We start from the raw sequence: 72,089 nt of genomic DNA on the forward strand, positions 1-72,089 counted from the left end.
ATTATAAATTTAATTTCTACACACGTTATGAATTTAATGATTATAACGTATACACCATCGATATATTTAAGACTTACTTTATTTATAATCGGACAAACAACCTGGACAATCAACGCATTGATCAAAATTCCTTGCCGGACTGTCAATGAACGAACTTGGAGGTTTGCTTAGTCACTAGTTTCCGGTACCGGAGACTAGTATCAACTATGAAGTGATCACTAATTCAGCGCCAACAAAATCGATGGAGATCGAGACAGCTATAAAGCTGTAGCAGATATGGTCAACAGTTTACTTTGTGGATTTTATGTATGTTTCTTTTGACTTTTACCACGTTTCGAGCCGTCCTACTTTATCAGGTGCTGCACCAGCTGCTGAATTGCGAGAATCCAGGGGTCGAAATTTAGAAAAATTGTGTACGAAGAAAAATTGCCATTGCAAATAGTAGTAGTGATTCCTAAAGTTGAGAGGGTCAAACTCCGAGAGTATAAGAATTATAGTAATAGTAGAGTTTAAAACTAATAAACATGTTTATTTTAAAAATTCATTTTTTCTTTGTTAAATGTGCTTTTAAATGTAAATTGTGCTTAAAATTTGTAGTGAAAATTATCTTTGAATTAACATTCATATTTAACTTTTATTAAATTTAATATTGTCTTGTGAAGGGTAATGATTATGAACTTTCAATTATTTAGGGAAACATTATATGATAGGAAAGAGAATTTTAAAAATTTTTAGGGTCCACAAATAAGAAACAATTTTGAAAATTTCTAAACTTTCTAAGCTTAAATCATAATTTTTTTTAAAAAAATTGCACCCCTTCGCTACATGTGGCTCTGCCAGTGGTATATCACATGATACTAATTGAGCATATTTAACAAGAAAATTGCTATTTATCGCATGTACATTTTTTTTTAGAAGACTTGTAATTGCGAGATAGCTATCGCATCATTGCATGTGAATTACATAATTTTACGTGCAAAGAATATTTTCAACCAAAAAAAAAACTGCAATTTTTTTACTTCATTTATTACTAAATTTCTTTTTGAGTAGCTACTACAAGTTTGTTCACATACAAGTCTGTCTTACTCTTGTAAATAGGGAAAAATGCACTTTTCATGCCCAATGTTTGGAGTGTTGGATAATTTTGTCTCTAAAGTTTTGATCAAAACACATTTCATCCTTGTAGTTCTATAATTTCGACCAATTTCATTCTTAAAGTTTCATGTAAACACATTTCATCCTCATAGTTTCATAAAATTGACCAATTGAGGACAATTGAATGATTGTTAACTAATTTGGACCCAGTATCATTACATAACTAGCATGTTCTGTTGATAATTGTATTGTTAATACTTAATTTGATTATTAATTAAATTATATAAATAACAATGAGTGTGTTCGGATAAGAGATTATTATTTTTAAATTTGCAATATAATATATGTGAGATAAAAAAATTAGATGATAGACAGTCAATTTAAAAAATATTTATATGATACAACAAAACAAAATTTTGCAAATAAATGATAATCTAAACAGTTCTTTCTTTGACGTTAATATTTTTCTTCAATTGGTTGCAATGGCATTATTTGAAAGATTTATCCAATTGGCTATAATGGAGTTTATTTCTTCTCCAAGACTTCGTTTCCTCTCAATCTTTTTGTTCAATTTATGATTAAGAAGAGAATAATGGTGGCTGAAAATTTTTTAGTTTTTTTTAATAAGAAGGTGAATTAAAAAAATGATTTTTGAGGTTTTTTGTTGATCCAATATTTTCTGAATTTTACTAATGTGCATGCTATGGTCAAGTAATGATATTCTATTCAAATTGCTTGACAATCCATCAATTATCCTTAATTAGTCAAATTTATAAACTTATGAAGATGAAATGTGTTTGCATGAAACGTTAAGGATGAAATTGGTCAAAATTATAAATTATAAAGATAAAATATGTTTTGACTGAAACTTTGGGAACAAAATAGTCCAACACCCGATGAGGATGAAAAGTGCATTTTTCCCCTTGTAAAGGGAATAAGCGGAAAATCAACTTTTGTGCCCTTCGCGTATTTAAAGCCATAATTTTCAGAAGACGAGGTTAACAAAATGATACTGTATGCTCCAGACATACTCAGTTATGGGGACAAGAGGTTTGATTAATTTTCTTACAAGTTACAGTCGTTGGTAGAGCTAGGATTATCGGGGAGGGGGCCCGATGTACATTGTGTAAAAAATTGTTTCTTTATGTATGTCAATTTTAGAATTATAGATTGCATGTTAACTGTTTTTATGGACGCTTATTTTTTTTTATCCAATCTAGATATCTAATTGCAAATTGGAGAAAAGTATTTATAATTAAAATTTTATATAATAAATTCTTTTTCATCAGTGGACTTTTTGACAAAATGATATTAATAATTAATTTAACAAAACATAATAAGGAAGTTATATGCAATAAATCAAAATTTGCATTAATATATCAATTAAATATAACTACTCAATTCTTCATCTTTTTATTCTAACAATATTATGGGGACAAAATACAGCTTGAATATTCTGTAATATCAAACTTTGGAGAGCAATCATACATCAAAGTGCCAAAAAGAAGTAAATAGATAACATTACTAATTAGCTATAAATGTTGGTTTTAAATTTATAGGAAGAGAATTTCAAAAATGTACTTCTTAATAGTTTTCTTGTTTTACACATAAAATATCAAATAAATTTATAATGAATTACTTGATTTTGAAATTTGGCTAATCAATAATGAAAATTAAAATAAAATATTTAATAGAAAGGCATACATAATTTAACAAATACGAGATTTTTCTTAAGAAGATGATAAAATTTTGACAATGTAAACTGTAATACTAAAATAGTTAATAAGAAATAATCAACTAATAATAATGCAAAGTAAAAAATATTCAAAGATGAAAGAAGTTTAGAATTTTCATAAGGCAAAACCTAGGTGGAGGGGGGGGGGCAATGGAATTTTATCAAGATTTTGTGGAGGGGGCAAAAGAAAGCTCTCTAATGAAATTCGTTAAAATTTCCTAGGGCCTAAAATGAAATCTCAAAACTTAGGGGGCAGCTACCCCTCCGCCCCCCTACTCCTTCCGCCACTGTAGCTCAAATTAATGTGTAGTTTTTGTACTAAAATTCCTTCTTGAGATTAAATGTATATAAATTGCTCATTAAATGCTTCTATGATTGCCATTTTTCACTAGGCTAGGGGAGATCCAACACCATTGCATCAAGCAGCCAAACTGTTAATTAATGCTCAAATGGATGATGAAGATTTTCCTCAATAGGTGTACATAGTTTTCAATTGGCATGACAAATGATACGCACCGCCTCTTTTTTTTTTGTGCATAAACCACGTAATTGAGATGATTTTATACCTGTTTGCAAGGACTAGGGGTGTACATGAAGAATTGTATGCTTCATTGCGTAGAATACAGAAATATTTTCCTACGTACTTAGGGTACTTGAGGAGTATCATAAACATGTGTGGCCTTCCCAAATAATGTAAATATGGGCATGGATTGTAGAAGTATTTGAAAACAATTTTGTGATTGTTGTATGTGGATGGAGTTCCACTCAAAGTTGATGTATTGGAATAACTAGTTCAAGGTTTTGCTATAAGAGAAAATGGCTATTGTGGTTTCTCATCTTTGAGGTCTTGGCCAATTTAGTCCTTTACCTATCACTATAACTATTTCAGTCCCTTATCTTTCTTAAAAAAAAAAAAGGTCAATCAAGGACTTTTAATGGAAAATTGAAAATATCTAACGGAATTAGTCACATGCAATATATGTGCATGGTTAAAAATAATTATTTTAGTCCATTATCTTCAAAGTTGTGTCTAATTTTGTCCTTTTAATAATGTAAACCCCCATTTTCACAAAACAAAATCAATATAGGACTTTTGATGAGAAATTAAAAAACCCTAGTGGAGACGATTCTATGCATTATAAGTCTAGCTTTGAAATTTAAAAAAAAAAAGAATAAATAAAAGACACAATTGGACACAACTCTAATGATAATAGAGTAAAATGGTAATTTTTAATTGTGCACACATTGTGCATGGGATTGGCTCCTTTAAAAATTTTTAATTTTTAATTTTTTGTTACAGGGTCTAGATTGGCTTTTTATAGTAAAGATAAGGGATTATAATGGTTGCGGTGATAGATAACGGACTAAATTAAACAAAACTCTAAAGACAAGGGACCAAAATGGCTATTTTTCCTTTGCTATAATGCTGAGTACAACAGCTTTCTTGTTTCTTAGCAATCAACCAAACCCACAAACCCTACCCTTAGACCCAAAAGGAGAAATCTGAAAAGTAGTATTTTTTCTAGTGATGATTGTTTTTGTTTTACGCATGATTATAATGTGAATCCATAAAAAGTTTTACATAGAAGTACAATCAACTGGCAAAACTGTACATCAAATCATTTTATGGATAGGTAATTTCAGATAATTTAGGGGGGTTAATGATAATTTATCTTCTTAAGGCATATCTTGATTCTCAATTTAACCCATAACCTTTATTTTTTTTATCACTTAACCCTTTAGAAATAAAAACACCCCTCTATTATACTAAGCCTTTGTTTTCAAAATTTTTACTTCCTTTAATTATTGGACTTTAACCTAAAATTTGAGTTTAACCACTCTAATTGATGCTAGTGAAGTTTCACAGGAGATGAGTATGTGTATTAGAGAATACACTAACAATTGATTATTTTTTAAAAATGGCAAATAAAAAAGATCCCAATAAGCAAAAACTCATTATAGGAGGAATAATGGAAAAAATATCCAGTACTAACATGTAAATGTGTGATTTGGTAATTGAGATCAACGGTATAATTATAAGGAAATAGGGTAAATTTTTTTTTCATAATTTGTTAAATTAGAAAATAGATGAAATTAATTTGTAAAAATTATATATAGTTTTTCAAATTTGGAAATTAGGGCATGGATATTCTAAAGTTTTTGTTAGAGAAATTTATTATTTTTTAGAAATAAAAATTTAAAAAAAAGAAAACTAATTTGGAATAAAAAAGGGAAGAGAGAAAAAAAGGAAAAAAAAACACGGGAGAGGAGTTTTTCTATCTCTCAGGGGGTTAAGTGACACAACATAAAGGGTACGGTGTAAAGTGAGAATCAAGATATATCTTAAGGGGATAAATTATAATAAGCCCTAATTTAGAGAAAAAATTTTGATCAAACTCAAGTCTAAAATATCAATGAATAGGACTAATAGATGCTAAAAAGAAATAGATGCGATTAATTGTTCAATAATATGCCCTATTACAACTGCACTTACAGGCAGAAATAAAATCCCAGAAATAAAAGGAAACACTTGAAAAATCATATTAAATATAGTAGAATGAGTGATTGATTGATCCTAAAGTTAGCTCTCCCCTCTTCATCCTAATGGCCTGTTGGCTATCTTGCCGTCGCACTACGTCCAAAATCCACCAGTATGTTGTTCCCGTAACATGGGAATGTGGTAGCTAGATGTGGTCGTTCCGAATTGTTGTGTCTATAACATGATTTGGTATATATTTATATAATTTCATTATTCTAATTATACACATAAATTTTCTTTATATACACCAAGTAATTAATGTATATAAATATTAAATAAACAACAACTTATATAAGGATATACTAAGCATTGTAAAAGGTACAAAAACCGAATCCAACAGCACCTGCTGCTGGTCCAATCAAAACACACCAACACCTAGTAACTTACTACAAAACTATATCTGGGGAAAGAGGGGGATGCCCAAGAATCAAACATGTACCTCAGTACAATCAAAAGACTCCTCGTAAATTGACCAATCCTAACCTAAATTTGGCAGGACTAATCATTTTTAGGATATTGCAATGTTTGAATTTTTTTTTTTTTATGGTAATAAGACATCATGTGCTTTGCATGTAGAAATAATCCGTCTGGTTAATTAAATTCTTTAATCGACAAAAAGTAAATCGTACAAAATTACAGACCTTCATTGCAAAAGAATATAGGATTGTTTCCTCGTATGTCTGAAGTTGGTGCTTTACTCAGTCACTAGACTCCAGTACCAAATTCTTGTATCAAGTGATGACTAATTCAGAGCCACCAAAATAGAGAGAGATCGAGACAGCTATGGACACCAAAATATAGAAGTGATGGCCAAAATTAGTTTACTTGGACCTTCACCTAATTTCTTGCGATCTTGTTTCTATTTCATTTTTTTGGTAAGAAAAAATTTGGGTGGATTCAGTCACCGTCACAGGGCAGGACATGTTTTCGGGACTATAGATCACTTATAAAGATTCTTACAGATCATCTACCAATATATCTCTCACATTGATAGTGAGATTCAAATACACGATCTTTTACGAGAAAGTGACTTGTCTTTACTAATTGAGCCAACTTGTGTTGTATTTTTATTTCTTTTGCCTTGCCACATTTGCACAGCATTACTTAATGGATTAGTTGCCGCCCAGGTTGGCGGATGGTGAGAGTCCAGCTGAAGCATTCAAACATTTACGAAGGAAAAAAAAAACTGTCATTTGCAATTGCAAAATAATGATTGCATGTATACCAAATGATATTACGTGTGTACAATCATATATAAAAAGGATTAATCGTTCTTGAATTCCTCGTGTCAATCGTTTTCTATATTTAGAAGTTGAATAGAAATTATACTATATTTCATGAAATCACCTCAGTATTGTAAAAAAATCTTTGCATCGAATACTGTAGAAGGATAAAAATAAAAAGAATATGTTATTATTGATTTTTTTTAAACCAGACACCTTAGGTTAACAGGTACGTACACAGACTTTATTAGATTAAATTAGTGTTTTAACATAACTCTTGAATTTTTTTTGCTGCAGGTGGAATTTGAACTCTCACCTACAACTCCATGAGAGACTTAAGACTCTCTTTGATGGCCACTGAGCCAAGTTCAGTGATTTCCAATTGATACTTCAACTCTGTGAGAATCCAATTGAACCATTCAAGGACCGACTCAAATTGAATTATCATCAAATAAGATCAGATGGTGCATCACGCATTCATGTAGACCAAATCCTTGCATCAAAGGTACACTGATTCAGTGCCACCGGGTAGATGGAGACAGCTATGATGCTATATCAGACATCAGTGACGGAGCCAGGATTTTTTCCTTGGGGGGGCCAAAATTTTTTCGAACAAAATTACCTTAATATGTTATGTTTAAAATAATTTTTATTTATTTAAATATATGACATCTTAAAATATTAAATATTAACTTTAATTATACAGGTATGTCTATTTCATAAATATATAACATAGTCATAACTAAAATTAAGACAAGAAATAACCTTTGATTAAATATCTTATAATATCACAAATATGTCACTTGTACAAAAACAAATATATAACTATTTTCAATTAAAAAAAGATAAAAGTTATGTTAGCATACCTTGAAATTTCATCCTCTTTTATTAAAAATAAATTGAGATTTACGTTCTTTTATAGAATTAAATTCATGTATAATTGTATCAATGCTAAATTTTCGAACAACTTCCTTTTTTTATGTATATTGTTAGGCAATCATTTTAATTATAAAGGTATGTCTATTTCATAAATATGCAGCATAGTCATAACAAAAATTAGGATAAGAAATAACCTTTGATTAAATATCTTATAAGATCACAAATTACCCAAATTGTACATTTAGGAGATGCCTTAATTGCTGCTACTTATTTTAATAATAATAATAATAAAGTTTCGTTACTTCGTCAGAATTTAACTCTCTCTCCATAAAGGACAAAGTTTACCGAAATGGGTACACATGCTTCTCGCTGCAAAATTGTGGTACTTCTTTGCCTTGTTACATTTCTGTCTAACCAATCAAATGTGGAATGTGTAGATGAACAAGGAACACAGTCAGAAAGCTGTGATCTTTTCAAGGGAAGTTGGGTTCTTGATGATTCATACCCGCTTTATTATGATGCATTGAGCTACCCCTTCATCGATCCTGGGCTCAATTGCCAGAAAAATGGCAGACCTGATAGTATGTACCTAGAGTACAGATGGAATCCGATTGGTTGTGACTATAGGGGGTTTTCCGGCGGCTTGGGGGGGGGCTTAAGCCCCCACCAGCCCCTCCGATTTGGATACGGGGCAGGAGCAGTCCTCAGAAGGACCGCTCCTGAACGGTCCCCTCACAAAATCGAACGTGAGGCGAGAAATGGTCCAAGTCAGCAAGCCTTCAGGTGAGACCAAAACGACGACGTTCTATTAATTGAGAAGGGAAAAAAAAATCTAAAATCGTATTTGGGGTAACGGCAAGTTACGGAACGGCAGCAACGTTGGTAAGTGTCCTCCCGCCCAAAATGAAAGGTTGAAAATGAAGGTTCCCACTTAGACCCCCTCCCAAACCCACGAAGCAGTTGCCACTATTTGAAATTCATAACTATCAACAAACTAGGGCAATAGACGAGAGGAGAAATAATAGAGAAAAAGAGGAGATTGGCAAGAACAGTGTGACATTGGAGTCAAGCTGTGGAACTGTGGCAATGTTGAAGGCTGAGCAGAGGAAGCAGAAGGAAGAAGTGGTGGTAGAAGGCCAATTTTGTTGTGAATCGGCTTTAGTAAAAGAAGAAGAAACGTGAACCTCAGCTTCAAAGTTGAAGAGCGTGGGATCCTGAGTAGCTAAAGACCACAAATCGTAAAGGTAAAACATGTGGAAACCTGGGATGCATACAGTAATGTGTGTAATTTATACTTCAAAGTGGAAGGACCTTACTTGTGGTTGTTTTTGGTGTACACTATGACGCTTTTGTCTATAGTAAGTAAAAAAGTTCAGCGTGATAGAAGTGTTATGTAAAATTGTATGTGATCATCAAAACAGGAGATGGGAAAGGAGGGGGAAATCTTGCGGCACAACTGCTTGATAAAATGTGTGAATGGGTTTGGGATTTCGTAGGCGTAAAAAATGGGTGTAGATGCCGAATTACAAAATGCTAAGTAGATAGTACAATGCGTTGAGTGTATCATACACTGCGAAACTAAATAGTGACAAGATAATTCAGTGCAATGAAGGGTAATATAGCACGTTGGCTAAAAATTATGTTATGTAGGAAAAAAGTGACATGGAGAAACATTGATACGGTGTGTTAAAGTGTAAAACATTAACATAAGAAAGTCAAAACTTGTGAGATGTAGTACATAGTATAAGGAAAAGATCTAGAAAATGACAAAGGGTAGAGGCGAAGGACAAATTAGAAATGATAGTCGGAGATTGGTATGTTATATTTGAGATTTCATTGGTGTATGTCTAGTGTATCAGTTGATGTACATGAGCATAATGTTGGATAAGTCTTACATGTCGTGGACTAACAGGCACAGAGAAGCAAAGAGTAGAAATGTTAGTGTAAAATTGGTATGTCTCATTTTGTGATTTTCATTAGTGTATCTGTTCTATTAGTTCACGTGCATGAAGACAATGTTGGATAAATCTTACATATTGGTGGATAACTGTTACATGGTGTAGATTAATAGGTACAGGACAGAAAGAAAAGAGAAATGTTAAGACTGAAATTTGAATGGCGTATTTGGGACTTCATTGATGTATGTTTATTGTATTAGTTGTTGTGCATGAACAAAATGTTGGATAGATGCTACATGGTGTTGGATAACTGTTACATGGTGTGTATTAGCAGATACCAGGCAGAAAGAGAAGAGAAATGTTAGATTGAAATTTGAATGTCGTACGTGGGACTGCATTGATGTATGTTTATGGTATTAGTTCTTGTGCATGAACAAAGTGTTGGATAAGGGTTATGTGGTGTTGGATAAATGTTACATGGTGTAGATTAGCAGGTACTGGTGAGAAAGAGAAAAGAATTGTTAGATTGAAATTGGAATGTCGTATTTTGGACTGCATTGATGTATGTTAGATTGTATTATTTATTGTGCATGAACACAGTGTTGGATAAATGTTATATGGTGTGGATTAACAAATACATAGAAGAAACAGAGTAGAAATGTTAGCGTGTAACTCGTATGTCGTATTTGAGACTTCGGTGGTATATGTTTATTGTATTTGTTATTATGCATGAACAGGATGGCACGAATAAGAAGCGAAAGACGGAACAAGAGTTTAGGCGAAAATGAAGGAATAGAGGCAGCGGGTACAAGTGAAGTTAGAGAACCAGTTCCACCTTTGAATGCGTGGATGAAGTTTAGGTAATATTGATGTTTATTGAAAATAATAATCATGAGTAGAATGCACAGCTAATTGGTTAATATTTAATATGTGTAGGAAGGAGTATCAAAGCACCGTTCCAGCGAAAGGCATTAAGATAACAGAGGTATGTATTAAGAACTAAATAAAGCATTAATTGTTTATAGTTGTTGCACGGTAAAAGTAAAAAACACTATTAAAAAAGGGTTAATATCAGAAACCTCCCTTGAGATTTCTTTTAATCACACCTAGCACCTTCCATGTTTTCGAAATCACACTTAGCACCCCTGCAATGACAATTTTGGTGTCATTGTCAGCCTCTCTATTTCAAAATGATAGCAAAAAAATGAATTGTAGGATAGAGACTTTATTTTTGTTCCACCTGTACCCATAGCCCAAAAAGAGTTTATTTCCTAGTAGCAAAACAGGTCTAAATCTTATTTTTTAGTATATGTAAATGATCATCTAATAAATAATAGGATAGCATCAGGGTTGTAACACAATTACATATCTTCATACACCATGGAGTATGCTGATATGTATCGTTTGGAGGGATGCGAGGTAGGGAAGGGTGTTAAATCAATCATCCTTGAATAATGTAACACGTTTTGAACATTCTGTAATTTTATGTAAGTTTCTTGTATATCTTTACAATAGATTGCGTCTCTGCTATTAAGGTTTACAAATAATTCACGTAGAGTTACACATTATTTAAAAAATGTTACATTGATCCGAACGGGGATAAAAAATGTGAGTATGGATTCTCATAATGGCAGCAATAGTTTCAGAATGTGGTTGTAGTGGTAAATAAACTTGCTCTTCCATATTTGGGAAAATGCGGTCGTATAAATAGCTTTTTTCTGCATCGTAGTCGAATGGAGTTTGTAAGTTATTAATATTGCAATCCTCAGTGTCTAGATTATTGCTTGTAGATGGTGTTTTGGAAACATATGGATTGCGATACCCCATTATGTAGTAGAAATGGCTCGCTTAGGGTATATACTCATGAATTCCCATCATCTTTGAACTACGTTTAGATTGTGTTATTATGTAGTTAGGAATTGCGATTTTGGCAATGGCACTATGTCCATTGCCAAAAGTTAACATTACTGGAAACGGCATGACTAATTAATATTAAGGAGGGGGATAAGAACAGTTGTTAGATCAATCATCCCTAAATAGTGTAACATTTTTTCATCATTTTGTAATTTTGTATAAACTTCTTGTACATCCTTGCAACAGAAGTGTGATAAGTTGTTAGTGTAGATATGGGTATAGTATGTAATAATCGTACTTGTGTTGGTAAGTTTTACAGATAGTTCAATTAGAGTTACACGTTGTACAAAGAATATTACATAATTCAGAACAGTTATCAGCAGTTTGTCAAAAGAATTTTTTGATTTTTTTTTTATCTTTTTTGGTATGCAGTTTTCTTCTTAGTTCTTGTAGTGGAGTATTGGTCTCCGTATACTGCATTGATTATTTTTAAATTATGACCGTTCAACTTTGGTTATGGTATAACAATACTTATCCGAATTTCTTTTTGCCTCTGAACGAGTTAAGGTTGTTTGTGGCATGGGATAGATGTTGGTGATTTTTGGATAATTTCTCACCTTTTGATTAGGAGAACCTGTCACATCCTACTGTCGGGAATGCTATGTGTTATTTCGAAAACTTGGAGGATGCTACATGTGATTAGAACAAACATTAGGGGAGGTTTCTGATATTAATCTGTGTTAGAAAATGTTGAATTACATATAACATGATTCACGATTATATGCATCCAATGCAGTATAATAAAATGGTTAAAGCAGCATATGATAAGTTGAGCGAGGAAGAAGTCCAGAATCGAAAAGAGAACTATCGAAAAGAGAAAGAGGAGTACAAGAGAGAAATGGCGCGTCTTGGAAAGACTATACCGGAAAAACAGCAGATTAAGGTAAGCACAAGGCATGGATGCTGAAATAGGTTGTTACGTGATAATGTGTGTATATCTAACTAGTTTTTGTGCTTGAACTTAATTATAGAATCCGAAATACACCATTCGTTGTTCACCAAATCAGATGGTTTGGTTAGCATCGAACATTGATGAAACAAAAAAATAGCAAATCAGAGATTTGGGGTTTGGAGGGCTGCTGGAAATAAAGTGTCGCTCCATTCCGAACGGCATAGCAACCTGGCTGATCGACAATTTTAATCCTACACTAAGTAGCTTTCAGCTACATAGAGATGGTGTGCTACCCTTAACAGCAAAAGACATCAGTTTAATCCTTGGAATCCCAAATGATGGCCCCTTACCAGTTGAAGATACTGATAGCAGTGAGGGTGGAGATTCTGGACCAAGTCGCCGAACATACAAATGGAAAGAGCTGCCCGAAGAGTTAGTAAGCATGAGCGGTGGGGACGAATTCAAGCGACTATTTGTTGCATTTGCTTGTGGATGTCTATTAGCTCCAACTACACAGGTTGAGCATAAAATTCGGCTATGGGATTGCACGAAGGTGGTTACTGAGGTGCCCTCATTAAATTGGGCAGAGTACGTTAGAAATGTACTATGCAATAGGATATTAGAAGTACAGAAGAAAAGCGGAAAGCAGCACCAATATATTGGGGGTTGCATGTTTGTCCTACTGGTAAGTTTAGTTATGTGATATTGAAAGTTAGTAAGTGATCTAAGTAGTAGGGGATGCAACGAAAAGAAATTTTAAGTAGGCACATGAAGGTTGTTTATGCATAGTACTTGAATTGCAGGTGATATAATTGATGTGTCAGTGTCTAATTATATTGCAGGTGCATTACCTTGATCGAGTGACAATACTGAAGCACAGAGTGGCTCGAGTTACACCAAGAGTAAAGGCATGGACAGATGCTTTAATTTCAGAACGGGATGCATTGGAGATCGATAATCTCGGAGGTTATGGAAAAGGAAAACTAGTAAGAGCGATAACTTTTTTTTGATGGATTTTAACTTACTAGTTTGTATGTATAGGCCACACATACCATGTACTTATGAAGTGATGGTTTGATTTTGTTTTCGTAGATTGGGACGCATGAAGAAGAAGAGGCTGAATCTGGTGCACAGATAAATGAACTACCCCCTGAACTAGTTGGAATAATGATGGACAGCGGGCATCATGATATCGCAGTAAGCTGCCTAACTGTTAAAACTGATACTTCATTATGCGCTATTGTTGCTTAAGTTAAAGTTATACATTTTTTATAATTTGAACAATCATTCGTAAGCAGCCACAGCTACGTAACTTAGGAAAGTAATGTTGTCAAATACAATCATTAAGTGTTGACGTACAGCATACAATCATTTTGCGTTTGCTATGCTTGACATACAAAATCAGGAAAGTTAGTTGTAAATCGACAATGGGACAAAGAAGTAGTTAAGCTTTGTAAAAAGGTGGGAAGATTTTTCGAACGCCGATCATAAATAACACTAGTGCTTAGCTATAATCTAGCTACATTTGAAACGTAGTGTGCTCATGTCGTTTGTTCCATATTTTATGACAGAAACGAGAGAGAAAAAAAATTCTCGAATATTATTCATGCAAAATACAAAGTTAATTGTATACTTCATGCAATTCGTGTACTAAATACAGCTTAGTCATTTTCATGTAACTTTTCTTGAAAAATATTTCACCACCTGAAAGCGAACATGCAGATTTCATGAGGTCCATGAGTAAATAATACAGATCAATGCATAATATGATGAATTCATCTGTTCAGATTAAGTCGAAACGGGCTATTCATTGTGGTTTGTTAATGTATAAGTAGGTTGAGCTTTCAGAAGTGTACAGTATGACAGTGAGTTGCCAAAAAAGGATATTAAATATTGCAGAATTGCTGTGTTCTCATCCTAGGGCCAAAACAGCAACAACAGAGGTCGTTTCAAACGAAAAGCAGAAATAGAGGATGTCTGATTCAGAGCAAATACATCTTGATATGGACAGTGAAGATCATTCGGAATATCAATCCGCAGAAGCAGGAAAGGACTCCAATGCTGACGATGACGGTGATAGTGAAAAAGAACAAGATGCAGGCGGTAATGATGATGACATTGGGACCTCAACCAGAGCAATAGATGAGACTGAACCAACAAATCGACATTCGGTGGGGCAGACGACAGTTGGAAAAGAGCAAAGTGGGAGAACCGCTGATGGGAAGGAGGCAGAAAATATTGGCAATACAAGTGATGGGAAAGACATTTCAGACAGTGTGTACAAGTCAAATGATACCCCAATAATCATCCAAGATGACTCAACAGGTCCCTTTCGAATTGAGCATCCTTTGGATCTGCCACACACACCGAGAAAGTTGCGGTCTTATAGTCGCAAAAGGAAAGGTTAGTGAACAAAAACACAGTGTCTTGAATTTGATGTACAAGTACTCACAAATTAAATTTATTATGTTGTGTTCAGAAAATAGAAACCTTGATAGTATTTAGTCTGAATTAATAGTTACATTTGAGTTTTGCATATAAATTGAAGAATTCTTAGCTGATCGGTTAAACGTTATTGCAATGTGCTGCCCCATTAAATTTTTGTATAACATGTATACCTAATCATTAGGGTTAATATCAGAAACCTCCCTTGAGCTTTCTTCTAATCACACCTAGCACCCCTCATGTTTTCGAAATCACACTTAGTACCCCTGAAATGACAACTTTGGTATCATTGTCAACCCCTCAATATTTTTGTTCCACTTTTACCCTCCTTGTGAACTCTATTTATGTAACTCACATCCCTTCAACTTTAGTAACACTACAATATCGTGCCTGCACAGTGTAACATGTTTTGAACATTTTGTAATTTTATATAAGCTTCTTGTACATCTTTATAACAGATTGCGTTTCTGTTATTAAGTTTTACAAATAATTCACATAGAGTTATACATTGTTTAAAAAATGTTACATTGATCTGAATGAAGATAAAAACAAAAGTGAATATGGATTGTCAAAATGGCAGCAATAGTTTCAATATGTGGTTGTAGTTGTAAATAAACTTGCTCTTTCATTTTTGTGAAATTGAGGTAGTATAAATAGCTTTTTATGCATCCTAGTTGAATGGAGTTTGTAAGTTATTAATATTGCGATACCCTATTGTCAAGTAGAAATGGCTTGCTGATGCTATATACTCATGAATTTCCATCATCTTTGAATTACTTTTAGATTGTGTTTTATTCACTTAGGAATTGCAATTTTAGCAATGACACTATGTCCATTGCCAAAAGTTAACGTCACTGGAAACTCCATGACTATTTAATATTAGAGAGTGGGATAGGAACAGTTGTTAGATCAACCATCCCTAAATAGTGTAACATTTGTTGAATATTTTATAATTTTATGTAAACTTCTTGTACACCATTACAATAGAAGTGTGATAAGTTGTTAGTATACATATGGGTCCAATATGTAATAATCGTATTTGTGTTAATAAGTTTTATAAATAGTTCAATTAGAGTTACACTTTCTACAAAAAATATTACATAATTACAGAATAGTTTTACATAATTTAGGGAAAATCTCAAGGGAGGCTTCCGAAATTAACTCTACATAAATAGAGTTCACAAGGAGGGTAAAAGTGGAACAAAAATATTGAGGGGTTGACAATGATACCAAAGTTGTCATTCCAGGGGTACTAAGTGTGATTTCGAAAACATGAGGGGTGCTAGGTGTGATTAGAAGAAACCTCAAGGTAGGTTTCTGATATTAACCCCTAATCATTATTCTGTCAGTGTGAACTACATAACATTTTGATTTTCTGATGTATTGATATCTGCAGCAGTTGTTGAAGATGAGAATGAGCACAGGTCAGCTCGGGCAACGAAGAAAAGCAGCATGCTACGGTCAGCCGAGTACGTTCTGCCTTCGCACGTGACAATCAGCATTTACGACAAAAGGATCGCTGCATTCGCGTGGGAGGTACATAAGAATCCCAAGTAAGGTTTCTATATATTTATCATACGATTATGAGGTTATAATACAGGCACTTAAGGATTTATTGGTGCCACTATTTGTTAAATGCATCCCTCCAGTCCATTCGTAATCAATTCATGCATTTTTATGCTCTTCGAATTGTAATTCAATTTAGGCTAAAATGGTATCAATTATAACCATAAGATTGTAACATTTCTCTCGAGTTACGTTTCTTGAACATCCTTTTTGTAATGAAGAACTAGCATAACGTAGTAAAATTGATGAATATTAGGGAATGCATGGTTTATTAGCTCTAGTATTTGTTGGCTGAAGTTGAATGTAACTTTATGATAAAGCATTTACTTTTTTGTAGAACATGGTTGCTAACAACTGCCAATTTTAAAAGTAACTCTTTGTCTGACTTAATGACAGGGAGACACTCATTCAGATGTTCCAACTTTCTCTAACACGAGATGACCTCAGGACTCTTTGTGATGGCATGCATGTCTCGACTTGGGTTAGGCATATTTTTTCAGCCCGAGAAATAATACATTGTGTTGGTTTGGTAAGGTAAAGCGATACGTTTTCCAAATGGCAGTAACTAAACCCATTCTGTTACTTGGCTGTAACTGTACGCAGGTCATGGACATATTTGCCAGGCATATAAACTGGGGTGGGGAGGCTAGTACAACCAGTAGAGTCAAGCGCTATATTGTCGAGCCTATAGCAGTTGTAAGTATTAAAATTGTTGTTAGATAATGACTACCATTCAATAAAATATTATCAAAGTTTTGCACAAATGCATGTACCAATCTATTACCCGAGTCAGTGAAATTCACCCTAAACATCTATATCCCCTTGTACTGATTGCTAACAGGATGGCATTTTGAATCTTCGAAAATTCGAAACACAACCCGATGACATCCTAACTACTAAGCTTATGAAGTTGTTCAAGATCCGCGGGCCTGATAAAGCGGCTGATCCATCTAAGTGTCAGTTGGTATGGATATAACCTTATCGTAACTATTGATGAGACATGCTATATATTGGCAAGTTATTGGTAAACTACTCTATTATGCTCGTGCTGATGAAATTTTTTTTTATGCTGCAGATTCTTGTTCCTGTCCTCGTAGACAGCTGCTGGTTTGTGTACTCCTTCCATGTCTCACAACGCATAGTGCATCTGCTAGACCCTGACCCACAACAAGCAAAGAGCAAAGATATTACAGTTCTAAAGCGCTTGGTATGAGTGTTTATAGGAGTTGTTCATTAATTTTTATCATACAAATAGTTACTTGACTCTGTTTCATGCAGCAACGTGCCCTCGGACTGATAATGGCAGCTAAATTTGGGATGGAACTTGACTTTGCAACTTTCAAACTCTTAGTTGCTGATGTACCTCATGTGTCACCCGATCGCATGTAAAATATGGGATCTTTCAATACCACCCCGATACCTTACTATTGCAATGTGTACTACAATCACTTTAGTATATTGTCCATATTTCTGAGTCACAATATGTTGATCTGTACAGGTTCGATAGTGGAGTTTTCACGATGACCTTTCTTGAACACTGGAGTGGAAGATTGGCTGTGCGAATTACTGAGGTGTGATCATATTCTATAACTATCTGTTTTTCTACTTGTGGCAATAAAACGGGTAATAAATACCTCAATCCCCGGGTTTACTAATACAAGAGGTGAAATTGTGCAGGAAAATGTTGCGAAATATCGAATTATGTACACCGCGCGGCTTTGTAGTTCGGAGCATAATACAAAGTTTCAGGACACTATTGTCGCCACGGTTGGGAGTAAACAGTAAAAGGTTGCAAGATCATCATAGTTAAGGATGTAAATTCAGGACTCTTTTTTATAGTAGCAAAGGATGTTTTTGAAATAGTAGTTTTTCGACCTGGCCATATTAGCGACGAAATGTGCGTCTTTTTGTAACATACTGTTTATTTATCGGTTGTGGCCATAAAATGTGATTTTAAGTCATATATTTTGCGTTCTTCGAGTTGCAGTTGTCAGTAATAACATTAGCCGAACATGTATATTTATGTATATTTTTCGTAACTCTATGCCAACTACTTGTAATACGGGCACTATGAAGAGTATGGACAATGAAAACCCATGGCACCAATGCCATTTAGATTATGGTACGATGAAGAGTATGGACAATGAAAAAAAATTAGTTACATTTTCAAAACATTAAGATGCATCTTTGAAGTCCAAACTTGGTGGGAAGGACGCTGCCCTTCCAAATCTCCCTATTATATGGACCAAAGACACCATTTATTGTCATTAATAACCTCCCTTGTACAAGTATTTTTATAAAAACAAAACGTAACTATATGCTAAGAACTTGTAATACCGACCACAGGCATTAAAGTTTGAAGGTTTTATTATCTGTATCCATTTATTGTCAGTAACTACCACACTTGCTCAAAACAAAGACTTCTTTGAACAAGGTGTAAAGCCACGTCAAGTACTTGTGCATCAAATATTAAATATGGGGTCAAGATGATAAAGTGTGTGATGAAATAATGTACAGGTAAGGCATAAAGCATGAAAAAATTCTTATTTTTAACAAATACTGCATGAAAAAACTTTATACACATATAAACGGTATACGGAAGGTCGGAACCCTCAACCAACGCACATGACTTGCTGAGTTTTTGTTAAGTTCCTTTCATTATAAAAGCTGCAATTTTATGTAACTGTTTAGTAACTCGCCGTAACACTCATCAAACGTCTCGATACTATCTCCTGTACGCCTTGTACTCAAAGTAGGTGTGAAATCAAATGGACATGATTCCCAAGAAAGGATGTTACTCTATAGATTTCAATCCCTACTTCCTGGCATGCCTATTTCATGGATTTGGGGCAGGGACGGTCATCAGTATGACCGTCCCTGCACGGTTAAGGGCCAAGATTTGCCCTCAAAATTTTGTGCAGCTGAGATTACACCATGTAACTCGATTTCCGCGCCAAGTGTGGGGCCCATCACTATCTGTTCTGAAAATACATCATGTGAGAAAAAAGTTACACGATGTACAAAGAAAGTTACACACAGTTGATAATGACCACAATTGCCAGGGACGGTTGCACCTGCATCTATTTCATAGGTGCAGTAATGCAAAATTTGCCTACATACACAGGAAAGGTTCCAAGTGCAATCGTTGCTGAAGGTGTGTGCATTTTGTATACTCCATAACTCTGTTTGTACATGGTGTAACTCCCATTCGACAACGTGTAATTGTAGTACAAAATTTATTATTAGTATTCTTCAACCCGCCTCTAACTTCAATTGCAGTGTCATCAATAGAGGGTTCACACAAAAATCAAGTTCTTGGCTGCCAAATAGCGGCCAGTAGGTTGTATGATGTTCGAGAAGATCTCGCTAATTTAATGAGATGTTCGAGAAGGCCTCGCTACATCAATTATTTTGGGGTTCGAATCGATCATCTTTATGTTCTCATTAGACACTTACTAAAGTGTCTAATGAAATTTTATGTGTTGGGGGGAGGACTTGTTGTTTGTGCCAAGTGCAATTGCACAAACAAGAGAAGAGGAAAGGTTCATCAGATATTAACTAGTTGTAGTATCACTAGTTGTAATATCAGAAAATTTCTAGTTGTAATATCACTAGTCTTAACTAGATAAGACGAAAGGATGCCGATTGCAAATTCATTAGTTGTAATGAATTGTAACATATATATAACTAGTTGTAACTCAAAATGGTACATGGCGTAATCAAAATTTGTTGCATTTTAAATATTAGTTACCATACTTTCAAATTACTTGTCCCAACGAAGTATCATGTTCTTCTGTGAAACTGTTACTTATTATGTGGTCACGTGGAACCAAGCCGAGCCGCCAATTGTAAGTTCATTTCTGTACTGAAGGAGTACTACCTATTGAAGTGCTTGTAATACTATCTGTAATACTTATCATTAAAACAATTATAAACAAATTGTCTAAGTTTTAACATACAAGCAAATGACAAGGTGCCTGTACAAGCACATCAATAAGCGGTAGCAGCTTATTAATTTCTTATAACGTACATATGCTGGTTGCAACTTCTTGTTACACTTGAAAGGTAAGGTGACTGATGTATAACTGGGTATTCACGACCCAATTGTTGTTGGAGTACAGGTCATGATCCAATCGAATTGAACCATTATTCCATCCACACACTATACATTTGACCAAACGTTGAGTCTATTCTCTCGTTAATAGGTGGTTGCCATGGCTTCATCAATTCACCCAGGAGTACTATCCTGTGGAGAACAGCATGAAATGACACAGCAAGCAGTTGGTCAAGTTGCCAGAAGAAACCATTTACTATGCATGGTCTGAAACAGGTGCTCCGTTAAAAATTTCTACCTCTTTTTTTCTCCCACCTTTTTCTTTATCAGTAGATCCTTTATTTCATCCAACCAAAAAGCAGTAGATATCAGCATAGTCATGCAATCCACAAACGAAGGATCTCATACAAGCTCACCATCAAATGTTCGGCAAAAAAAATGGAAAGTATCGTTGGGTCCAACAAATGCCATCAGCAAGTACGAAACACCAGACGGGAGGATTTTATATGGTACCAAACGCAAGTTCAAGAATGCTCCGCTTAACACCAACAACTCTCTGGGACTAGCTGGTCACATTTTTAAAAATACCGTCAATTATCATCTACCGTCTGGCTATTCCGTTATGGACCATGAACCCATATGGGAGCCTGTTCGTGAGCGAAGAATGGAATTAGAGGTACTTTGTCGCTGGCATGGCCTCCGCGTCCCGAGAACAAGGTCGGCGGATCTTGTTATAGGACCACAAGCCAATGATGCAAGCGTATTACATAGACTACAGCGAGAAGTTATGCAGATGGAGCGTAGGCTTCACAGGTCTCACGAGATCCAAGCCGCAAAAAGACATGGTATTGGAAAACAATTTGATGTTCAGCACATTTTAGCAGATCCCATGCTTATATCCGATCCGGACCTATCTGACTTTACTGAATCAAGCGACGATGACTTTCAAAGGTACATACCCCATTGTCTAATGCATGACGGCGTTCCCAGGTGTTGTATGGGATACAACTGATAACAAGGGATGTAGTTCAATGTTTGTTAGGGTAGCGGTAAAACTATACTCATTATAATGTCTACTCAAACAAATTGTTTACCATATTTGGATATTAATCATGCCTGTTAAATAGTCGTAACTAGTTGTAACGTAACAGTAACAGATCCCTAACTGGTTGTAACCCATTGTGTACTGTTCGTTCTTCCTTTTTGTTGCATTGTAAAACTTCATTTTAACGTTACAAATTAGTTCTCCAAGGAATCATTTTCTTATGCGCACCTATTACCAACATGTGGTCGTGACCTGGCTTGACCATAATTTAATTAATCTAAAAACTTTTAATACCAATTGATGTGCCTGTGACGTTTGATGTCAATGGTGCACTAAATTCGTCAAGCGATGCAAAACAAATGGCCTAAATGATGATGTATTATAAAAATAGCCCAATAATAATTCGAATTTATCATCATAACAAAATCAAGACAATTTAGACTTTAGATTATGTTATCCTATATATCGTACCTTTGGCGGTGCGATCTATGCCAATAAATATGTTATTAAGGTATGCAATTGAATGTAGTAGAATGGTATACATATCACGATAACCATTCAACTGTTATGGTCGATTTAGTGAAAAATACCCGATCACAAAAAACACGTTCAATTCTATTGTAAAATTGTTACTTCAATTTTCTACCAACTTTATAATTTTCTAACAATTTTATACAACCCAATACAAACTATTGATGACTACTAACACTAGATGCGATTACAATTGTAATCCACTTGTCTAAATTTGAAAAGAGTGAAACATTAATGGTGCCTGTATAACCTCGTCAATAAGTTGTAACAGCTTATTAACTGCTTGTAACGTACATATGCAGCATTCTCAAGTTGGGATAACCACTTAATGTCTCGTTCAAAATGTATAGTTACACATCATTCATCAACCTCATTTTGGGGGGAGGCGACGTCAACGCGTAGTTGCAATCCCTGTGTGTTATTTCTTCCCTGAAATGCGTAACGATGGCAAATCAGCAAATATTATTAATAAAACATACGATTAATGATATACGATGTCCAAGTCTTCAATTAATAACATTACATAAATATGTGCTGTAACGATAAAAATTTGTCACCTGAGGTGATGGTGCAAATACATGATATGCATCAACATCACAGTGTGTTGAAATTGCCCCACGCTCCTCCTATATTATATAGTATAAGTAATCGACTGTCAACAAATCATTACCAGTGCCTATATTGCTCACTTATAAAGTTAAATTGGACTAGACATTATAACAAAAATGATATATCAGACCATTAAGACATTTCTGACGGAGTTATGCTTGGAAAAAATAGAAAATATGGGATGCATCCATTCTGTAGGGACACTTGCAGGAGGCCCTTGATTAGCCAAATGGTGGACCTTGAAATAATAAAAAATAATACGTTATTAAAGCGAGCATACGTTAACTACATAATTTGCATGATTTGACAGCCTTCGGGAGCTCACCGTTACAATTAAAGAAAAAAAGGTAGCTCTACTACATGAACAAGAAGGTTTTATTTTAACTACTAAATGTATGCATACCGTTTGACTTTCATCGATATCGGGAGCAACAGCATTTGGAGGGCCATTCACTGTCTGACTCATTGAATGCGTCTACAAGTTTCGTATGGGCAAAATCATTATATGAGACAAACAAAATACGTATATCAGGAGGGATGACGGCCGTAACAACATTATCACACAATGTAACATCAATGTAACTATTTATGTTGTTAGAAACATCCAAATAAAAGCAAGAGTCATGTCCATTTTATACTAATCGAAACAGAGTCAGTAGATGAACGGCATCCTATAAACATGTATTCCTCAAATGAAACCGATGTCGGCTCCGATTCTGAGACCTACAGTATTGACACGGCAATAATATTATTTCATAATAAATGTTACCTAAACTTTAGTTAATAGTATAACAATAACTTAGTTTTAGCAAAAATGTTCCCCATGTACCAAAATTTGATCCATACCGTAGTCTGTGTAGTTCTTGATAATCTAGATTTTCTTTTTATTCTGTCAAATTTATCGACCCAACTTTGCATCACTCTACTTTCTTCCCACCGCCTCATTTTTTAATGCCTCTTGCGACTACTGCCTCCCCCATTTCATTTACCATTTCAATTTTATCTCGTTTCTCCATATTCAGATTTTTTTGATTTTGCAAAGGTTGCTCTTCGCTTTCTGAGAGGAGGAGCTCAACTCTCTTTGACAAATCGGATATGACAGTGATTGCTACTTTGCTGGTGTCCTTCGACATTGCTGCTCGAGTTGCGACCTTAATCATGGCCGGAGCGAACTCCCGATAACGAGTTGAAATCATGACTTTAGGATCAGCCACAACTTCCTGTCCTCGCCGATCAAAACAGTCTCCAGCCCGAGCTCTTTTTGTCCATCGCCTCTTAATGTATTCAGGAGGAATTATTTTTATGCCCACGGTATCAAACTCCTTCAACGCGTGCCCACATAAAATGCCTTCATTCTCGTATTTTTTGCAACTGCAACGTACACTTAGATCATTCCGATTGAATACTACTGTTCTTTCAGATCCTCCATCATACCTCATGACCGCAAACTCCACAAACATCGCTGCATCTTGTTGTCTCAATATAACCATAGCTGTTGACTCGCCATATTCATTTTGGAATGCAGCAAATACGGTTGGTGAATACGTCTCTGATGCATGCACAAGCATAGGTGTTTGCCTTAACCCTACCATGGGGAGCTTTTGCCTCATTTCATATTCTGCGATCAGTTCATTATGTCTCTTTTCATCAACCACCCGATTGAAATGTCTAAAGAACTGCACAAGGTTATGATCTAGTTTCAAATGATTTTTAATTGCTGCATTTAGGCTTTCGCTGAGTTGGGTGCTTCGCATTCCCGCGGTCCATCTTTCTTTCATCATGCACCTTGCCCATTTATCATGAATTTTGTACAACCCCGAGAGCCATTCATTATTTTCAAGATTGTGTTTCTTCACCATCGCCTCCCACACCCTATTGAATTGTTCAACTTCTTCAAACTCATACATGCAGGCACCAAACATGTATGGAAGATCACTATTTTCCTTGTAGTGATTGCCAAGATGTTTCATAAAATTACGCCTTATGTGAAACGTACATAGACCGTGAAATGTTTCAGGCATGACAATTGAAAGAGCGGCTGCCATGGCGTGATCTTGGTCGGTTAGTATGGTACTTGGATGTTTTCCGCACATTGCTTCTAGAAATGTACCAAACACCCATTTGAAAGAATCTATCGTCTCATCATACATAAGGGCAGCACCGAATATCACAATTTGCCTATGCTGGTTAAAACCCACAAATACTCCAAGTGGCCGGTATTCTTTATTTGTTTTGTAGGTTGTGTCGAATGTGACTACGTTTCCAAAAAAGTTATAGTCAATTAACATTCCTGCATCAGCCCAAAAGATATTCGTTATTTGTTCTTCACAGTCCAGCTGTACGGCATGAAAAAAGGATGGATTCTCGAGTGTTTGCTCTTGAAAATAATTCAGCATGCTACCTGCTTCTCCATATTTCAAGCTCCTTTCCCGTCTCGTTCGAAGATATCGTTTAAGATCATCCCGAGTATATCCCACATTACCCATCCCACCTGCTTCTGTTCCCATAAGCTCATGGCTCTGTTTCAATGAAAGCCCAGCATCCTCGCTTATTTCAGCTTGGAATCCTTGAGCCACACTCACTTTTCTTTGTGATGGCATCATGTGAGCACATTGAGCAATGTGCAACTCATGATTATGCTCTAAGACAAGGTCATGCACACGGTACTTCATTGTCCCTCTAAACAACACGATAACCATCTTAGCTCCACACCCTGTTTTCGTCGGCGCTTGTGTCCTCTTTGGCATCACATCACCTTCGTACTTGCGTTTCACACCTTCCTTGCAGCAACTATATCTCCTAGACGTGGTCACGCCGTCTTTGTCTTTATTCAGATAGTCTTTACGTACACTGAAACCCATTTTAAAGGCATACTTGTTGTAAAACTTGTACGCATCCTCTTCACTGTTGAACTCTATTCCTAATTCAGGGGTCCCATTTTCTGCCAATTTGCTGCAATCCATTACTTCTACTCCTGCCAATTATGCATCAAACACCCTAATTTGCAACATTTCATGAATAGTATGTACATAAACGACAATATAAATGTATATTGCCATTTATAATGTGTTATGAATCACACATTACTCGTATACCAAATCCTATTATTACGCTTATCAATATGATTAATGATTCACATCACCTTACTTTTACTCTAAGACAACGGCATTATCTATGTACACTAACTCCATGTACACTAACTTATACGGACTGTAATGTATTGGTCACACGATGTAAGTCTATTTTAACTGTATGTACATCCACGCTGGTGATTATATTTTGATTCTAGATTCTTTAGCTTATTGGACCTTATGTCATTCGTTAATGACAACCGCATAAACCAACTCCACATTTTCTACATTTTCTACATTTTGAGGGCCAAACAAGTACTTTCTACTCATTGTAATGTATTTCTTACATCATGTAATTGACTTACAACACAAGGTTCACCCATTTATTATTCACATATGTGTCTTTTCCTCTGTTTCACCCCATTCAACTCTACGCCTCTATTTTATACACACTGTATGGTCAGGAGAGGGGCAAACTAATATTGCTCCATGAGTATGGACCAATTACTAGATGCACAATAATTCATATCAATTGTAATACGGTGGCTATAACATGTAACTAATTTACAACAAGATGTATATTCATTCACTTGTTAAATGTGACTTTGTTTCTCTCATCTTTCCCTAATTCCAGTCGATGGTTTACTTGAATACATAACACTACTTTCTACTCATTGTAATATATTTCTTACATCATGTAATTGACTTACAACACAAGGTTCACCCATTTATTATTCACATATGTGTCTTTTCCTCTGCTTCACCTCATTCAACTCTACGCCTCCATTTTACACACACTATATGGTCAGGAAAGGGGCAAACTAATATTGCTCCATGAGCATGGACCAATTACTAAATGCACAATGATTCATATCAATTGTAATACGGTGGCTATAACATGTAACTAATTTACAACAGGATGTATATTCATTCACTTGTTAAATGTGATTTTGTTTCTCTCATCTTTCCCTAATTCCAGTCGACGGTTTACTTGAATACATAACCCTAGGTCTTCCAAAAACTACTATCCCATTATAGTCCATCACTGAAAAGCTGAATGCTCACACACACACAGATACGGTACACACATACAAATACAGTACAACTTCACTATTCTTCTATCATCTTCATATTATGTCTTCAGTGACTCTAATTTCATCCTTCCTTTAACAGATGTGCATTTGGGTGACAAATTATTGGCCACAATTACTGACATGGTTCAGTCATGTTACCTTGGTCTGCTAATACGCTTCACGTTTCACCGAAGTCGGAGACGTAGCTGCTTCTGCTATTAAGTTGAAGGACAAAATCTGGTTTCGTGAGATGCTGAATTTCCTCTATTTACTTCTACCTTACCGCCGCTCTTGCACGCATTCAGAATACATACAACACTCTTATACCCAATTGGAGACCACAACTGCTTCTGCTATTCAGTTTTACGGACAAACTTTGGCTTCATCTCTGTTTGCTTCTTCCATGCCGCCTGCCTCTCCACCCACTTTTCTGTCAATTGCTACCTTCATCAGAGTAGACTACACCCACTTCACCTAGAAACACCCAGTAGGTTGAATCCCACCTGAACTTCAGCTTTCTGCCTTCAGTGAGTGGTTGGTCAGAGTAGATTACCTTCACAATTTAATTATTTGGCTTCCCTCAGTTTTGTTTTCTGCGGCTAATTCAAAATTTCAACTTGAATTTCAAAAACCAATTCTCTTCCGTTTGCTCCGTCTGCTCCCGTTTGGAAGTCAACATTTTTTTATTTGGAACGGCATCGTTTTTGTGCCCTGCTTCAGCCTTGCTGACTTGGCTCATTTGTCTCCTCACGTTTTTTATTGTGAGGAGACCGTTCAGGAGCGGTCGCCTGAGGACCGCTCCTGCCCCGTATCGCTTAAATCCGTGGCTGTCAGACATGGTCGATAGTTGACTTGGCCAGCCACCTAAGTTCTTTCTTTTCGATTTTATGTCTTGTGTCATTTGACTTTTACAGCGTTTCGAACCGGCCTACTTTATCAACAGTTGCACCGGTTGCTGAATGGTGGAGAATCCAGGTGCCGAAATTCAGCAAAATCGTGTGCTAAGAAAAATTGTCATTGCAAAGTTGGGATCGTGTGAACACCACATGACACTAATTGTACATAAGCGTTTGGATAAAGATTGTTTAGAATATTATCTAAAAGGATGAATTGTGACTTTTGGTTCATAATATTTGTTCTGTGTATCAAATTGATCCCCAATGTTTCGGCTAAAATAAATCTAGTCCCCAAATTTAGGTTAAGTAACGGAAATGGAACAATAATTAATGGTCAACATCAAATTACAGTTAGTCAACAACTTTAACCTTGCACTTTTGGTCTCCCAATGTTTTGCTTTTGAATTATTATATTTTCTTAATTTTTAAATAGTGATATTAAGGATTTTAGCATGAATTGAGATGCAAATTAAAATGAAATAGTATTATATGGGTAATAATAATTCTAATTAAACTTTTTTCTTCTTTTTTTATTTCATTTATTCATGCTAATAATATATCATATGTTTCTTCTCTTTTGCATAGTTAGTCTCAAATAATTAGCTGATAATGAGATTTATTATTTTTATTTCTAATTATAATTAAAAACTTAATTAAATATCTCTTTAAAATATAAGGAATATGTACTTTGTAAATTAAGTTGATCTTTTTTTTGGCATTTTAATAGGTTATTAATTGAATTTGAAATGAAGTTAGTATTTCATGCACATTACATAAACCACTAAATGATTATCAAGATTACAAATATTAAAATAAATGATTTAAAACTATAATATTGGAACATTAGTTTTCAACTGATAGGAATGACAACAAAAACTAAAAGATAGTTTTTTAAAGAATTTCTAAAATTACTTCACATTGATACTTACTGTCGCTTGTTTTTATAAGCACAATGGCTAACTAAAAGTGTTTGAAGCCTAAGTACACAAGACATGCAACTATTCTTGTAGTAGTAACTATAATAAACATATATTATAAATCTAGAATTCTCTTTTTCTTCTACTATTTTATGTTTGATTTATTATTGGTATATTATCATCCATTTATAACTTATTTAACCAAGATATACAATTTAAGCTATGATCATGTTGCGACAATATAAAGTGTTATAATTAATAATGAGAAACAATAATATACATATGTTATATCAAATTTGAGACTTACTATGCAAAAAAAAAAACATGTAATATATTATTAATATGAGTAGATGAAATAAAAAAAGAAGAAAAAGAAGTTTAATTAGAATTATTATTACTCATTTAATACTATTCATTCTAATTTGCTTCTCAATTCATATTAAAACTCTTAATATCACTATTTAAAAATTAAAAAATATAATGATTCAAAATCAAAATATTGGGGACCAAATGTGCAAAATCAAAGTTGTTAACTAATGGCAATTTGATATTGACCATTAATAATCATTGTTCCATTTCCGTTAGTTATCCTAAATTTGTCTAAAATCACAAATTTTGGGGACTAGATTTGTTTTGATCGAAATATTGGGGACCAATTTGGCACATAGGCCAAATATTAAGGACCAAAATTGTAATTCTTCCAATTTAAAATAACATATCATATTACTTTTGTGATGTGATGTATGTGAAATAAAAAAATAGTTAAAATATAAAAATGTTGTTCAAAAATATATTTATGATGTAAACAAAATAATATTTGAAATAATTTGTTTATCCAAACACATCTGCATGTACATCCTTTGGGGAAAACTTGTAATTGCAAGATAATTATTGCATGTAAATCACATAATCCTACGTGTAAAGAATATTTCAACAAGAAGAAAATACTGCATTTGTTTTTATATAATTTATTACTGAATTATTTTTGAGTAGCTGCAAGAAGTTTGTCCACGTACAAATGTGTTTTACTCTTGTAAATAAGCGCAGAATCAACTTTTGTGCCTTTGGCCCATTGACCCATAATTTTCAGACAAGGAAAGTTCGTGATATATTCAATTGTGGGGGACAAGAGGGTGGATTAATTTTCTTACAAGTCACAGTCTTTCAAATTAATGTGCAGTTCGTACTAAAATTCGTACAATTCTTGAACTATAAAAGCGGAAATCAATAAATGTAGCTTGTTATATATTTTTATCAAGTCTACAACTCATCTAGACCGTCAAATTTTAGGTAGAAATTTCCTAATTATGTACCCCATCAGCTGTTTTTGCCAATAATCATCCGGGCATAACTACGTCAACATGGCAAGGTTAACTTTTGGCATTTGTAGCATCATCTTATTTGAGAGATGGAGTAGCCAAGCCATATTGACAAACTCACAACAATCTCAACAAACTGATTAGTGATTACAGCTTTAGTCAGCCCGCGTGAATGGTCCAGCGGTAGCGCCTCTCATCGATGACTCTTGAGGTCCCAAGTTCGAGTCTCCGCTTTGCTGGATTCCTCCGCGCACTTATCGTGTTCGGGTCGGGTTGGGGCGCCGAGCCCGGGCCGCAGGGGATTAGTCGGGCTCCGTAAGGATTGACCTGGACACCCCTGTGTCGACAAAAAAAAAAAAAAAGATTACAGCTTTAGTCTCTAAGATTGAGAATCTGAAGGATCCAATCCTTGCAACTATAAAGGCACAATCCACATTTTTTTTTATGACAAATGATGGGCTTGTTTGGAAGTCCAAGTTTTTACCAAGTTTTTATTATACTAGTTTTTTAACAACTTGTACTACAGGAATCTCAAAAACTTATCAAAATTTTTTAACCTACACACTTAAAATATCCAAAACACAAAAAAAAAACTCCCTTCCCCTTTTCTTCTTCTTCCTCCCCCACCACTACCTCCGTCAACTGCTCCGTCACCGGCCACCACCTCCGCCACCGGTTCCAGTGCCGATCACCTTTTCCGGTGCCAATTTTTTTTTTCCTTTTTCCCTCTCCCCTTTTTTTTTCTTTTTTCCCTCTTCCCCCGCAAGTTTTTTTTTCTCTCTGCGTCTCCCCCCCTTCTCCCCCACCACCCTTCCCCTTCCCCTCTGGCCGATCTGGTCGCGAGACCAGATCGCACCGAGGGAGGGTGAGGGTGGCGGGGAAAGGGGAGGACAGAGGGAAAGGGGGGCTTTGCCCAAAAAAAAAAAATTAACGGGTGGCGGGATTCAGGGGTGGTAAACGGGAAGGGGAATAGGGGAGGGGGAAGGGGCCAAGGGGGTGACGGGAGGAGGGGGAAGGTGGCGAGGGGGTGGCGGGGCAGTGAGGGTGGCGGGGTAGAGGGGGAAGGTGGGCCTGTTTGGAAGTTGCGGGGGGAGGGGGTGGCGGAGGAAGGGCAGAGGGGAGGGCAGAGGGAAGGGGGTGGCGGGGGGAGGGAGAAAGCCGGCAGAGGGGGAGAAGCAAAGCAGGGGGAAGGAGGGGGGAGGGAGTGGCGGGGGAAGAGGGGATGGCCGAAAGCAGGGGGAAGCGGGGTGAGGGGATGGCGGGGGAAGGGGGAAGGCGGGCAGAGGGGGTGGCGGAGGAAGGGGGTGGCAGGGCAGAGGGGGAGAAGCAAAGCAGGGGGTAGCGGGAGGTGGCACTGCTGGAGGCAGAGGTAACGGGGAAGAAGAAGAAGAAGAAGAAGAAAGAAAAGAGAAAGGAAAGAAAGAAAAAGAAAAAGAAAAAGAAAGAAAAAAAAAAAGAAAAGAAAAAAAAGTTTTTAACCCTACAAAAACTTCTACAAAATTTTTCTCTTTACAAAAAACTTCTACAAAATTTTTTCAAAAACTTCTACAGTGCACTACAGTAAAGTTTTAGACAAACTCCCAAAAAACTAGGGTTCCAAACAGGCCCGATATTCTTTTCAAGTTTCGAACTAAAAACATAAACATTAAGCATATTTACCATTTACTTATTGTGCGGCCATGAAGTTTTAACAACGCATTTTAGAGTTATGCCTCATGCAGTTTTAATTGCAGCTTTAGTCTCTAAGATTTTGAAATGTGCATGCTCTAGAGGTGTGTATTGAACTCTCATAGGTCGTCTGCATATAATAATGGATTAATTGCGGCTTTCAAGTATACTTAAATTTTTAACTTAGTCCCTAACTTTTAAAATAGGACACTTTAGTCTTTAAAGTATAAAATACGTCTCACTGTAGTTCTTGAAGTATAGAATTTGTCTCACTTTAGTCTCCAATGTATAAAATTTGTCCCACTTGAATCCTTACGATGCAAAGTTTATTTCACATTGGAATACAATTTGTCTTGCTTCCATCGATGATTTTGGAGTTTAAGGACCCAAGTGAGACAAGAAATATGAGACTTTCAAAATTGTAATCAAACTTCAAATTGTTTCTTGTATTTATTTATTTTTTGTTGACAAGGGAACCCGCAACCATTACGCGAGAGTCCCCATTGGTTAAGCCACGCCCCTTGCATTGTTTCTTGCATTTATTGCTCAGCCTAACCCAACACTTATCTTCCTGTTAACATAGCCTACTGAGTTTGAAACTAAAAGAGATGGAATTAACCAAGGTAATGGAAACAATGAAACCATGAAGTCTTACTTGTGGTGCCAACGTTGAGATTTGTTATGAAGTTCGTCCTTTAAAACCACTGTAGAAAATGGATAAAAAAAACTTTAGCAGCTGGATTTTAGTATTTCACATAACAACTCTTAAGCCTTAGCTTGCATTTATATATTTAGCAATTAAAGATGCTAAATCACCAATTTACATATTTGGTGCTCAATCACCAATTAAACATCGAACTGCAAATAAGTAACCAATTGTTTACTTGGATTTACATATTTAGCAATTGCAAAGGGTTAATTACATTTACCTTGCTTGAGATTTGTTTGAATGAGAAAACAAATCCTATGGTTTGAGTAAATTATAGTCTAACCTTTTGAATTATCTTCAATCAATTACTAGTATCCAGAGAAACTCTAATCCTTCTTAGTTCTTTGGATTCTTAAAGAAGGTACAACTCATTCCTTAATTTCGTGACAGTGCTAATAGCATTGCTCCATGTATCGCTCAAATAAGGGGTAGGATCGATTGTTATAAGCAAAATATTGAACATCAATGATTTTTTTTTTTTTAAAAAAAGGTAGAAATGATATTCCTTTCACCAATGTATCTCCACCAACGTGGAATGCATCAAAGCATCAAAACTCCCACATTAAGTTTACTAAAATTTTTATACCTTCGCCTTTACCTGTTGAACTCCAATACTCACGTACTGAAAACTCTCCATAGGGATTGAAAAACAAAAACCAAGAGGAAACAATTCTGTAGATATAAGAACAGAAGGTCAATGGTGAACATGACGAAAGAAAATAAAGGGGAAATTTTTTATGCGAAGCACCAATGTCTACGTATAAATACGATAAACTTAATTATTCCTGTGTACTGAATACTAACAAGTGTACGATGGATGGTGGTTGGGGATTTAAGGGGAACCACAAGCAAGACAAAAGTAATTAAAGAGGGCTTATTGATTCTTTCCATTTCTTTGCCTTCAATGTTATTCTAGTTAGCATTTAGTTGTATCCTTATATAAACTATTTATTTATGTCTCACTCTTTTTCTAAATGATGGTAGATGGGATTGGAATATACAATTGGAATATCTAGTTTACTCCCATAACATTGTTCTTTCGAAATGGATTTATTCATGGCTTCCTCTTCTGTTCTTGGTCTGCCAATATGTTCTGAAGTTGTTTCCTCAGCTGGTCTCTTACTGGATAATTTGAAGCCAAAATTTTGTCCAAGCGCTCTTTCTCAGCCAAAAGTTCAGCTTTCTTGGTCTCAGCTTGGGAAATCTCTGAATTAGTTGAATAGTTAAGACTGCCTTGAAGTTTTGAGAAGCTTGACTTCAGCTGAAAGAGATCAAGCAACCGATTAGATTTCCTTCATTGTCAACATTGAACTGCTAATGAAACAGATTTAGTTACATTTAGCATTTTTCCCCATACACAAACACCACAAGTAGGCTTTTGTTATAGACTCGTAACATAAGGTGCCTCTATGAAAGGAAAACACAATTATGAGGCATAGCCAATGAGGACCCAGCAGAAACTAGGAGAAAAAGAGGATGGGAACACTTCGAACTGTCTGAACAAATGACATGGTTGAAACACTTTGGAAAGCATTATGGACCTTAGTACCATGTCACTGCACCAGTTCCGATCATCTCTCCATTTTCTTGTCCCTCTGTCTGTTCAAGAATGCTAAGACGTACTATGACTCTTTTGTTACATACTCCCAGTGAGTCACTGTAGACAGGGCTAGTAGCATTGTGGAATTAAAAGGAAAGCTAACAGTCTTCTGCTTGATAATTAAGATCTGAATCTATCCACCAAACTTGTCTCCTTTTCCTTTTCTTATTTCTTTTTTTTCCCACCAGATGAAGAAATTGTGTCAATGATGACAAGATATAGGCCAAAGAGGATAGGGATCCTAAAGAAGCATCTCTTGATAGGTTCTGACAATCTTTTAACCTTGGTCCTTTGTGTCAATCATATTGGCCTGAACACCATGAACTGCTTAAGATCGGTACCCTAGAATACTTGGAACATTTTCAACATAACTGAAAGGTCCATAACCATGTAGTTTTTAAGCGTCAAACCAGCTTCCGCTAAGTAAAACCAATTCTTACTTTCAATACAAATTGGTACTAGTTTGTGGAAATATGGCACTAGGAAAAATGTTGGATGGGTACTGTGAAGAGTCAGTATTGGAACTATTACGCCCTATTTCACTGGGCTTTGCTAATTCAAGTTATCTGCCTTAGAAAAAACAAACTGCAAGATAATTGGACTCCACAAATCCCCTCCCTCTCTCAGGTTAATTTGCAGAGGCAAGCAGAGCTTTTGTCTCTTCTACTTCTGTAATTACAGAATGTGCCACGTATCACTTTGCTTAGTTACAGATATCCTTAGCATAATCCAAGCTTCCAAAATGATATTGCTCAAAATCTCCAATGTTTTTCCAGCAAAAGAAGAACATAAGTCACATGACATAGCAGATGGCCATACCCGTACTTAAAAAAAATTGACATGATAAGTTTATCTATCAGATATCATATTTAAGGCATCATTGCCATGCATAGTTAAAGTAATGCCAAGTTGTAATCCAACTTAATATCTGTGGCTATACAGTTATCCATGGAAAGGAATTCTCCACCTATATAAATCAAATAACCACTTGTTACGGACAAAGAGCAATCAATGACATCAATCAAAATAATGCGTGTCATTGTTACAGATCTTTTAATAGTTTACAAGCTTCCATTTTTTCCTACATATGAAAATTTCTTTATCATTCCCTCTTTCAAACTTTAACAAATTCAATTGAAAAACTCTTTATCATCCATGAGGGTCTCATTACTGTTCAAAAAAGTTGTTCAGTAACTCTTGGAGATGCAGAACATGTATAGCTTTACCGCAAAAAAGTAGTTCAAGAACTGTTGGACATGCAGATCATATATAGTTTTACAGTTTCTTCAACAATATCCACAAAACATGGTTGCATTCAGTCAAACTGTAATAGTTATAATTGGTTGTTTTAGCGGATCACCTGACATACCATATGAGACTTCAAGCAGCGCAATATGCATTTTACTAAATGAGCACACAAGAGTTGACAATATGATATCTGGTTAATGTCTCTTGTACAAAGCATTAGAACTTTATGGGATTTTATAAATTTATGATGTGTTCCGGATTAAGCCCATTCCTTATACTCAAGCTATAACTGTGCAAGTATAATTGTATTTGCAAGTCAGATTCTCCTAATAAGATGAATCCTGTTTTACAATGTCAATGCCCACTTTATCATTCATAGTTCTGACAATTTTCAAGTATTGAGCAGTTTGGATGTCTTAGCATCGAGTATCTTCAGGAAGGTTTATCCATAACATGTCAGTAGTACTTCTCAGGATTTGAAAATAGCTAGGAGCCGGCATCTTTGTCATAACATTTTGAGCGCAGTAACTTGAAAGAAGAGGTACAATTCATCTACAAATACCCACAAATCTGGAGTTTAACAAGAGATGGCGCAAAGTTTGTCACTAGCATGAAAGGGGCTGGGTGCCATTTAACATCATGCTTAAGAGCATGACAACCGTTGTACGGAATGATATGTTGCAATCTAAGGTTGACCCAATCTGAAACTGGAGGCCTGGAGATGACATTTAATAAAGGTAATGCATTCCTGTGCCTGGTTGTGGCTTCAAATGCATAACCCTAACGAACGCTGCAGTAGATATACCATAATATATACATTTTCTTTAAAAAAATATTCTGAATCTTAGATAATTACTTTGGGTCACCTAAATCTGGAGTCCAAGGACTGGGAAGGATAGTTAGGTTGCAAAGAGAAGAAAATAATGTCCCTGAACAAGATTCATTGTTACTATTAGCTTATCTTCCTAATAGTTGTGCAAAATGGATATGCAGACAGAGGAAAAGTAAAATTGCACAAGGAAGATGTCAGACATAACCGACATGACTCAATTCAATTTTGTTGCTGAAAAGATTCATTAAACAACTATAACATTGTAGAAGATGTAAACTTTTGCACATTTTTCCATTAGCATGAATGTGTAAAACCTTATCTTCCTCCATCTGTGAGCCTTTGTGCGGAAAAGTTCTCTTTTTGCATTTTCTTCCATTTGGCTTCAATGAATAGTTAAGCAGTCTCTTTGATAGACTACCGGCAAACCTTTGATACAGAAAATGGACAAAATTGCTTCCTAGCCTAAGTATAGAACATAGTCAAAACAGCAAAAGAAGGCTAAGTTTCAAATTGTGGACTTCCAGATCAGAATACTCCCAAAGACGACCTCAATGGATTTGGAAATCAAGTTTTCCCCTACCATCATTTCCCAAAACTTTCTCAGGTATTCCTTTGCATTGGACTAAATGAAGCAACTGGTGCATCATGCAATTTATTAGAACAAATTTCTTTTAAGAAAAGCTGAGGATGGACAGACATAAAAGTTGCAGGCTTAGTTACATAATGCTCCTTAAGGCATTTTCATTTTGTAAAATAATTCATATCAAACTTTTCTCTTCATAGAGATGTATAAAGCTGGTGGATACTCTGTTGCAACTATATAGTTATAGTAGTTAAAACCGACTCCACAATTGCTTAATAAGGTGCCTATTACCAAAAGTTATCAAAAAATAAAACACTGCATAAATTATCCTATAAAAGTAGCTTGTGAGGTTCCTTCTACAATTGATATTAATGCATTGTCACGTCAAGTAAATACAACAACCACCAGCTTTTACAGTTATTTGGCTTGTAAACTCACACTGATACTTTCCCAGGATCAATGACACATTATTTTCACATCTGGGGAAAGATTCTAGGTTTGTACCCTATCACTATCCCCTTATAGCACTAATATGCAATATGATCAACACAAAGAGCACAGAATAAGTTTCCACCTTGATCAAATGACGATTGTTGTGAAGCACTTATTTGCTAGCATCGTTATTTGTCTGTTAAGAACACACACATCAATAAATGTTACTACATTTTCCATGTGCCAAAGCAAGCAGGTTTATCCAGAATGCAACAATAGAGGCATGTTTAGACTAAGTATTGAGTTTAAGCTAGCCTATTTGCAAGTTTCACTGCTGACATCGAGTTCAAGATTCATTTAAGTATACGAACACCCAATGATTCATTACTTGATTGAATCTGGCATTATTTCAAGCATGAAAACACACAATGCTTTCCCCCGTGTAAAAGAAATAGATACTGTGATCCAACAGGAACATCATAACTTACTAAAATCAGTTGCATTAACTGCAAGTAATAAGAGCATGGTGTTTCTCACACATCAAACAAGAAAAAACAAACAGATGAAGTAACAACATATAAAATAAGAAATATCAAGACAGATATCTCTGCACCTCATTAGCCTGAGTTCTCAGTTCCTGGATTTGTAATTGACAATTGCCTATGTGACTATCCACTTCTGCCTTAAACTCCTCCAGCTCCTGACTTTGTGAGTTATAATAGCTTTCTTTCTCTTTCTCTAATTCCTCCATCTCTTCCACCTCAAGTTTTAAGGTTCTATGAGTACAATCAAAAAAGTTTTACTATTCTAGTTAAAGCAAAGGAAACAGGCTAAAGATCAAAGACTGTTACCTGGAATTACAAATGTCCCCAAAAATAAATGTATATCAAACACGTAGTTACCTATAATACCAGAACCTATATAAACAAAGGCAAATATTTTTATCATTGAAAATAATGAAGTTAATGTTGCTTCCACTTAGCAATACGAGTCATTTAGATTACTTGTCGAAGCTCATGAAATCCAAAGTATGCCATCGACTAAATAAAAATTTAAGAGAAACATAAAGTTAGAAGCTAATCTTTTATAGAAAGTTACCAATACACTGAATTCAATTTCTAAACCGAAAAAGGAAAGAACTTTTCTCTTTTTAGAGAAAAATCTAAAATGTGAGACAGTTGCAACCACTCCTTTACCTCATGCATACAAATAATGCAACTAAATTAGTACAAATTAGTATGGACAAACACCACTATTGATGACATCTTTGAAAAAAACTAATATCTAAAGAATTTTCCTACTTAAGGCAAGTTTCGCTTGCTTTTGAAGGAAACTGTCCAACAAAACTCAAAACCTTCCGGCTCTCTTCTCTGCTCTTGACAGTCTCAGATATACCTACTTTTTATAAAAACCAAGAAATAAAAATTGAGGATTTTACTTTAAGTGGTAAAGATTGTGATATTATTATTTGGAAATTATTGTTATCACTCCCACATTTGGAAATCACAATCCCCTTGACTTTTGTACTCATGTAAAAAGAATAAAGGGTTTTTTAACACACCAAAATCACATTTAACCTGCCATGTGAATACACACTAACAATTATTACACTCCCTTGCATTTATACACTCTTCCTAGTTACCTTTACCTTTTCAAAAATTTAACACATGAACTACATCTTAACGAGTGTCCACTGATCAGACAGACCCAAAGATAAAGCTTTTCTACCTCTTTGTTTTATTTTACTCACAACTCGATTACAACAGAGTGGTTTTGAATGCAACGAAGTATAGAAGTATTTTTGTCTAATTAAACATGGCAAATAAAGTCAGGGGGAAGCGCCATTAACAAATAAGGGAGTACTAATAACAATACCCCTAATTATTTTTATGTGCAAATTGCCATTTTTCCCTCATTCGACCTGTCAAACATATATAAGAAATTAACCAGATTACAGCCAAAATGTAGAACAAAATAAACCTACCTAATTTTTTGAAGAATTTCAGCATAAACGGAGTCCAGGCGGTGGAGCTCTGATTCGAGGGAGGAAATGACCAGGTGTTGCGAAGCGATTTTACAATCAAGCTTTAAGCAGCGCTGCTCCATTGATCTGATATTAGACAACTTTGACGCTAAATCTCGAGATTTGATTGTCTGAAGCTCTTTCTCCGACTGTAGAGAAACATTGCAATTTAGGGCACAGGAAATCAAGTTAAAAACCGAAATTTACAATCCAAGAGAACAAGAAAGTGAACCTGGAGGAGAGAGAGTCGTTGGTTTCGGGTGACTTCCATATGCTCCAGTCTTTCACGAAATGCAGATTGAAGAGCCATTTTTGAATTCTGGAAGGTCTGGAGGGGAACAAATTCAAAATGCAGGGTTTTTATAGCGGGGTGCTTCTGCTTCCTATGCACTGAGCTGAAAGGGGCTTTGGGCCTTTCGGCCGGATTGGGCTCTTACAATCACAGTTTAGATCGTAGTCGGTAAGGCGCAGTTGATTGTGAGAATGAGTTTGATTTGAAATTGAACGGAAGAAATTTATTGTAGAGAAAATTAAAGTTTTTGGACATTGGCAGTTTTAGTCTTTAGAGTTCGGTTATGTCAGTAGTAAGTTCCGGCAGCTAAATTTTGAAAAAAAAAATTTGAAAAAAGGAAAAAATGTTGGTGGTCATAGTTTGTAATTAAAGGGCACTAATTAGTCGCAAGTTGAGTAGTTATCTTTACTTTGTAGCTACATGACCACTGTGTATACAAGTAATTAGTTTCCTTTAATTACATATTATGGGTTACAAACATTTTTTCTTTTTTATTCTAAGTTTTTTCAAAATTTAGCCTTTGGCACGTGCTACTTAAGTGAGCGAATTCTAGTAACAATTTACCAAAACCAGTCAATTAGACTAAATGTACTTAAAAATCGAAACATTTAGAACTAGATTTGCTGTTGATCAAATTTAAGGACTAAAACCATTGATGCTGCAATTATTTGGTACCAAAACTGCAATTTTTCTTAATTGTAGGACACAAGTTTTAAAATTTTAAAGAGTTTCAAATTTTTTTATATATTTTTTTTATATATTGTAATATTAGTGTCTACATCTATTCCTACATTACACCATATGATTTAGACTAGTAATTTGATCTTTTAACAGATATATGAGATATCAGTATAGTAACGTTTTCTTAGAATGAAGTACTAATTTGTACATAGAAAAAAATATTAACAAAAATAAATCTAGTAATTAAACAAACCAGAAGTTTAAGTATTTGACATGAAAATAATGTTAATTGCTATTAGAAATTTTTCTCAGTTGGATGTAAATATTTCCATAAAAGCCTTGGAAAATGTATAAAATTAGTCATCAAAAAAAACTTTTATGTTTTAAATATGTAGAGTGGGTCATAGCTTAGGTTTTAAATACGTAGCACAGGTCCGAATCCACTAACTTAGAGTGTGTTTGATAAAACTGAAATATGACAAATCCACTAAAGTATTGAATTGTTAAATATTAAATCAAATACGTTTAAATGTATATCACATTCAGTGATAAGTGAATAACTTATCACTTATTTTTATGAGTAAGTTTTGCTTAGAAAATTTAGCGCCACTTAATTAATTCAGATGTTCAATTTTTTGTTATCAAACGCCTCTGAACATATTAAGATATGAAACCATTTAGTTTAAGTGTCAAATTGGGTTATCAAATGGGGTCTTAATCCAAGTTTGGCGCATTCTTCAATCATGCATAATCCATCAGCCCAAGCTTGGGCCATCCTTGAATTACCATATCCATGTCTATTGCCAGCAGGGGCGGATTTACACTAGGGCCATCAGGGTCACGGGCCCCCACTGTCCCCCTTAAATTTCTATAATATCCATAAAAATTTGATATAATTTCAAGTGTGCCCCCTGGAGTTTTGTGTATCTATTGGTTTATATGCTCCTAAAGTTGCCTTTGATTTTACCTGTTATTATAGCTACTGTAGAAAGGGTTTTTTTTAGTTATGAATATAGTGAAGAATCGGTTACGAAATAGAATGGAAGATACACTTGGATGAATGATTGTTCAGCTACTTATATTGAGAAAAATATACTTCGTAAAATTCAAAATGAAATGGTTGCAAATCGTTATCAAAATATGAAAACTCGTCATGAGCAATTGTAAATGGTTTAGTTTACTTTTTGAAATAAAATTATTATTACATTAATAATTTTGAGTTTGTCTTTTTATGTTTTTCATGGAATATATGCATCGTTTGTACTTGTTGGTGAATATTTTTTTCCTTAAAAAATTAGAAAAAGAGTAGGTAAAAAATTTAGAATTACTTTTACCCCCACTAAAAATTTTTTCTGGCTCCGCCACTGATTGACAGTGTCAATTCTCTATTTTTGGTAGTAGTATAAATGGTATAATAGTGAACTAGCTAGTAAGATTCCCCCCCCCCCCCCGGCGGACCAATTCTTGCATAATGTTCCACCCAAAAAAAAAAAAAAAATTGTTGCATATAGCGTGGAAGATTCAAAGTTTCGTAGTATTTATGCTCTCTAGGGTTTTCTACGTAAATCTTGTGTTTTTACTTTGTGCTTCTAATTTGATCTCTGTCGCTCTTCTTTTATTGTGCTAGACTTCATATAGTGCGGGAGATTCAAAACTTTTTCTGGTTATTTTTCCGCATAAGGTTTTGCGTGTAAATAATGTGTTTCTAATCTGATTTGTCTCTCTTCTGAGGTAGGTTTATTAGAGTGTTTAGACTGATGAAATACTATTGTTTGTCATATTATTCATTTTTTTTCTAAGAAAATATTTTACCCAGCAAAAGTTTTGTATTGTTTTTGTTCAACGAAATGATGATTTACCTCTCAATAATAAAATCTCAGACAGCCCATGAAGTAAAGTTTTTTGGTCCATCATTTCATTGCTACTCCAATTCTTCCTTCATACTTCTTTCCTTTCCCATTAAAGTTATCGGATAATCTAAATGCCATCTGATTTTGCAATTCAAGATTTTATTTTATTTTTTTTGCCCTTTATAAACGTAACTAGCAAGAATCTCCTCTGCGATGCATGGCATTAAATCGGGGGCGGAGCCACCTTGGTGTGAGGGTGGGGAAAAATTACAAAATAGGCTTGAAAATTTTATAAAATTATAGTTTTCTCTCATAAGAAAATATCCTTATCTCTTAACATGGTCCCCCTATAATTTGGAAAATAGTCATCTCTAAAGAATCAATTTTTTTCTTTTAAGTATCTCTTCTACGGTCCAATTGTTTCAAAGCTATTAATTGAGATACACTTAATTACCATTTGATTGAGAAAAAATTATAGGACGTAGAATAAAAATCCCAAAAAAATCTTTATTTCATTTTCAGTGTACAATCTTGCCCTCACTGAGCCAAGGTCCTGGCTCTGCCACTGTATTCAATGACATTTAGTAGGCTTTTAAAGAAGGGTTAAAAATAAAAAAATCTCCTGTGGTATACCTAATACATAGAAAAACCCTCCGTTGTTTCAAAACATACAAAATGACACCTCATGTTTTGAACTAAATTGTAAACTAACAGAATTCATTAAACTTAATGAAAATGACGGTTTCGGCTGTTAAACTTACCGGATTCCGTTAAATTTAACGTTAACTTTACCGGATTCCGTTAAGTTTAACGAATTTTGTTAGTTTAAAATTTAGTTCAAAACATGAAATGTCGTTTTATATATTTTTTATGTATTAGGTATACCACAGGGGTTTTTTCTGTTTTTAATCCTTTAAAGAAATACCATTGTCAATCCAAAAGACTGATAAGACTGATCTCAAACTCTGTGTGTGTGTGTCTATTATATATAGACACACAAATATTAACTTTGGTTGAGGTGATTTCTACTAATTTATTTAGCCACAAGTATTAAGTTTAGTTGCAATACAAGGACGCTCCGTTAGCAAGGTGAAGTCTGCAGCCTTTGGAAGCTTGGCAACAGTTGCAACTTGGTGGACTAACAAATGTACCATTGCAAGTCATGTATGCCACATCAAAGCAAATATGCTCACAAGCTTTGACTTTTATCATCTCCATTTCTTGAAGAACAAACATCCCTGCACATTCATGATTCAACCGGCTGTTATGAGATCATAATTAATTTAGTTAGTTAGAGCAACAAGTATTAACAGGTAGAAGTATTAGATGGGAATTCCTCTCCTGTTTGTTGATTGGACCATGGAAATGGATATAGATACCCAAACAGAATTTAATGGTACGTACTTGATTGGCCAATCCTTCAAGGAAACGCAAAGCCGGAGCCAAATGACCAAAACTAATTATAACTCCGGTCAATTCATGGTCCAATTTTAACGAAGAATAGGGAATTCTACGTTTTTTTTTTTTGTTGAAAAGAATATCTTAACACATATTGATATACTTTTTATGAGGTTATTAAAATTGATTTTTTTTTAATTTTTTAATAAAAGGGGGGGAAAAAAGTAGACAAAGAAAGAAAACTAGCTTGTTTGGAAAACAGAAACTAAGCATACCACAGATGAGAAGAAGCAGTGCTACCATTTTGTTGAAAGCCATGAGTTCTTGCCTTTGCTTAATGTTAACCTAATGCTAACACGAAGTGAAGTAGCATTACTTATAGGCGATTAGTGGTTCTGTTCTAGGCAAATAATTCCCAGTAATTGCCTACACCAGACAGATGGTTAGGCTTACTTGGTCAATACAATAATGTTACTTAGGCTTACTTGGTCAATACAATAATGTTACTATCTGTTTGATGGTGATAATATTTCCCTGTCCAAGTTTGTCACGGGGGAGGAAAAAAAAAAAAAAAAAGAATCTGTTGCCGGCCATCGCCTTCCCAAATAAAATAGACAGTAGATTTCCTAAGACAGAGCAAATTGTGCGGGTATCTCTTTCTCTCTATTTTTTTTGGTTTTCTTTTGGTTGGGAGAAGGGGGTGGGGGGTGGGAATGGTGGGGTTAAAAAATTTGTGTATAAATAAATAAGTATATTTTTCTTTTTTTTAACAAGTACATTTTTGGAATTAACTTAGTAAAAAGTTATGCATGAACCCCCTCCTATATGGTTATTATACTAAAGAAAGTTAACTTTCTTCCTCATATTCTTCTAATGTTAATTTAGAGACAAATCAAGTAAAATTTCACTTAGAGCCATAAATGGTTTTTGATTTTCATTTGAAAACCACATCCAATGCGAAATGAGATTTTTTTTTTTTTTTTTTTGGTCTTGGAGAATTGGTCAAAGTGGAAAGGTTGAAGTGAGAGATTGTGACCTTTATCTGTTGGGGTTGATTTTTGGAGTAAGTAGTGTCCAAGTGAAAGAGATTAGAATATTGATCTTATGAAGGCATATCTGAACATTATCAATGACGGCTATATTCCAAAGGTTCCATAATATTACTCTAGACAGTATTCAACAAATGACATACCTGAAATTGATGAAACCAAAAAAAAAAAAAAAAAAGAAGAAAGAGTCGATCGTTAAGTTCTTGAAACTTTTAGCACTGATCTCACACACTCTCTATCTCTTTCGCCCTCCTATTTAATTACATATTTTTGTCGAGAATTACAATTTTTTGAGCTATAATGAATAATTCCAGGTATTTATCACGAATTTGGTTATATATGGCAGATCGCTCTAGTAATAAAAGTTACTCTATTTGTATACCTTTATTTAGTGTATAAGATCAGTGATTGAATATGACTCAACTGTCTCTTGAATCACTGATATCCTACATGGATATCTTAAACCCTGGTGGAAGCTGAAATTATATTGTACCAGTCTAGCATGATATTAGCAGTCTAGCGTACAAACTCCAATCATGGAATTGATTTAGCCGCAATATTGTGAAGTTCCGTCAGCAAGATGAAGAGTGCAGCCCTTTGGGGCCAAGCAACAATTGATGCAGCTGGGGTACTGCTTCGTTCCCGAGTTACCGCAGGTCATGTACTCAACATGTAAGCAATATAGTGGGCAGGCCTCAACCTCCACATTTGCTCCCAGAAGAATCATTCCTGTTTCCCATAACCAAATCACATTATTTATATATATCATCCTTGTAATAGATGAAAAATGCTGGAACTTGTTTAGATGGGATGAATACACCTTTTTTTTTTTTTTTACATTGCCCCCACAGTTTAATTAACTCGTATGTAAAAGAATAGAATTGTACATACCGCACAAAAGAATAGCCATTACACCATTCATCCTGTTGATTGCCATGATTCCTTGTCTTCCAAAACCTTGCTTTGATTTGAAACTGCTTAGGCTTATGCCCATGTATTTATAGGGACTGAAGAAGAGTAAGCAGTGAGAGTCGTGCCTGAATTGCTATTAGGTGCTATTTTTTCTTAAGCCACGTTTGTTGACTAGACTAACTTTTTTCTACTTTGGCAACTGCACTCAATTTGTTGAAGTCAATAGTATCAGTTATTCATAATGCAACGTAGTTTGGTTCTCCCTTCTCTCTGGAATAGGACAGATAGATGTTATTGATTGACAAACTCCCTTCTCTATAGAATAGGATAGATAGATGTTATTGATTGACCAAAAAAAAAAAAAAAAAACATTTTGATGGATGTAACGTTGTATTGTGCTGCCCAACTGTGCTTGTTACCCCCTTCCATGCTATGGCAAGTCTTCGTATATTTGCCATACCTAAAGACAACTAAGAAAGCCACATTAGTAAAAATATAATCTACAAATCTACAAAAAAGCAAGTTAGAACATAATTGGATTTATGGCTATACAAAATCTTAAAACTGTTCTATATTTGATCTAAGACAAACTAATTGAGGAAGTTTATTGGGGGAAGGATGGGTTGGGTAGTATGAAAAGAAAAAGTGTAAGTGAGAGATTTTGGATTTGAGACCCTCACTTACTTTAAAAAAATAAAAAGAGCTAGTAAAAAAAAAGAGGGAGTTTATTAAAACCATTGAATCTGGGACAATTATAAGTTGGTGCAAATCTTCTAAAGCAGAATATTCTACTTAAAATCGTAGAATTTGATGCTATCAATTTTGTACGATAGCAGCTTAGGATAGTAAGATATGCTACCGTTCGATTTTGGAATCCTAATTAACGAACCAAGAATCAAACTGTAACTACAATTTTCTAGAAAACCGAATTTTTTTTTCCTTAGTGGGTGTTCAAATTATAAGGCTAATGCTCAATTGCTTGCTTGAAGCTACAGCCTATGTTTCTTCAAAAACAAAATCATGAAATATCAAAATTTAAAGTCTAAACCATACCTTAGTCATCTAGTCAGGTTAGTAGAAAATAACTATATATATCTTGGCATCACCGAAAAGGGAAAAAAAAGGTATAAGAAACAAAGTCATAATTGCTTCTACTTTATATTTTTTCCCAACAAATTTTGAAGAGGAAACAAATGAAATCTTTTTTCAGGATTAATAAAGAACAATAATGAGATAGGAAAAAACAAAGGCAAAAACAAAGTTCATATTTTAAAGAAAAAAATACCCCAAACGCTTGAACGCCCAATGCTTTAAACACTCAGCATACACTCCCTAGTATGAGGTGAACACCTAACAATACTTATGCCCCATTCAATTGCCCTAGGTGATTTGAGGCTTGCTCGACCCCAAGACTTGCCTGGAATTCACCTTTGAAAACACTGTTTCAATGAGAAGGTTTTTACTGATTTCTTGTCATCCTTAGTATATTGGTTAAAACCGTGTTCTTGGGCAAACAGTTTTGTGATTGTTATTGACAAGTGTGGGGTATGCATATAAAAATTAAACTCATTTAACAATCAAGTTTTATATTTATAAATTTTTAAATACCTCACATGCGATTTTTTGCAAGTGTACAAATTGAGATTGAATATAGGGTATTAAGGGTCGAATCCAAAAGAAAAATTGTCCAATTACCGATGGTTTTTTAAACTCCTTTACTATTTAAACTATCACAAATGCAAGAGAATAAACCTACACTATAAACGTCAAATAAAAGTAATAAAAATAACAATAGAAATCTCCTAGAGGTGTGAAATTCCTTTCTACTCTTGCAAATGAAATTATCGGTTAAGTGAATGTTATTATCTTGGTTAGTTATGGCGTAATTTCCTAATGTATTGATAGAGTGCATTTAGATGGTATATTTGTCTATATTTTTCCTTTTTATTTATACCAAATATCGCTTTACTTGGTTGATTTTACTCAAAATTGGTATTTGGTGTTTCTTTCAGGGATTGGAATGGAAAGTGCTTAAAATTAGGAATTTCTAGTGATTTGCACATGGGCTAGAAGATTGGGAAAAAGTTTAGGCAGTTTCCTAGTTCAAATCAAATTCCAAAACAATTGACTGCGGATGGAGATTTCCTACCTTTTGGGCAGTTCACGTCATCCTCAAGAAAAAGGAGAGGTTGAAGAAGTTGACTTGTAATAGGAAACCATCCCTTGAGATTAGTTAATTTATTTCTAGAAAATAGGGATTGAGGGGACATCTTTCTTCTTCTTTCACGGGAGGCAAAAAGAGCATTGTACTTGGTCTTGACTTTTTTGTTCCTTTGGCCGACTTTTGGAGAAACAAGAGGACAATTGCTTTTGTTTTTATTTTTTCTTTTTCTTGACCGATTTTGGGAGACAACAATTGTAAGCTTCGAATAGCTTTTCCGCATCGCATGGCTTGTTCTCGATCAATGGAGAACTAACTTCTTATTTCTAGCCAAGGGGACAACTGAAGATTTGGTTTAACAATAACTGTGAGATCTAAATTATTTTAATTGCTTCCTTCATTTATTGGTATTTGTATATTTTCTGTTTTCAATGGTTATAACTATTGTGTATGATTGAATAGTTACGCAATATTTAATTATTCACATAATCTATTAGCTAATTGGGAGTAGTTGAATCCGTAATTGTTCTATTGCTCTCATCCCAGTAGCAACTGGCATAATTGGATTTATGTCAGGGAAACGTACAATCTAATTTAAATAAACTCTCGTAGCGTGTTTATTGATTAGAGTAGCATTTCTCCAGTTTCTAATGCAATTGAAAAATTAAATCCTACGGTCGTACCTAGGGTTATTTCTAAATTAGGAAAATAATCAATGGTCGTACCTTGACTATCGAAATAGTAAGGAGAGACTGACTGCCAGATCGTATCGGCAGTTAAAAACTTGCTTATTAATGAATGTTGGGATTATATTTGAATAAATGATCAGTTGCATGAACCATCTCTAAAGTGTAACCCTGGCTAGAGTTTTCCCAATTATTTCTCTCAATTAATTAATTTTCGCAATTAGTTTATTTAATTAACAATTCATTAGCATTTAATTCTCAAACCCCCCATTTGTCTTGACTTAAAAAGAAACGAACTTTCCCCCAGTCCCTGAGAAGACGACCCTACTTGTCACTGTCTACTAGTTAGTAAATTTTGTCAGTTGATTAATTCTAGTATATCGAATTAAGCAAACTCTTCGGAATTAGGGTGAATCAAGTAGCCTATTGCACATCCAGAGTCCCTACTCCAATATCTGGAATTGATTGTTAACTAATTTTGGCAGTAGTTAGGTTTTTATTATTGTACAGACTCGACACTTGTCGATTTTTTGTGCCGTTGCCGGGAACTGGTGCTTGAATTATTTTTTTATTTTTGAATTCATTTTATTTTTGACATTTTTGCTTGTTTATGCCTCGTTCTTCTCGCACAGGTAAATTCATATACGACCCTGAAGTTGAGAAGGCAGCGTGTAGGCGAAGACAAGAGACCAAGAAATGCAAAGAGACAGTCATCTACTGCAAACGATTCTGAAGAAGACGAATTTAGCATGGCCAACAACTAAACACTAAGGGAGTTGGCTGCCCCGAAATTGACCCACCAGCATTTGTGCATTACATTCCCAACTCTGGCTGAAAATACTTCATTCGAGCTAAAATCAGGGTTAATTCACCTCTTACCCTCGTTCCATGGCCTTTCTAATGAGGAACCCCATGAATACATCCAGGAGTTTGAAGTGGTATGTTCTAGTATTAAAACCTCTTGTGGTTACTGAAGAGCAAATTAAACTTAGAGCATTCTCTTTCTCTCTTAAGGATGCAGCGAAAGATTGGCTATACTACCTGCCCGCAGGTAGTATCACGACATGGGCACAGTTGAAAAAGAAATTTTTAGAAAAATTCTTTCCTGCATCCCGGGCTATAAGTCTGAGGAAAGAGATATTCAGCATCAAGCAATACCTCGAGAAGTCTTTATATGATTATTGGGAAAGATTCAATAAGTTGTGCATTAGATGCCCGCAGTATCAAATTAGTGAACAACTATTGATCCGGTATTTCTATGAGGGGCTGCAGTCATCTGACAGAAGTATTATCGACGCTGCGAGTGGAGGAGCACTAGTAGATAAGATACCGAGAGAAGCATGTGAGCTTATTGAAGTAATGACAGAAAATTCTCAACAATTTGGATTCCGTGAGAGTAACCTACCCGTAGGGTCAACGAGGTGGAGACGTCGTCATCCATTCAGCAACAGCTGTCGGAGTTGACATCTTTTGTTCTGCAACTAGCCGTGGGGAATGTGCAGCGAGCGAGGGTCTGTGAAATTTGTACAAATGTGGACCACACCACAGACGCATGTCCCATTTTACAAGAAGATGGAACTGAACAAATAAATATAGCTGGAGGCGTGCCTGCACCCCGTAGGCAGTATGACCCGTACTTAAGCACGTACAATCTTGGTTGGAGAGACCATCCCAACTTCAACTACGGGAACAAGCCGCAGAATTCATTTGTGAATCGTCCTCCAGGATTTCATCAACTATGGCAAGCAAAGCCTCAGCCTTCGTCTGCAGATTCAGGAGACTCTTTGGAAGACATTGTCAAGACCCTGGCCACAAGTACTACTCAATTTAAAAAAAAAAACTAGATCAGGCATGTTGGAAACTAGATCGCACATGAAAAATCTGGAGACTCAAATAAGTCACATGGCAGCTGCAATCAATCGCCTGGAGTCTCACGTTTTTGAAAAATTGTCATAGCAACCCGAGGCAAATCTCAAGAATATAAGTGCCATGACATTGAGAAGTGGCAAGGAAGTGGAGGGGTCTAAGTTAACGAATCCAAAAAGCAAAAGCGAGGAGAAGATAGAAAAGGAGATTGAAGAAGAAGGACGCATTTGCGAAGGCCCTAAAGTAACATTTACTCCTCCAATTCCTATTAAATCTAATCTAACTCCTTTTCCTTGCAGGTTGGAAAAGACAAAAAAGGCAGAGAAGGAAAAAGAGATCCTGGACGTGTTCCGGAAGGTGGCAATCAATATCCCTTTGTTGAAAGCAATCAGACAAGTGCCGAAATATGCTAAATTCTTGAAAAATTTGTGCATCAACAAGAAGAAGTTGAGGGGGGACGAACAGATTGTTGTAGGTGAGAACGTTTCAGCAATCTTACAAAGGAAACTATCACCTAAATGTGGGATCCAGGTATATTTACTATCCCCTGTAAGATTGGCCAGTCTAATATAAAAAATGCCATGCTAGATTTAGGGGCTTCTATTGACGTGATGCCTGAATTAATTTATGGTTCCCTAAATTTAGGACATTTGAAAAAAATAGGGATAATAATTCAATTAACTGATCGTACATTTGCTTACCCGAATGGGGTAATTGAGGATGTTTTAGTGCAAGTAGATAGATTAATTTTTCCTGCTGATTTTTATGTGTTTTACATGGATGATAAAAGTGTTCCAAATCCATCACCCATTATATTAGAAAAGTGATTCTTGAGTAATGCCCAAACTAAAATTGATGTTAGTAAGGGTGCTCTCACAATGAAATTTGATAGAGAAATAGTCCACTTTGATATTTTTGATACAATGAAACATCTTATTAACTCTCATTCTGTGTTTGCCGTTCATGCTACTAATTCCTCTATGCAAGAATTTTCTGAGTTTACTTGTAGGGGTAAATTCAAAATTGTTGTGAACAAATATCCCAGAATGAAAGCAATTCATGAGGTGAAAATGAGTAGAAAATTAAAGAAGATGGTTCACTCAATAGCTATTGGGATCCCGGAAAAATATCATTGAATCCAAGAAAATTTGAATTACATCTAGATTGACGAGTGGTGTTTAACGTCTAGCCAAAGACGTTAAAAAAAGGCGCTGCTTGGGAGGCAACCAAGGCTATTTGTTTTAGTTTTCTTATGTTTATGAAGTTTTTGTTAAATGTTAGTTGCATTTAGAGATTTGTTATTTTTGTGGTAGGAAGCTGGCAGTTAGACGTACCCACGCCAAGTGGTCACGCCTAAGGAAGGAAGTTTTAATTTGGCGGATAGAATACTACCTAGTAGTTAGACGTGTCCACGCTAGGTGGTCACGCCTAAGGAAGGTAATTCGCGTCTGCGGGTAGAAGACTCTCCATTAGTTAAGCGTGTCCACGCTAGGTGGTCACGCTTAAGGAACTTAATTTTCGAAAATTGGTCAAAAAACTCTCTAATAGCTAGGCATGCCTATGCGAAGTGGTCACACTTAAGGATCTTAATTTCGAGCAGTTGGCCAGAAGACTAGAAGGCAGTTAGCGTGCCCAAACCTAACACCTAGCGTGGACACGCTTAAGGAACTGAATTTTCGAAAATTGATCAGAAGACTCTCTAGTAGTTAGGCGTGCCTATGCCAAGTGGTCATGCTTAAGGAACTTAATTTCGGGCAGTTGGCCAGAAGATTCGAAGGCAGTTAGGTGTGCCCAAACCTAACACAGGGGTACCTTCGTATAATTAAAAAAGAAAAGAGAAGAAGAAAAAATGAAAGGATGAAATTTTCCTTTCTTACTTCTTATCCAAAAAAAGGGCGGTGCCCTACTTTCTTTCTTTTTTCTTCTTTCTTTTTTCTTCTTTCTTTCTTCTTTTTTCTTCCCCCCGGCTGCTACCTTCTCCTTCGACGCCGCTAGCCTCTCATTGTTGAGTGCCACTGCACCGCCCGCATCACCGCACGACCGTCCGCCGTTCTCCGTTCGCGTGCTGTCGTCGACCTCCTCTCACGCCAATTGCGCGCCACCGCTTGCACGCCAGCCGTCCTTACCACCTCCACTGCCGTTGCCGCCGCCGGTGCCGCAGTCCTTCACCGGAGCCTTCTCTCTCCTCACGGCTGCCCCTTGTCCCATCCTCAGTCTCACTGTCTGTTCTCAAATTTCGGTTACTCCTTTCCTTAATTTTTCTCTTTTTCTTAGCTGGGAACAGACAATTTATTTCTTAGCAGATGACAAATAAATTGTGCCTATTTGGGATGCTCTGAATTTATGTTTTGCTCTGCCTTACTGTCTGTTTAATTTCATATCAATATTGATTGTGATTGGGGTCTTTGTTGTTACATTTGGATATTGACATATTTTGAGTGATAAGGACAATACAGGGTTCTAAGTTGTGCACTTAAGCACCACACCCATACTTATTCACCTTCTCTAAGTTTGGTGTTACACTGATTTTTTGATTATCTGATTATTCTCGATCCCTTGTTGCCACAAATGGCAAAAAAGCATGCTAAAAAGCACTCCACTACCATCATCTTCTGAAGAGAGGCAATCATCCGATCTCCGCTTCCAGTTACATCAGATGGATTTTTTACTGGAGCGGATCGAGCGCCAGGTATCCTGTATGGCACATAATTTCATTCAGTATTTCAATCAAGTGGGCTTCCGTCCACCCTTTCCTCCCGAGTCTTAGTCCATTTCTACCCTCCTCCATGTTCAGGGAAGTGTCATTGTTCTCTTTACTTCTTTTCTTATTCTTTATTGCTTACATTGAGGACAATGTAAGATTTAGGTGTGGGGGAGAGTTAACTATGCTTTTAAGTGATTGTTTTGCATTTTCTTTTCCTCATTACTTCTTTGTTTTAAACAATGATGAATGCAATTGAGATACGAGTACGAATAGTGAGTTCACACCATGGGATTTTCTACTTTTCTCGATGATGGAATTAATTGATGAATATGCTGAACTTGACATAATTTTGATCACTAGTGAGATTTTTGGGCTTATTTTTTTTCGTTTGTTGAGTGGTTATTGCACATGGTTTGTCATTCTAGAACTTGCTTGGTTATACATGTCAAGGCCACATTTAAATTGAATTTGATGCATTAAAATGACGAGAGCATTTAGGATTAACCAGTTTTGACTTTTGTAAAACAAATTACCCCTATTTCATTGTCCTTTAGTAAGCTAATCTGAGCCTTTAACAAATTTCTTTGTTTGATAGCCCCAATTGTTAGCCGAAAAAACCTTTTTTTAGATCTTCTCTTTGAATCTTGTGTTAAAGAAATGCTTTGATTTCATTGCATGAAAATTCGGGATATTATTTGAGAGGCATTAAATTAGAAATGCAAGTATGACAAGTGAAGTTGATTTCTAAGGTGTCGGTATTGAAAAAAAAAGAAAAAAAAGAGAGACGAGAAAAAGAAAAAAAAAGAGAAAAATTCTGAAAACAAAGTATGTTGCAATGTGCTTTCGTGCATAATTCTTATGCTGTGACAAGTGCCGACAATTACTTTTACTTGTTAGGTTGTTGCTATGCCTTGTGCAAATTTATAAGAACCTGTGCAATGAATTTTTAGATATTTTCTTTGACATTTTTACATTTTTAAATTCCTTTTTATCCTACCTCTTTACCCGAGCTCCATTACAACCTTGTGAAGTCCCTTTGATTTATGTATTTAATTCATAGTTAAGTGGTGGGGATATGATATATGAGCAAACTTATGGTAATGTCATCTCATTGTTTCGATTTGAGAGTAGTCGTATACCCTATACACTTTGGAGTGAATGAGTGCATATTACATGTGAGGATTATCAGTTTGGTATATTCTGAATTTGATGAAGTTGTTGGGGAATGTGGGATACCTTTATTGGTATGAACTACTATGAATTGATTGGTATCTTGATTTCACTTCTGAGTTGATTATGCTTGAGGACAAGCATAACTTAGGCGTGGGGGAGTTGATAGAGTGTATTTAGATAGTATATTTGCCTATATTTTTCCTTTTTATTTATACCAAAGATCGCTTTACTTGATTGATTTTACTCAAAATTGGTATTTGGTGTTAATTTCAGGGATTGGAATGGAAAGTGCTTAAAATTAGGAATTTCTAGTGATTTGCACATGGGCCAGAAGATTGGGAAAGAGTTTAGGCAGTTTCCTAGTTCAAATCAAATTCCAAAACAATTGACTACTGATGGAGATTTCTTACCTTTTAGGTAGTCCACGTCATCCTCAAGAAAAAGAAGAGGCTGAAGAAGTTGACTTGTAATAGGAAACCATTCCTTGAGATTAGTTAATTTATTCCTAGAAAATAGGGATTGAGGGGACATCTTTCTTCTTCTTTCACGGGAGGCAAAAAGAGCATTGTACTTGGTCTTGACTTTTTTGTTCCTTTGGCCGATTTTTGGAGAAACAAGAGGACAATTGCTTTTGTTTTTATTTTTTCTTTTTCTTGACCAATTTTGGGAGACAACAATTGTAAGCTTCGAATAGCTTTTCTGCATGGCTTGTTCTCCATCAAAGGAGAACTAACTTCTTATTTCTATCTAAGGGGACAACTGAAGATTTGGTTCAATAATAACTGTGAGATCTAAATTATTTTAATTGCTTCCTTCATATATTGGTATTTGTATGTTTTCTATTTTTAGTGGTTATAGCTATTGTGTATGATTGAATAGTTGCGTAATATTTAATTATTCACGTAGTTTATTAGCTAATTAGGAGTAGTTGCATTTGTAATTGTTCTATTGCTCTCGTCCCGATAGCAGCTGGCATAATTGGGTTTATGTTAGGGAGTCATACAATCTAATTTAAATAAATTCTTGTACCGTGTTTATTGATTAGAGTAAGGTTTCTCTAGTTTCTAATGCAATTGAGGAATTAAATCCTACGGTCGTACTTAGGGTTATTCCTAAATTAGGAAAATAGTCAATGGTCGTACCTTGACTATCGAAATAGTAAGGAGAGACTGACTATCAAATCGTAATGGCAGTTAAAAACCTGCTTATTAGTGAATGTTGAGATTATATTTGAATAAATGATCAGTTGCATGAACCATCTCTCAAGTGTAACCTTGACTAGAGTTTTTCCAATTATTTCTCTCAATTAATTATTTTTCGCAGCTAGTTTATTTAGTTAACAATTCATTAGCATTTAATTCTCAAACCCTTTGTTTGTCTTGACTTAAAAAGAAACGAACTTTTTCCTAGTCCCTGATGAGACAATCCTGCTTGCCACTGTCTACTAGTTAGTAAATTTTGTCAGTTGATTAATTCTGGTATATCGGATTAAGTAAACTTTTCGGAGCCAGGGTGAATCATGTAACCCATTGCACATCCAGAGTCCCTACTCCAGTACTTGGAATTGATTGTTGACCAATTTTGGTGGTAGTTAGGTTTTTATTATTGCACAGGCTCGACACCTGTCATGTATATGAAACCTACTCTCGTAGTGAATTAACTATACTTCTAACTAAATCATACCTACTCTCGTGGTTATGAAATTAGTTACAAACTCATTTCTTCTATAAAATTACATGAAACAAGTCACTAAAGTCACATTGGTGCACCTCTATTTTCGTGATTGAATTCCCTAAATTTATCACTTTCTTGAACTAGTATTAAATCCCAATTTTTATTGCAAACTTAATACCTTAACATTATCACAATTAATGGCGGATTAATCATGATTAGAAAAACAAAAATGATAAATAACTTGCTCAAAATAATATTATTAAATAACTAAATAAATATCACAAACAAGATATACAAAATTCATCCATAACTTTAAACATAAATTTTAGCAAAACATATTAAAACTGAAAACAAGATCCAAACTTATTTTTTTTTTTTAGATAAAGTTGCAACTTTTATTCATAATAAAACCAGGAACAGGAAAAAGCAACACAATTTTCTAGGCACATGACAAATTTTGCCCTCTTATGTCCTCTTCACTCTCCTAATAGCAGGAATTCTCCATTTGTCAAGTCGAATTTCCCATCTCGCCAACATAGGAGTTGTTGGAAGGCTGTTATACGTTCGAAGCGATTCGTGGGCCTGTGTGACTCCCACGTTGGCCAAGGCGTCCGCCACTTTGTTCGTCTCTCGAAGGCAATGTGAGAAACAGTGCTCTCCCGCCACCAGTTGCCATATCTCTTCAACCTCCATTCGAACATGCTAAGGACACTGGAACCGTCGCTGAAGGATGCCCACTAAAGTCGCAGAATCCGACTGAATAAAGGGTGAGACCACCCCCTTTCTTTGGACAATCGGAGGCCTGCCAACAACACTAAAGCCTCTGCCCGTAAGCTAGTCTGGTTGCCTAGGAAAACTGAGAACCCCACCACGAAATCACCGTTGGAGTTTCGAAGCACTCCGCCACCACTGCTTAGTCCCGAATTGCCTTTGGAGCATCTATCCGTGTTCAACGTCAATCGGTCAGCTGAACTAGGCTTCCATCTTACAATGAGAAAACCATACCTCTGTGGGCCAGCCATGGCGATGGTGTCATACATCTCCGGAAACGTACGAGCATCCAACAGCTGTTGAAACTCAATCTTGAATGCTGCTTTTACATCCTTGAAGATCGCTTGGCAGACATCTCGGCCCTGCACCTAAACTCCCTCAAAAATTGCTCTATTTCTCGCCTTCCAAAGATCCAAACTTATATTATAATTAAACATGAACTCAAATACAAAAAAGAAAGTAATAGAAAAGATATCACTTTTGTCACATGAGATCAAACTCTCCATCTTTCTCCTTAATCTTCATCCAAGTTTAGCTACAAGTATAAAAAAGAAAAACTATACTTATTATACTACTCTAATGAACTAAATTAATAAACTAAGAAAAACTAGTGGAGACTACATTTTGATAGTGTATCTAGTCTTCCAAAGTTATCAAACCAGCTCTCTAAAGGCCCTATTTATAGAGGAATTTAATCCACAAATGAGTTGTTTAGTGCTGGCAAATTTGGCTTTTGAAATCTCCAAAGGTTGTTTCATGAAATCTCTACACTCTTCTTGAGTACATACAACCGAAATTATTAGCTAGATGATAGGTTACAATTTGTTGCTAAATTTATAATTATTTTTCCCTTGATATTTGCCAAATATTGCATTATTGGATTGATTTTATTCATATTTGGTATTTGGTGTTAATTGTTGGGAGGTAGAGTAAAAGGTAATAAAAAGAGGTGATTTTCCAAGAATCACTATTAAATCTGAAGACACGGGATTCGTGCGTGGCAGTTTTCCAATTCAAGTCAGTCCTAAGGGGTATGTTTCCAAATTGTGTTAGGAGACAATTTAGATTATTAGGGAATATCTTCTTCTTAGGGAAATTAGGAAGTTTTATTTTATTTGGAAAGCTAAAAAGTAGGAAAAGATGGAAATTGAGGTAGCGGCTGGTTCGCTTGATTAATACTCCGAGAAGCAAAACAACTGGGCAAGAAAAAAACTACGAGTCTCGTGTCAGAGGAGAAACGGCCTGTTGGCTTTTCTCTTCGTCTTTTCTTTTCTTTGTTTTTCTTCTTTTGTTGAACGTTTATGCAATTTCTTTCAATGGAATTGCATGGGTTACTCTCAATGGAGAGTAACTAGTTTTCTTTTCTAGTCAAAGGTCAACTTGAAGGTGCGGTTCCAAACATCTGTGAGATCGAATTAATTTTATTTATTTCTTTTATTCATTGATATTTGTACATTTTCTAGTTTAATTTCTTATGATTGTTTTGTTATTTGAATGTCAAGGACCCGATATTCGAATTAACCTAATAATCTATTGCTAGATTAATTGATTGAATCTGTAATTGTTTAATCGATTAATATCAATGGTGACTAGCGTGATTGGTCCCATGTTAGGAAAACGTATGATCTAATTTAAACAAACCTTTCTAGCGTGTTTGTTGGTTAGGATTATGTTTTTCTAATTTTTAATGCAATTGAGAAATAAAATCCTACAGTCGTACCTAGGGTTAAAGTAAGAAAAAGTTGGCTATTAGATCTTGTTGATGGCTATAACCAATCTATTAATAAGTAATTGAATTATCTCTGCATCGATGGTTAGTTGAATGAACCATGTCTAAAAAGTTGTACCTTTGACTAAAGTCGTCTGTATTGTTGATTAATTCATATTTATTTTCGTGAATTGCTTTTATTTAGTTAATTAGTTATTTTTATAAAAGTCCCCCATTCTCTGAATTCTAGAAGAAACGAATTATCTCCAGTCGCTGTGAATTCGACCATGCTCACCGTTATATACAAAAATTATATTTTTTTCTTGAGTAGGTATTTATTGTTATACAAGTTCGACACTTGTCACCAGAATTGAGTTATAAAAGTTTTGTGAAAGCAGGGTAAGTTAATAAACAAGTTGCAGAAAACATGGGAGAATATGCAGGCTTTGAATACGCAACCTAGTGCCACATATTCAAAGCTCACGTTTTCACTTCTGTGACTTTAGCACCACTTCAACTGATATTTTCTTGATGATAAAAGCCTGAAATAAAAGTTGTAACTCTTTGAGTTAACTTTTCAATGCATCAAGAATCATTTAATTTGGAGCTGTAGATTGAGAAATGACTAAAATACCCTTGACTGATCAAAACTCCATTTCAGCTTTTGACAACAAATATGACTGACTGTATTTCAACTTTTTGAAAAGAAAAACTCATGAACTGGATTTCGATGTCTCTATAAGAAATGTAGAGCTATGTGTGAGCTTCAAAATGAATCAAGGATCACCTCAATTCTATTTGTGTAGCTCAAGATATAGCTGATATACCAAAAGGTATCAAATCTGTCTTAACTTGCATTTCATTCCTTGATCATGTTTGCACTTCATGTCTTCTTTAAATCACTTTAAATTATCAACAATCATCCAATTATCCTCTCAATTCACTCCAATTATTGATTGAATCATTAAACTTACAAAACATGAAGTTTTCACTATTAAAATCCATAGCAATACAATTTTTAACATTTAAACCATAAAATGCATATTTTCAATAGAAATCTAGTTAATTAACTATAAAAATAATTAAAACACACCAAAACTAAATAATAAAACACACTTAAAACATATAAAATACACACTTATCAGTTACATGCAATCTAGTTAGAACCACTTTGTTGCCCTCTACATGAGAATTTGTATATTAAGACCATCATAATTGTGTACTATATGTTTGTAATATTATTATGTGATTGTTATATTATCTTGAGATGTTTGGTTTACTGCTACAGTGTTACGCCGGAGTTAGTGAACTTGGTGTTCGGACTGCCATTCGTTTGCTGAACTGTAAAGTGACAATGATTAGTTTGCCTTTTTCCATTAATTGTTTCTAATGTCATGTACTGATGAGAAAGATATGCACAATATAGAACAGGTTGGTAGCTACTACTTGTACATTGCAGTAACCCTACGACTGGGCAACTTCCTATACTATTTGAATGTGCCACCCACCTACAGCATGCGGGCTCATCATTCATGAAAACCTAATTTCTGAAGTCTTGAAATAAGTACTCCTAGTTGAAGTCAATAGTATTAGTTATTCATAATGCATTTTTATGGATATAGCACTATATTGCTAAAATACCCACTAATTTTTCCTAATCATTAATTGGTATTAATTTCATAACAGTAAAAGTGTAAAGATAAATACTAAATATAAGGGAAGTTATTTGGGGTAATGAGATATTAAGGGACAAATAAGATAGCGATCCATTAAAAAAAACTTTCAACTACGCAACATACTTATTAATGGGTTAGTAAATGGAGAGGAAGTTGTTGGATAGTTACAAGGATTATCATCATTTATCTGATCAATCAAGAGGGAAAACTATTTTACTTCTTATTTTCTTTATCCCATTAGAACAAAAACTCCTTGAAGTTGTCAGAAAAGAAGAAGACAACATTGGTGTTGATCAACCATATTTTACTTCTTCTTTTCTTTATCCCATTAGAATAAAAACTCCCTGAAATTGTCAGACAAAAAGAAGACAACATTGGTATATATTTTGCTTAATGTTTTGTAAATATTTTGGATGGATTGTGGTGGAATTGGGCTTAAAATGATGATGAGAATGACTATTTTGATGATTAGGCAATAACTAGTTGATGTAGTAGAAAAAGTGTGAAAAATTGTGTGAAAATGGAAAGATTTATTTGTTAAATTGGTTTTGATAGGAAGACAAGATATACTACATCGGATACCTGGTTTCAGAAAAAATATGCGATGCCAAATAGAAGGGGTCAAGCCAGATACTGTACTAGATACTCATCAAAGAATTTTAGAAGAAGGGATGTTTAGCAGTATACGGATAGTGAAATTTGCTTCGAATACTGCGTTTTATACTTGAGCAGAAAAAAATTTCAAGTGGTGCAACTTGCACAACTTGATGCAAACTTTTCAGCTCCTTTTCGGATAACAACTAGGATGTCTTGATAGCTGCTAGTTGAGTCTAAAACATCAATTTTCTCACCTTTTTGGAACTTTATGTCATTTTTCAATATCTAATTTATGTCAAGAAAGTGTGGATGAAGACTTTTGGGGGGAAAGAAGCTTCTTGAAAAAGATAAAAGACACTTTTGTTGAGATATCAAGAAGAGGAGAATAGAAGATAGGAGTAACTTTCTTAGACTAAAACTTGAACTTTCTCTCACTAGAATAGAATAGGACTTGTAGCAAAACTTTTGATGAACTCTTGATGTAATCTTGGCATTTTGAAGACAAAGGAGAATTTGGAACTTGGAAATCCTTGTTCCTTCAACTGGATAAGTATTTTCTTCTCCTTTCTCTTTATTTTGTTGGATATATGTTGGGATTCATCAAAGATGTAAGCTTTATGTATTTATTCTTCATGTCTAGCTAATATATTTGTTCTAGGAGTGGATAATGTCTAGTGTTTCTTGATCTTGGTTTGAATAAGTAGATGCATGTTGCCTTTTGTACTTGCTAATCCATTTAAACTTGCTTGAACATTTGTGAATGCTTTATCATCATTTACAAATTATTTTAGTTGTTGTTTATCAATGAAAGTTGGTAGATGATGATGGAACCGGCTTAGATGGAGCTTAGGATTTTAGCGCATGAAACTAGTGTTGATAATAGGTGGGCTTAGTATATTCTTGAGTTTAATGACACCGTATTTGTTATTTCACCACAAAAGTAGAGAAATGCATGTATAGGTTGTGATGACCCCACCTCCCCCTAGGGCATACCCCAGGGTTTAGCGTACCGTCTGCCCAACTCTCGCCAGGACTCACTCACTCACTTCAACTAAAATAGGGTATAACCTCGAGAATAAAGGAAATAACAGTTACCAAGTTTGGCAAGTACAATTACATTCATTTCTGTCTCAAACATCCATACAATCCCAAATATATCAAAAGATTGGAGTTCTAAATACATTCAACCCTAATTGAGCAATTAGTGCGAGTACAATTACAAAATTCAAAAAATAAACTAGACTACGCTAGTCTGTATAAGTCTCACGCCTCGCTCGTACCCCCTGTAAGGAAAACAAATGGCATGGAATGAGCTAAAAACCCAGTGAGGTTCCAAATAGCAAGTTGACCATTATTTAAAAGTGAAAGTATCAGAATAGGAAAATGACAAGCATAACAAGTCAAGAAAACGAGCAATAACACTTCAAGTAGCAAATCTCAAAATGAGCGAGTGTAAAATTCTTTTCTAAAAGAAACAATAATACTACGAATAATAATCAAAGTATGAGGATATAGGTGACTCTCAAGCGCCATGTTCCCATTGCTTTACCAGAGCTTGATCAAGTAGTAGTTGACACTCCGTCAACTTTCAAGTAAAGTAATCAGTTCAGTAGAACACCACTTAGCTACAATCTCTTTCCACCATCCAAACCCCCTATTGGGCCCAAAATTCTCAATAAACACTGGTGGTAATACTCGAGTATACCGATTAGTCGAGAAGATATCACTCCACTTGACAAAACAAGAGACCCCAAGTTCGTTGCTCAATCGACCAAACCCTTGCCGGCTCGACTCAAGTAACTAGCCACAGGGTTTCTAGAATTCCAGACAAGGTACGAATCATATGCATGTATATCAATTCAATTGCAATCAATGAATAAGAATATATCACATTAGGGCAAGTGCGATAAAGTACACTCTTACCCGATTAAACCAATCATATATCATTTAATCACATTGGTCAAGTATGGAAAACAAATATCAAGTTCAATCAGGTATTTGGAAACACTCACCAAAGATGTAGTGCTTCTACGGATCATGTTCAGGTATTACTCCTTGTTGGGAGTCCAAATCGACGATAAAACATCGTTTAAGAGCTTTGGAAATCAACTAAGGTTCGACACTTAAATGTTTCGTTTAACGAAAATCAAGTAATTGAAACTAATTTGAGGAATATTCGTATTACTTATCATGTCCTAGAAAACTCATGCTCGCTCTTAAAACTTTGAAACTTTGAAGCGATTAAACTTTGAAATCCCCATTTGAGTTGAAGAGACGAGGAAAACGTATTTCTATTAGTCGTTACTTTCATTTTTTCAAGGGTATAAGTTTCGGCCGAATTCTAGCTTATATAACTCTACGAAAGAGGACTCGAATAACGTAGACAATTCAAGTTCAATTCAACCTCAACTCTTCGCTCGAATCACAAGTACACACGCCTAGTTCTTGAGTGAAAATTTGGGCTGCATGCCCTTTGTATTTAGTTATTTTTCAGCAATTTATGGCTTCATTATTTTCCTCAATTTAGCCCCAAAGTCACACACAAGCAATGTTACCACAATAGCCTTTCAATTAGGCTCAATGTCATTCAATTACAAAACAATACTAGTAATGCGACCGGAAACCAAGTTTAAGGACAAACAACAAAATAGCAGGTTTGACATCTCTTGGCGTATCGGTCACAACTGAAGCTACGCCTATCGGTTTGAGGTACACTTTATGCCATTTCAAAGCTAAGACAGAAAAATATAAGTCTTATGAAGACATTGACAGCCAATTCATTCATTTTCAAGGTCAAAATGTGCAATCTCAGAGAAAATAGAAAACTGTCCGCGAAACAGTGCATTTTGGCTGTCAGGGGTAATTTTGTCATTTCACATAATACAGTGTTCAGATTGAGCTAAAATTTTACAGAAAGCTATATAACTCCATTCCCTACAACTTTTATGTTTTGACCTAGGCCTAATTCGGCCTCTAACATGGACGAATTAAACAGGTCAGAAACAGGACAGGTTCCTCTCTAAAGCTGGAAATTTAATGATTCAATGCTTACTAATGACATTCATGTCTTGATTCACTACCCAAGTCCCTATCCAAGCTCCCCCACATCATATACTATGTAAACAACAATAAACACACTGAAAATCTCAAACCCTAGCTCAACAATCCAACATATCATGCCAAACTAACAAATTAACCATCTCAAGCCAAGAATATAAGATTCTATCGAAACTTAAACAAGATTAAGGAAGAGAAAAAGGAAAGGCAGCCGTGATACCTTCCAAAAGTCCCTTGTAAGTGAGAAACACACCACTTTCTTCCCAAATTTTCAGCACCCCAAGTCTTCCAAGCACAAAAGGAAAGGTTAATCGGTTGAGTTCGATTGCTTGCACTCAAACAAGGATGGATTCAAGGTGAAAGTTGCTAGTTTCTCTCTTGTGTTTCTCTCTCTTGAAGCTCGGCCAGAATGTGCAGAAATGAAGTGAATTTGTTGATAAAAATAAAGGAAATTGGTTGGTCAAAGTTAGGTAGATGGCCATCAAGTGTCGCCGTAGGATTAACTCTCAATTTTTTTCTTTTTTTCCTCTTTTCTTTGGTCAAAGATTGAGGCTGGTTTAAGAGATATTTTAGGGTTAATTAGCTGAAATAAAAGTAAGGATATTAAGGTAATAAAGTAGTGTTCAAGTGGTGTATTCAATCGGTAGCGAACGGTACAAGTCGGTTCACACCGTTTTTCCTTAACTCGTACGTACTAGGGTTTTCACTTATTATTATTACTTCTAATCACACACTTTTTTTTTTATCTAAAACTCACTCTTAACCACCAAATTTAGTACACACTCCATACCGAGTAATCACACTACCGAAAGACGTAAAAATCCTAGTTTACCCGAACTATAAAACTAAGGGTAAAACTCTTAAATCTCTTATTCATTACAACTATTGAGAGAGTAAATGAGTAGTAAAGATGTTATAAAGTAAATTAATCAAAATAAGAGAGAATTTTAAGAAAATATAAGCGAATTTTCCAGTCGTCACATAGGTAACACTCGATTAATTGTGAAAGCGAGTTTCGACTTCTGTATGTAAATGAACCCTTAGCAAGACAAGTAGTGTAACATTTATCACCCATTTGAGCTATAGAAAAGGATATTTGGTTGATTCCATATCCCAGAGCTTGTATTTTGGTTGAGTTCATGCATTAACTTGTAGCTATTACACATTAGCATCTAGAGTAGATTTTATCTTTCATTGTTGTTGTTTGTCTAGATAATAGAGTAGGATTAAATTCTAGTAATTCTGGATGCTCCTCGAGGGATTGACCATAACTTGTATTACAAAGCGACTTGTATACTTGCAATTAACGACAGAGTTATTGAATAAAACTAGAGTGCCAGAGGAGTCTCGTCAAGTTTTTGGCGTTGTTACCGGGGAGAATGACAATATTAGAACCAAATGGTCTTTATTAATCTAAACTTTGATTGTAGTGTGATTTGTATATAACTTTTGGTGTAAAAAATTACTTTTATTGAAGTTATTGCATCTATATTGGGTAAATATTGTCTTGATTTTTCTTTTTGATCGTTGGTAGTGTATGCACCGAGTCTTGTGGACAATTGTGTCGTTAGAACAAGGTGTGCACTACAAGGAGACACAGAAGATTAACAAGGAGGGACACTTTATATTGAACTTCCCCGAATAGCAGAAGAAACTCATAAGAGAGCATTGAGAGATTTTGCATTACCAGGAGGCAATGGTCTACAAACAAGCATCACATGACCCACGGTAAATGCTAATAATTTTGAAATTAAACCTGCATTAATACAAATGGTGCAACAATCTCAATTCAGACGTAATATCACCAAGGACCCTAACTCTCATTTAGACACTTTTATTGAAATTTGTGATACCATTAAGTTGAATGGTGTTAGTGAAGATGCAATTCGATTAAGGTTGTTTCCATTTTCATTGAGGGATAAAGCTAAAATTTGGTTGAATTCACATTCACCTAACACTTTCACAAGTTGGGAAGATTTGTCTCGCTCATTCTTAAACAAATATTTTTCATCGACAAAAACTGCTAAATTAAGAATGGATATAACTAACTTTTGTCAACAAGAGGGAGAATCTTTGTATGAGGTATGAGAGCGATTTAGGGAGTTACAACGAAGATGTCCACATCATGGTTTTTCAGATTGGTTCATTGTGCAGACATTCTACAATGGATTGAATTTCACTACAAAGACTCAAGTGGATGCTGTAACTGGAGGAGTATTGATGGGCAAATCAGCCGTCCAAACTCATGAATTGATTGAAGAAATGGCTGCGAACAATTATTAATGGGTTAACAAAAGAGGTAATACTAGAAAGGCAGTAGGTATGTTTGAACTTGATAGCCTTAATTATTAAATGCCAAGATAGATAATGTGGTAAAGATGTTAAATGCACATGTGCCGAATGTTGGTTCTAATTCGAATTCAAATGCTAATAAGGCTTGTTGTACTATGAGTGGAGGAAATTATGATGATTTTAGTTGTACGAATGAACAGGTACAATTGGTTAGCAATTATAATTGGCTTTCACAAAATAATCTTTACTTGAACACATACAATTTGGGATGGAGAAATCATCCAAATTTTGGATGGAGGGACCAAGCCAACCAACCAAAACCACAAAATCCACCGAATTTTCAACCAGGACCTATGAATATGGAGACTAAGTCTGCTTTGGAGCTTGCGATAGAGAAGCTAGCTAATACTACAAATGACAAAATTGATAGGTTAGCGAGTGCAACTTTCGAGAGATTTGAGACGATTGAAGGAAGTTTGGACCAGCTTACTACAATGTATAGAAATGTTGAGGTCCAAATTGATCAAATTGCTAGCTCTTTGAATCCTAGGAATTCAAGGGAACTACCTAGCAAAATTGAAACAAATTCGAGAAAGCGAGTCAATACAATAAGCTTAAAAGTGGCAAGCAATTAGAAGATCCTGACCTTGGTCCGTCTTGTGAGAATAAGGAAGATGGAAAGAGTGAAAAAAGAGAAATTAACAAGGAGAAAGATCATATAGTTATTGATGTGAATTTACCTATTTCTAAAGTTTCTCCTAACGTTAATACTAATGTTTTCATTCCCTTTCCTCACAGGTTTAAGCAAGAGAAGCAAGAAAGGGAGTTTGATAAATTTTTAAAGATTTTCATGCAACTACATATTAATATTCCTCTTCTTGATGCTATTATACAGATTCCTTTCTATGCTTGATTTTTAAAAGATCTTATGTCCAAGAAAAGGAAACTTGTGGATAATGAGGTAATTGCATTAATGGAGGAATGTAGTACAGTCATTCAAAACAAGCACTATTGACAATATTGATTTCTCAAATATTTTATATGATTTAGGTGCAAGTGTATCTTTGATCCCTTTATCTATTGTTAGAAACTTGGGGTCAACCGAATTAAAAACTACCAATATTACATTGCAGTTCATGGATGGGACAATCAAATATCCCATAGGTGTACTAGAAAATGTGCTTATGAAAATTAAAAATTTTGTTATACCTATAGATTTTGTTGTCCTAAATATAGAGGAAGATGCAAACATACCTATACTATTAGGTAGGCCATTTCTTGTCACTGCCGGTATAATAATTGATGTACAAGAAGGTAAGCTTTTATTTGGAGTGAATGGCGAAACTGTGATTTTTAATCTGTCCAATGGAAAGTGCATTCTCTCGACTAACTCCAGTTTAGAGGATTCACAGGTGACTACGGTCACTCATGAAATGGAACAAAAAGAAGAAGGAAGTACTCCTTGTCATCATGAGAAGCATGATCAAGCCATGAAGGGCTCAAGGCATGACAATTTTATAAAAGAAGTTGAGAACTTTCCTCCATTTGATAAAGTCAAAGGTGAAACATTGAGTGAAATTGAAAAGGGTACGAATTCCCAACCATACAATATTGATGAGTATTATTTTGATCAAACTAACAATCATCCTAGGCCTTTGATATTGTTAGATAAAGGAGAACAATGGCCTGCTCATCACAAGGAGAGATGGTTTGGAAACTTTAACCCTTGGAAAGGATTTAATCCTCTTTCTTTTACTTGAGAAGTTTAATCATTAAGTCAAGTTTAACGACTTTAAACAAAGCGCTGGTTGGGATGCAACCCAATGAAGTTTAGATTTTATGGCAGTTTAGTTATTAATAAAAGTTTTGTTTGTGTTTGTAGGTTGCAAATCAAAGAATCAAAGCAAAATATGGTAGCATGTGTTAAGGAGACGGGAAAGTTCCATTCAGTTTCATGAGTTATTTCATGTTTCATATGTGGGAAAGATGAGTTGTGGTGTTAATTTTTCTGTGGGAGATCTTTTTGAAAATAATGTTTTGAAAGTAGAGAGCATAGTGCTAATGCAACATAGGTGTGGTGTAATATATAGACATTCTCAGGGCAATAACTGGTGGGCTTATATCTGATGCACTTCATTGCTAAACGGGGTTAGATTCTGTACTTTTCAATTTCTCAGAATTTTTAAAAATTTCAACGCACAACCTCGTATAGTTGTTATCGTCCCATATACCCGTCTTAGATAGTGGATTGACGAACGCGGGGTATACATATAACAATTAGTTTATCTACAATCAAAATTTACATTTATAACATCCTAGATACTCCACACTTGATTTTTTCTGCAAGTATACAGATCGTGAATGAGTATAGAGTATTAAGGGTCGATCCCACAGAGAAGATTTTCAATTACCGGTGATTTTCGAACTCCTTTATTATTTAGACTATAAACATGAAGTAAAAGTAATAAAATTAACACTCAAAAGCTCCTAGAGGTATGGAATTTCTTACTGCTCTCCCTAATAAGATTACTGGTCAAGTGAATGCTATTATCTTGACTAGTTATGACGTAATTTCCTAATGTATGTAAAACCTATTCTCGCAGTAAATCAATTATACTTGTAGCTAAATCATACATACTCTCGTGGTTCTGAAATTAACTACAAACTTATTTTTTTCTATGAAATTACATGAAACAAGTCACTTAAGCCATATAGGTGCACATTTACTCTCGTGAGTGAACTCCCTAGGTTTATCACTTCATTGAACTAGTGTTAAACTCCAATTCTCATTGCAAACTTAACACTTTTAGATAATCACAACAAATGGCCAGTTAATCATGATTAGAAAAGCATAAATGATAAATAACTTGCTCAAAATAATATAATCAAATAACCAAGTAAACATCACTAACAAGATATAGAAAGTTCATCCATAACTTTAGGCATAAACTTTAACTAAATATGATAAAAACACAAAGCCATACTTGTATTATAACTAAACATAAAATCAAATACAAGAGAGAAAGTAGTAGAAGAAATATCACCCTTGTCACATGAGATCAACCTCTCTATCTTTGTTCCTCAATCTTCATCCAAATCTAGCTACAAATACAAGATGGATAAACTGCACTACCTATATTATACTATTCTAACTAATGAACTAAAGAAATTCTAGTGAAGACTATATTTTTGGTGAGTTCTCTAGCCTTCCAAAGTTTTCAAATGTCCTCCAAAAGCTACTATTTATAGAGGAATTCCATGCAAAAGACAAAGTGTTAAATCATGTTAAGATTCATCTTGAGCCCACAAACAAGCTAGATTTGAGTTGTAAAGCTTCTTTTGTAGCTGTTTTGGGCTGTTTCCACTGATATTCTTGCAGGAAAATGGGTCAAAAAACTTGTGTAAACAAAACACAAGTTGCAGAGCAAGTTGCAGCCAAAATTGAGGAATATACGACTTCAAGCCACGTATTCAAGGGTCACATTTTCACTTATGTGAATTTAGCACCACTTCAACTGATATTTTCTTAATGATGCAGGCCGAACTAACTCTTGTGCAAAACATGAAAGTTGTAGCGCTTTGCGTTAGTTTTCAATGCCTCAAGAATCATCCCATTTGGAGATCTGTCGACTGAGAAATGACCAAAATACCTTCGACTGGTCAGAACTCTGTTTCAACTTTCGACAACACAGTTGTGCTTCTGTATTTTGACATTTTGACAATGAAAATGACTGAACTGGACTTCAATGTCTTCATACCACATGTAGATCTATCTCTTAACTTCAAAATGGTTCAAGAATCACCTCAATCCGATCATTGTAGCTCAAGTTATAGTCGGAATACCATAAGGTGTCAAAGCTGCGAAACTTGCTTCCTTTTATTCTTGATTGCACTTCCTCTTTTGCACTTCATATTGTCTTTTTATCGCTTCAAACCATTATCAATCATCTAATTCTCTTCTCAATTCATGTCATTTGATGATTGAATCATTAAACCTACAAAAACATGAAGTTTTCACCATTAAAATCCATAGAAATGCACTTTTTACCACTTAAATCATAAAATGCATATTTTCACTAGAAACTTAGCTAATTAGCTAAAAAAGTAGTTAAACATACTAAAACTAACTAATAAAACACACTAAAAATACTTAAAATATATACTTATCATGGATCAAATTGAGTACATTCACTGAAGTATCTGTTTCCAATATTTGGTGCGAATTTTAGTATACGACGCCATATATTGTTTGGGCACTAGATATAACAAAGTTTCACGAACAAAATCTCATTCTTCTCTCCTCTTCTTCGCACTAGCTACACCTCCATTCCATTCCCACTTTTTGATTCTTCAATTTTAACCATTCAAACTTCAATCCTTTCCCTCCAAACCCTATTCCAAGCATTTTTAACCTAGACCCACAGATCCAAACTCACACAAACATGGTTTAATCAGAGGATTCATTCAAGAATCGTAGCAGTTGCAGTTTTGAATTCGCGACAATTGGGACAGATTTTGTGGTTAATTTTTAGGGGTTTTCACATAATTTGCATCACAAATCATCCACTCACTTGTTCTAGGTATGATTATCTCACAAATTCTTCAATTTTGATTTTCGCCTATGCTAAATAGAGAATATTTCATGAAGTTGCGAAGTTGAAATGTTATGTTCATGCGATGGTTCATGAGATTGATGCTTGATGATTCCTTTTTGTTGTATTATGCATATTATTGGTGATAATGACTTCATGTGAGATGAATTTTGCCTATATATTGCAAATTTTTGGTAAATTTTTATTGGGCTTTGTAGGATAGTTAAGGGAAGTGGCTGAATTTCTCATGGGTTTCATGTAATTTGATTGAAGGTGGTGATATTGTGATTGACAATTTCTAATATTGTGTTCTGGAATAAGATTCATGTGGTTCTATTGGAATTTGTAATAGAATAGGATGAAGAGAAATTCAATATTTCAGTTCCACAGCAATCACAATCCAGCATTTCACCGAGCACCACCAATGTTGACCATTTTTGCTTGTGATGTCTGTTGATGTTGTAATGATGAACATATTTACTTGCTTTCAATTAGTTCCTCTGTTTGTATTGTGTTGTTTTTCTACTAGTTTCTTTTGATGCTTTTTTTGTGTCAACTAATTTACTCATTTCCTTTCAATGTTTCTTTGTTTGTATTGTGTTTAAACTAGGAAGTATGATTCAAACTCATCCAACTCACTCTACGGCCAAAGCAAGGGGTGTATTGCTTCCCTTATCTCTCTTTATTATTTTTCTTCCCTCACATTGTGGACAATGTGAACTTTAAGTGAGGGAGGGATAATTTTGTGTGCGTTATGTGAGTTGTGATGGGTAGAGTGAAGTAATTGGACTTTTGATTGGTTTGTATATGCATAAAATATATATTTTGAATTGTTGGTAGAGTGTTTTTGTGCATGTATAGGGGAAATATTGCTGAATTTTTTTTTTGGGATGTTTATGTTTATAAACTAGGAAATGACTCCCTTGTTGGTTGATTTAGCACATATTCTTGAAAAAAATTCATGACCGGAAGAACTGGAAGTAAAATGTTATGCAATTGTGTAAATATTATATCTAGGAAAGTATATTATATAAAACAAGGGTGTTCATGTTAAAAGTTCATACTTGAGTTAGAAGATTTGTCTTTAAATGATTACATGAAATTGTGGAATTAACATGATGAGTATGGGCATCACTTCTCTACTTGTAGTTCCTTAGTTTAGATGTAACTTCTTTTGAAAAAAAAAGAAAAAAAAAAGAAAAAGAAGAAGTGTTACAAAGAGGGAAAGCAAAATAAATATAACTTGAGTATTGAGTAACTGGGCGTTAGCACTTACAAGTGTTAGCTCTCGCGTCAAAAGATACTTGAGTAAGGAAGTGCTGAATAACCGGGAACCCGCATCTATAAATGTTGATTTTTACGTAAAAAGGCAATTCCAATGCGTTAAGAAGGAAAGATTGAATTTCCCTTTGTAATTTTGTTGCACAAAACTAAGGAACAAAGAGTAGAGGAGTTGAAGCATGCATTAGTTATAAAGGTCACACATTCATGTGATCATTTAAAAAAGAATCTTTGAACTGAGTTCGTCCACTTTGAAGTATGAGTACCTTTATTCCATATAATAGCATGAGTACTAGAGTTGTTATTGAGCAATTGCATGACAGTTGGCTTTTGGTGACTCGAGAAAGGATTTTAGATGGGGCATATGTGCGAACTCAACCCTTGAATCATTGCGTGATAAATTTTGTGAATTGCTTGAGGAAAAACAATGATTCAAGTGTGGAGGAGTTGACAAGTATATATTTTGCCTAAAATTTTGCACATATTTTGGATGGATTGTGGAAGAATTGGGTTTAAAATAATGATAAGAATGACTATTTTGATGATTAGGTGATAATTAGTTGATGTAGTAGGCAAAATATGAAAAATTGTGTGAAAATGAAAAGATTTATTTGTTAAATAGGTTGTGGCAAGAAAAGAAGACATATGGCGTCAGATACCTGGTTTCAGAGAGAATATACGATGCCAGATAAAAGAAGTCAAGCCAGATATTGTGCCAAATACTCATCAGAGAATTTTAGAAGAAGGGATGTTCAGCAATAAATGGCATCGGATAGTGAAATTTGCTTCGAATACTGCGTCGTATATTTGAGCAGAAAAAATTTCCAAGTGGCACAACTTCCACAACTTGATGCAAACTTTTCAGCTCCTTTT

The 72,089-nt window shown here is 35.1% G+C and overlaps 2 protein-coding genes, 3 long non-coding RNA genes and 1 other non-coding gene across 7 annotated transcripts; all 6 read right to left on the bottom strand.

Moving 5' to 3' along the window:
* Positions 1–21,942: 21,942 nt before the first annotated feature.
* Positions 21,943–22,444, bottom strand: LOC140015366 (uncharacterized). Its single transcript, XR_011821998.1, has 2 exons — positions 22,374–22,444; positions 21,943–22,245 (listed from the first exon to the last, which is right to left on the bottom strand). It is a non-coding gene; the product is annotated as an uncharacterized lncRNA (long non-coding RNA).
* A 922-nt stretch (positions 22,445–23,366) lies between these two features.
* LOC113711275 (protein FAR1-RELATED SEQUENCE 5-like) lies at positions 23,367–25,388 on the bottom strand. Its single transcript, XM_027234439.1, has one exon. It carries the CDS (start codon positions 25,386–25,388, stop codon positions 23,367–23,369), a length of 2,022 nt encoding a protein of 673 aa, XP_027090240.1.
* Positions 25,389–29,594: 4,206 nt separating this feature from the next.
* Positions 29,595–30,660, bottom strand: LOC140015450 (uncharacterized). The gene is made up of 2 exons (XR_011822091.1): positions 30,335–30,660; positions 29,595–30,038 (listed from the first exon to the last, which is right to left on the bottom strand). It is a non-coding gene; the product is annotated as an uncharacterized lncRNA (long non-coding RNA).
* A 2,278-nt stretch (positions 30,661–32,938) lies between these two features.
* Positions 32,939–39,300, bottom strand: LOC113711025 (uncharacterized). 2 transcript variants are annotated; one of them, XM_027234160.2, is made up of 4 exons: positions 39,029–39,300; positions 38,758–38,945; positions 37,387–37,549; positions 32,939–33,339 (listed from the first exon to the last, which is right to left on the bottom strand). In XM_027234160.2, the coding sequence occupies exons 1-4, from the start codon at positions 39,104–39,106 to the stop codon at positions 33,133–33,135; spliced, it is 636 nt and encodes a 211-aa protein (XP_027089961.1). In that variant the 5' UTR covers positions 39,107–39,300; the 3' UTR covers positions 32,939–33,132. The 2 variants fall into 2 exon arrangements, 1 of the variants encoding a protein (XP_027089961.1); XR_011822075.1 differs by lacking the exon at positions 37,387–37,549.
* Positions 39,301–44,422: 5,122 nt separating this feature from the next.
* Positions 44,423–45,050, bottom strand: LOC113712855 (uncharacterized). Its single transcript, XR_003453370.2, has 2 exons — positions 44,958–45,050; positions 44,423–44,795 (listed from the first exon to the last, which is right to left on the bottom strand). It is a non-coding gene; the product is annotated as an uncharacterized lncRNA (long non-coding RNA).
* Positions 45,051–65,076: 20,026 nt separating this feature from the next.
* Positions 65,077–65,183, bottom strand: LOC113713099 (small nucleolar RNA R71). The gene has a single exon (XR_003453432.1). It is a non-coding gene; the product is annotated as a small nucleolar RNA R71 (small nucleolar RNA).
* Between the last annotated feature and the right edge of the window lie 6,906 nt (positions 65,184–72,089).

The sequence above is a fragment of the Coffea arabica genome, chromosome 10e (assembly GCF_036785885.1).
Source record: "Coffea arabica cultivar ET-39 chromosome 10e, Coffea Arabica ET-39 HiFi, whole genome shotgun sequence".
Classification (NCBI taxonomy): Eukaryota; Viridiplantae; Streptophyta; class Magnoliopsida; order Gentianales; family Rubiaceae; genus Coffea; species Coffea arabica.

Bases quoted from the DNA above. Each gene is read 5' to 3' on its own strand.
- LOC113711275 (XM_027234439.1), bottom strand. From the start codon at position 25,388: ATGGATTGCAGCAAATTGGCAGAAAATGGGACCCCTGAATTAGGAATA.
- LOC113711025 (XM_027234160.2), bottom strand. From the start codon at position 39,106: ATGGCTCTTCAATCTGCATTTCGTGAAAGACTGGAGCATATGGAAGTC. The intron at 38,946-39,028 runs GTTCACTTTCTT...GTTTCTCTACAG, and splicing joins AACGACTCTCTCTCCTCCAG to TCGGAGAAAGAGCTTCAGAC. The intron at 37,550-38,757 runs GTAGGTTTATTT...TTGTACTCATAG, and splicing joins GAAATTCTTCAAAAAATTAG to AACCTTAAAACTTGAGGTGG.